General features: G+C 41.2%; 2 protein-coding genes across 2 annotated transcripts; both read right to left on the bottom strand.

Annotated features, from left to right (window-relative positions):
• Window positions 1-1,563: 1,563 nt before the first annotated feature.
• LOC145488932 (uncharacterized) lies at window positions 1,564-44,668 on the bottom strand. Its single transcript, XM_081467787.1, has 10 exons — window positions 44,605-44,668; window positions 40,218-40,474; window positions 39,726-39,840; window positions 38,933-39,055; window positions 37,952-38,074; window positions 35,023-35,145; window positions 24,236-24,358; window positions 7,015-7,137; window positions 2,402-2,898; window positions 1,564-2,014 (listed from the first exon to the last, which is right to left on the bottom strand). Exons 1-10 carry the CDS (start codon window positions 44,666-44,668, stop codon window positions 1,634-1,636), a joined length of 1,929 nt encoding a protein of 642 aa, XP_081323913.1. The 3' UTR covers window positions 1,564-1,633.
• Window positions 44,669-64,413: 19,745 nt separating this feature from the next.
• On the bottom strand, window positions 64,414-67,374 carry LOC145488935 (uncharacterized). Its single transcript, XM_081467789.1, has one exon. The coding sequence runs from the start codon at window positions 67,367-67,369 to the stop codon at window positions 65,867-65,869; it is 1,503 nt and encodes a 500-aa protein (XP_081323915.1). The 5' UTR covers window positions 67,370-67,374; the 3' UTR covers window positions 64,414-65,866.
• Window positions 67,375-72,089: the final 4,715 nt, after the last annotated feature.

Raw genomic sequence — 72,089 nt, forward strand, 5'->3', positions numbered from 1 at the left:
GGTGTAAACAGATTCTTAGATAAATAAATAAAAGTAAAGTGACAGTAAATCTTATTTATAGTGGTCATGCACTTAGCTATACAACCACTAAGCTTGGCTAGTTTACAGGCATGCCACTAAAACAAAGGAAACATATATTTCAAAGAACACTTTTTTCCTCCGCGACACAGCAGGTAATTCCAAGCGGGCAAGATAGCGCCAATCACAGCGCAGGATCCGTTTCATCTTGCCCTAAATCATTATAAATTATGATAATGAAAAATCTAAAATCGCAACGAAATTCTACCGTCACTCCATAAAGTTCTGCGCTGTTTTGTTTGATTTGACTTTTTTTTTTTGTAGCTTTCCACTTTAAGTTCTCTTGTTCACTTTCGTCCTTCACTTTGTAATTTGAAAAGTCTCAGACTCGATCTACAAAACATGAGCCATGAAAGACACCTGTATACAAATTGAGTGCCTTAAGGCCACCTATCAACTTCTCCCTACTACTACTGAGAAGTGTACAGGGACCAGTGAGGAGAATTTATGTATTTATATGGATGGGCGCTGTGATTGGCGCTATCTTGCCCGCTCGGAATTACCGGCTGTGCATGTCCCGTAAGAAAATAGTGTTCCTTTTCCATATAATAAATCCTTTATTTACCAAGCTTGTTCGATCAAGATGGCTGTATATTGACCTCGTTCATTTTTGCGTGCTTATATATGGACCTCGACTCCGCCTCGTTCCATAAACACGCAGAAAGGAACTCGGCCAATATCCAGCTATCTTGACCTCGCGCTTGGTCAATAACCCATTTATATTGCTCGACTTCACACTGCATCACTGTTGGAGTTCATTAAGAAGAATTTCCTTATTCCAACCTGATTTTTGATCCATTTTAAGTTATTGAGTATTGTATCTTAAGAAAATCTGCCCTTCATTACCGTTACCAACTGCCAAAACAAAGTCACTAACGTTACTCTAACATCAATCCCAAAACGGCCAGCTTCATACCTATGTATGATTTTGCAAAGGAAACCCAAAAACTGCTGCTAACTAGATTGGCTCTATTCCGTTCATATTACAAGAGAGATGTTACTTTATGCCAAACAAATCATAAAGAATACATGTATTCATGCGTTAGCTAGAACGTGGCATCAACCGACCAGCAAGTCTACAGGAATTATTTCACGTATCTCCGAGCAGACCAAGTAAACACGGATTATGTGGACTGGTCAAAAGAAAACGACCCGTTTTATTTTTTTGGAGAACGTTGAAGTTATCAAAAACTCAGCGGCAGAAAATAATCTATATAAAAATTAAAGGCACAAAACGGAGATATGCCAAAGTACTTTACTCTCAGACTTAATGGAAAATGCATTTTACCTGTAGCGAGTAATCCCCTTTGGATCATATGCCTAGTAGATCCTGGTATAAAAGACGATTTTTGATTAAACTGATTGCAACTGAGTGCGCCAACACAAATATATATATCAAAAAAAAACATTGTTAACAAAGAATTTATTTAACTATCAAATTGAGTAATTATCAATGGTGAGGACGAGTAAAAGCGGGCCAGTTAAAGAAATCTATAGCAAATATAATTACAGCTGCATAATATTGTTGTTGTGTACGGCTCGTTTTCTATTTATTCTACAATAATGTAATGGTTACCAGGCCATGACCAGCTGTATCATAACAGCAATCATTTTGCTGATCTTTTCCAGCATTATAAGAACCTCCCCCTCCTCCACAAGAATCATCTACATGTTTCCCACTGCTTCCTCCGGAATACCCTCCACCACCCCCTCCACCGTAACCCGCACCACCACCACCACCAAAACCACCAGAACCATCTTTAGGAGATGGCACGAAACTCTGTCCACCCACTCCTCCTTCAAGAAATCCTTTACCCCCTTCTCCACCACTAAGCTTGTTGGTAACGGTCTTCTCAGTTCCACTTCTTCCACTGGAGTAAAAACCACCGCCGCCACCACCTGAAAAAATAAAATAAGCTGACTCATTCCCATTCGTGTATTTAACGATTCTAAACTTAGCAGTGTCATGCAATGGAGGTTTGCCTAAAAAGATTATCCGGGTTGTCCACGCACCATAAAGAAGGAGGGTTATCAAAGTATACTTTCCGTATCTTTCAATAACAAGTGAACAGTTGCGTTTGTTGTTGCTGTCAACCAAATTTTCGGCAGTTTCCGACATTTGAAAAGTGTATTTCGACAGCTTAAGTTGAACATCCGATGAACAAATGCTTTTCCCAAACACCGAGAAAGTTTTGAGGCAGATATTTAAAGCCGGTGAATCAACTGAGGTCGAATTAAATGTGTGTTATGGGAAACTGACTTTGGTGAAGTGAATGTAATCATTCTCAGTTTTACTCTCACCTGACCGTTTATCATCACCAATCATTGCACCGTGTCCATCTCTGCCTCCTGACCATGAGTTGTACCCAGGATTCCCTGACGTGTTTGTGCTGGCATCACATCCCTCGTATCTTGATTTTACAGTTCTGAGGCCTCCTCCGCCTCCAGCCACTATCAAAGACATATTGCTTCCTCCCACTACAAATGTTCCTCCACCACCTCCAGAACTCCCGCGGTTGTTCCTTATTCCTCCTTCTTGACCAATAAGAATTCCAATCATTTCTCCTTTGGATAAGTTGAACGTGCCAGTCATTCTTGCACCTCTTCCTCTGTATTGTGAACTGTTCTGGGTTTTATCAAACCCCCCTGCTGCTCCTACTGCTTCTATTCTGTATTGACCAGTGTACGGCACAGTCCACTGTTGAATACCGCTGGACAGTGTAACTTGATCGTCATGATCCTGATCTGTGTAGTGACTACCGAGTGACGTTGGACCATCTTTTCCACTTGCTCCAAGACTCGTAAAGGTAGCATTGAATCCTGAGTAATTAAGAAACATCAACAGTCTGAAGTTCAGGTAACAAATTATGTACCTCAAAACTGTAGCTCAGGCGTCAAATTGCCATCTAACGATAGAAATGTGGCAAAACCCATAATTTGTTGCAAGTAAAGAAAAAAAAATAACATCTTGATTGACCACTTGCCAATAGGGCTTTTCAGGGATAGTCCGGCTATTTAAAAGACATAACCGACGTACTGAGAGCAAGTCCAGCTAATCTCAGGATGATAAAATCCTTTAATCAATTTAAAAGCAAAGTTAGACACGGCATTGATGGAAAACAGGATTAGTTTAATATTTAAATTAGGATTTACTACTTCAGTTTTTATTAATTAGTATTTAGCATGGACTGTTTATTAGTAGTTTATTAGTATTAATTTATATATATGTCTGAATTTATGAAAACCGTGTTAAAGACTTTGCACCAAAATAGCGGGCATGTTTTTGGAAAATCGGTTAGAAAATGTACATAAATATGGCCATGTCGTACCGAGAGTGCTATCTACCTCGTGTACTCTTAACAGAGTCCATACCATGCCTATACAAGCCTTTGAAGTCGCTGCAAATGAGTCGAACGAGCCAAACAAAGCTAAATTAGAGCTTACATTGATCATTTGGTTCGCCGCGGCACTAATTTAGACAGGCTTAACCTCTGCGATTTCACCTAAATGACCTCACTATGTCTTTACTGTGGGTTAAATCAGCCAGTCACGCTAACAAGAGCATGGTAAGCAGTGGAATCGGTTATTTACCGCTATATTTCAGCCAAAAAGTAGCCGTTACGTGACATTTCATCTCAATATCTGACCGGATTCGCAAAAACGTAGCCATAGAATTTGACTTGTCACTGATAATCTTGCTACAATTCTGTCCCAGAGCTAGCTTTCCACGAGGCTTATCGTAGCTCAAATAGCAGCAAATAACTCTCCTGTATGCCTTTTGAGGCCAGGAAGACTAAATTCACCGTCTTTTCGTTGAATCATGAATTGTACAATTTAATTAAGAGTGCTTTTAACATGAAATTGGAGTCTAAATCAACACGAACGTACAGATATCAAAACCGCGGCGGAGAGCCAATCTATTGCTTTCTAAAGGCCTGCATCGTCCTAAATGGACTGAACAAGAGCTTCCTACATCGAGAATCGATTGAAATTCAGACAAACTAGGCCATAGTTAGCAGTAAGCGAACACTCAACATGTTGTCGTTACGTCAATTATCGCCCGGAAGCCACGCAAATAAATTTCTTCCGCGCTAGCGAATCACAGACAGTTCTGATACTTAGCTAAGCCGAGAACGCCTAAAATTGATAAAACAAGGAAATTCTACTCACGATCAGCGCTTGACCTCATGTTCTTCTCTCTCCTCGTGGCCATGTTTTGCTGGCAAATAGCAATGTCCCGGATGTACTTCAATTTTGTCGAGCGCGCAATGGCACATCCAGATTTCAACAGATTTTTTTTTTCTAAGTCTTTAGCTACATCAAAGTTCAAAGCAAATGACGCCAACAGCAGCTAGAAATGTCTAGTCCATTGCACGTCTAAGCCCTAAATTGATGTGGCTAAAGAATTTTGCTGTCTAAAGCAAGCACAACATTATCGCCACAGGGCAAACGGCCTTCTGTTACGGGACTAAATGTGACCCGTACAGTTTACACATTTCCTCAGGCCCGCCTCACGTACGATAATGGACGACGCTTACTAGCAAATCGTTAGACTTGGGCCTTCATTGGACTTAATGATGTCCTCGGGCAGACTTCCTTTAGACAGCAAATACAGAACGCTAATCGGTCGCTCCTTGTCAGAGTCACCGCGCGAACTGAATTCAGACGAGTGTAGCCTGGGCTAAAATTCACGCAAATTGAAAAGGGGGTGGGGGGGGGGTGGTCGATAAATGATGAAAAAAAATACCTAAATAAATGAAAGATGCGGCAGGGAGTTTCTAAATTCCATGCTAGGTAAGATTTACAAGTTGCTGTCATAGCGAAAGCAGAAAAAAAAAATGAAAAAAAACAACTAAATCAAAAAACACTTGATTCAGTCTTCAACACCGTTTTCATAAATCCAGACATATATATATAACTTTAAATATTAGTATTACCTGATGAGTTTTAACCGTGTATAAAGAAATGTTAAATAAAAATAAAATGAAAAAATAAAAATGGAAAGGGAGATGACTTTGAACACGGGAACTCCTGACAATTAAGACCAGCGCCATAAGCAATGAGCCGGTCAGACTGCCTCAGTAGTAATGAAAAGTAAAAAAAAATGCTGATATTTTGTACCAATTTACAGTCAGTATTTTTGCCCACGTGCGCCAAAATAGATCTTTACCGTATTCCACTCAAGTGCGTGCAAACAATAACACCACAACGATACTCCAGTGACATCTCGGCTAGGCGCCAATGTTCGTTGGAATGCGGATAAGGTCTATCGTTAGGTTTTGTAATGTTTTCATTTTGGTTTTAGGGCCACCCAAGTGTTACAATATGATCCAAAATGAAAGCGCCCTGGAAAGAGCCCGAACTGATTTGAAATTTTCAATTATATTTAAACATTTACAATGCACAAATATATCTTCAACAATTTGGTGAATAATTTGTTCCAACAGTGCAGGTTTTTTGCAAGTTGTAGTTTTAAAAGTCTAACTTTATAGGATAATACAACTAAAACGTAACACTATCGGAATTAATTGTGGAGACGAAAATCGTGTTAGCGGGAAAGTCGCCTGATATGAATCAATTCAAGAACAAGGTTTACGTCTCAAACTTATCGGTCTATTGTGTCGTCTTTAACAACGGGAAAATCCGACTCGTTATTAACGTAAACCATCCAGAATTTTAAAAAAAAGGAGCCTGAAACTAGAAATTTAGCTATTGGCTATTTCCGAGTTGCTTACACCTCTGTTTCAAAACGGGTCCTCGTTTAAAAAATTTATACATCAAAATGAGTTTGATTGGCTTGAAGATAGTGGCCCAGGTCCAAGCCAAGTCTCGTTATTAAACAGAGGCAACCGGTAGCTCGGGGTGCTTTTCTATTCGACCAAAAACAGCTTTTTGAATTTCCGGAAATTTTCGGTGACGAAAGGAACAGCATTTTCCGGAAAAAGGACGAACGCGGGAGGTATATCCAAATCTTAGATAATTCCTCAATGAGAATGTTTCTTCCCCTTAATTTTTCTTCTGAAATTTCGTCAATTTTCGGTTGAATGGTTCGCATGCCTGAAATTCAAAAATGTTCGCATTTTTCTGAAACTTTCCAAAGAAATTTCCGTACCATCATTACCCGTCTGGAAAGTTCCACGATTTTTTGATTGAATGGAAAGGGCCCCACCTCTGCGATAGAGTGATAACCTGGCCTCCACTCGCTTAGTCATCGTCCCCAATTACAGCGGGCGTCAATACGCATGCGCCACAATGTGAACATGACGTAGCGCCATGATCTACTCTGATAAACAGACTCCCGCTTAGATAAAGAGCTAATTATTTCAAACTTAAAAACCGGTAACTGATCTGCCATATCTGGTTTTTACAAGTAACAACAACAGCTCGCCTCCAGCACACACTTGTAAATATCCATTCAAATCGGGCAGTCAAGTTGTATTTGTCATTTACAGTGTGCCTTGTGTATTGACCAATTTCCAACCTTGTAATTTCTCGCTGTGGTTAATTAAAACACACTACATATAGCATTAGTTACCAGTGAAATACGATTAAGGTAAGATAAGTAAGGTACCGTGCATCTGTACTCTGATAAAGCACGCTGTTTCAGCCAATCAGAGTGCTTGATTTGTTCAATTACAGGGCATGTATGGAACGTTGTTACAGAGACTGTATAGGCACGTAGACGACTTTCCACTAAATATCAGAACAAAAAGTCTCTAATATATTCGAGCAGTGTACGAATTATTTAGTTATTTAATTTTATTTATTGTATATTTTGTTTGTGTAATTATTATTAATGGCGAGCCAAAAGCATACAGATCAATAAGCCGCTCATATTATTTGTGTCTATCACTCATAGTGGGTCGTGTGTGTTGTCCAGTTTATAAGTTTGTCATTACTCACTGTCGTAAAATTAAAACACAAAGCAATAGTTACCAGCGCAGTTCATTCCATCTCCATGAAATCCATCTTTGCAAGTGCAGTTATAGGATCCCCGGGTGTTGTTACAAACAGCATTAACACTACAGCTGTGTGTTCCGTTCGCACATTCATCGATATCTAAAACAACAAAACGAATCTAATTGCAAAACGTTTCATTGAAATGGTATGCTTACCAAACTTTTCGCCCTGACATGTCAGTGTCTTATCGCCGGCTCACATATACTGAGTTATTGCATAGTTATTTCTTCACATATACGATATTAAGTAACTTACCAATGTCCGATAAAGTTACCCGCTTTTGAATAATAGTTTCAACAAGATGCACGAGATTGACTGTGTTACAAATAGTTACCAGTGCACTTTATTCCATCTCCATAAAATCCATCTTTGCACGTGCAGTTATAGGATCCCCGGGTGTTGTCACACACAGCACCGTAGACATCACATTTGTGTGTTCCGTCGGTACACTCGTCAATATCTAACACAATAAAAAGATTCCTGTAGAATATCTGTATCGTAACGACAATTGTTATTAAATTATCTTATATTATTGTTCTTATATTCCGTGTGATCTCCTAGCATGAACTGCCTGCTAAACGTTTCAAAAACAGAATCCGACAACAGCAGCAGTAGTAATAGCAGTCACAGCAACAGCAACAACAGAAATAATAATAATAATAATAATAAAATATTTATATAGCGCCAATCCACTATTTGTCCATGGCGCTTTACATTAAATAAAAAAAATATTTAAAAAGCTAAAAAAGGGGAGGGGAAAAAAAAATAAAAAATAAAATAATAATAATCTAAAAATTAAAAGAGTTAAAAAGCTTGTTTAAAAAGATATGTTTTTAAATGCCGTTTAAAAATGTCAATCGAACTACTGGATCTTAGTTCAAGTGGGATCGAGTTCCATAGTCTCGGTGCCGCCACAGCAAATGCTCTCTCTCCATATGTTTTCAGTCTAGCTTTCGGGGTCGCCAGAAGGTGTTGAGAGGACGATCTTAATTTCCGTTGAGAGGTGTTGTACTTAAGTAATTCACTGATGTAGTAAGGCGCTGTTCCATTGAGAGCTTTGTAGACCAGTAGGAGAACTTTAAAAATTATACGGTAGCAAACAGGTAACCAGTGGAGCTGTTTTAGGACAGGGGTGATATGATCAAATTTCCTAGTACGCGTAACGACTCGAGCTGCTGTATTAGATTTATAGTTGCAACTCCCTGTTATAACTTCTCATTCTTGGTATTTAAGCCCCTCAAAATTTTCGGCATTGCTAAGTTGAGTAAGACCCCTAATAACAAGAGAATGTGTCAGTACCGTTTTCACAGTCATGGCCAGTAAACCCGCGAATACACAAACACTGGTAATCTCTGTCTGTAAAACCGGCCTGGCAGGTTGCGTTGTTCTTGCAAGGTTTCTTTGCACAAGCATTCTTCAACGAAAAGAACAAAATAGCCGTTATTAAGGGAGCATCCATTGACGATATTCAACGGTTAAAACACATAAAAACGCTATTTTACCAGGTCATACTGTTGCTATGGTAACTTATTTTATAATGAAAATGATTACAATGTGTTTACCAATGATTTGACAGTTTATATATACATATGCTATGATTGTAGCAACTGATAAAGAGTGGTTATAATGACCCATCAAAATCTAAGTCTTGGAAAGTGTTGCAAACTGTTGTCAGCCACCTTCAGTTATTATCTTCATGATTACCTCGGCTTCGCGATACACATAACTTTCGCTCTTCGCGAGGTCGTCTGAGTGGTCATAAGTAGCGTTATTCAGATCACATTTGTGTCGTCCATTTGCCTCTTCCTTCTTGTTAAAATTATAACTGACACAGTTTGGCTCCAGAAGGCATTTCAGTCGGCAGGTATGCTCATTGATGACGTCAGTAGTTCGTATCACGTGGTTTTCCAGCCGTTGACCATGGATTGGATCAATGGTGAATCGCAATTTACGACAGTGACCTGAAGAATGAAAATTTTGACATACCTTTATGTTATCATTTGAAATAATTTCTAGCGAAGTCAGTAAAATGAAAGATAAAGACAATAACAATGCGATGAAAAGTGAGGTCATAAATCTCTTTTTCTGTTTGAGTCAATTTAGATGTTTATATTATTTTAAATAACGAGTTATTCCTTGCAAAGAAACTTCAACTTTTTTTAAGCACATTTAGGGCGTGAGGCTCGACTTAGGTTTTCGGGTTAATAGAGCTATTACATGAAATGGTGCTATTAACGAGACGCAAAAACTCGAAATAAAATATCAAGGCTCGAGGTATAGAGAAGAAGAAAGAAGAAAATAGAGAAAAATATTGCTCGGGTGGCTATTAACCAAAAACAGATTTTACAAGAGAAACATGAAAACGCACGACTTCTGTTTTGGCGATACGAGAGTTACGGAGACAAGTTGGAAATTTCTTGTAATTTATCGCTACCGAAAACTTAAGTGTCAAAACCACCTGTACACATCTTCCTATACATAGTAATACTTTGATGTTAAATATAATCGCTCCCTAAATGAGAAATGTTTTACCTCTCCATCGTTTTACTGGATGAATAACCATTGGGCTTTTACAGCCCTCATTGCGGACGCGCTACAGGTTTTTAAAAATATGGTTCATGGCTGTTCCGAAAACGCGGAGTGCGGAGTGCGGAGTGCGGAGTGCGAAGTTCGGAGTGTAAGAAAACATTTAAAAAATAATATAAAAAAAAAAAAAACAGAGATAAAACGAATATAAAAGTGATTTTAAAAAATAATTAGATACATAAATAAACTACAAATATAAATTTCGACTTAGTGCAACTTAACCTCTTTATTTATTTGTTTCTTTATTTGTCAATCTACATTTTTTATCTTACCATTTTTCAGCGCTGAAAATTTTTCAAGGTTTTAGTTTGGACTTCATCAATCAAATTGCGAGAACTTTAGGACGCGCAGTTGACAAGTTGTTGAATGGTTCAAGTGCTAATTTATACGGGCAGTTAAATTTTGGAAAACAAAGCGTGAATTTGTTTCGGGCAACAGGGCTTCCCAAGGAAACCGAAGGTGTAATTTCTCACATTTTCTAGACATGGTCGAAACTGGACTGTTCTTTACTTTTATTTCCTAAAAGTGAACTGCTAACTATGAAAATCGTGAGTTAAATATACTATTTGGACTGAATGAAATATACGCGATATGAACAATCCGCTTCACGCGGTGTGAATTTTTTAATAATTATTATTTTTATTTCTTAAATTTCCATTTCTAGTTTATTTATGTATTTAATTATTCTTTTAATTCACTTCTAAATTTGTTTTATTTCTATTTTTTTCTTTTTAATTTTTTTTTTTCCACTCCGCACTCCGCACTCCACGTTTTCGGAATAGCCATGGTTCATGCCTTAAGGACGTTCGCGCGAAAATTTTCCGGTCGATAGATATTTTTAAATTTTTACGGCAGTCAGATCATGAGTTACTTGTGACAGAAATGTAAAAAAAAATGGGGTCACCGACTTCGTTTTAGAGATAAAGCGTGTCGAAAACTACCCTGATTTTGAAAAATTGGCGCACGTAATTCAGCATGGTCTACAGGGGTTTATAGTAAACAGAGGCAAACGATCTTAGTCATATTTTGTAGAAGTAGGTCTGTTGCGTAAATAATTCCAAATTTTACCAATGTTTTCACAAAACCTAACCCTACAAAAGGCATTTGAAACTGTCGCACAGATAAACGAAGAGCTTAAAAAAATCAATTCGATGGTGCATTTTGCAAAAAAATTCAAACTTCTAAGTCGATAGATTTCCTTAATTTTTTCGGTAAACGTAGAAAATTGTTAGAGAAAATGAGCCATCAAAAGAAAACTAGGGATTACTTAGCGCGCTGTCATGCACGACGTGGCGTGTGAATTTGCGTGCGCAGTAAGGATGCGCAGAAACAGTTAGCGCGAACGTCGTTAATTCAAGTCATCACTGCCGCGAACCAAACCAGCTGGTTGAACATTTTTACATTTTGTTTGTTTGTTTGTTTGTTTTTTTAGATCGTCTAAATTGTACCAAAGCAACAAGAAAATTATTTGTGATGAAGACAATTGACTTCTATTTTCGCCTTAGTATGTATATAGAGAGACTTTCTTGCGTTTCACGAAGAGAACGATAGACATTGCATTTGCTTCTTGACACGTTCTACTAAAAAACCGCGTCTTAGATTTTTGACGCGTGCATTTGTTCTTTTTTAACAATAGGATTAAGTCAGAGGAGACAAATCATCAGCACTTCCTTTGAAAAAATGACGATTATGCGAAAACGGAAAAAGAAAACAAACATCGCAGACACTGTTTTCGAGAGAAACTATCTAACAATAAGCTGGCCAAATTTCAATCAAATGGGTTAAGGAGCTGCTGACTTGAAGTTAAAAACGTAGGCTTAACTTTCCGAAATTTTCGTTCCGAGAAAAAAGAAAATGTATTTTTTGCGGCATCTTACCCGCAATAGAATTATAACGCCTAAACGTCAATGATGTTTACCAGAGAGGGATCATCTTGCAATAACAATAGGCGTTTGACGGGTGATATGCAGCAGGCCAAATCTTTACGCGGGAGGTGGCGGGAATACACTGTATCTTCCGCCTTGCCGTTGCAGACGAAAACGGACACGACCTCTTCTTTTTTTTCGAAGGCATTTGAACCAATCTAGCGAATGTATTGCGTGATAAAATGATACCACGATACCATGTGATTTGTTTCGTGACGTGTTGACTTACAAGTAACTCCAAAATGACAGGACTTGTCACGGGTAATCAAAACAATTAACGTGTAACAAACTTCAACGTCCAATAACTTTGCACTGGAAAAATATTTTTTTGTGAATGTTTTTTTTAAAAGAAAGCTCTTGAAAAACTTTATCTAAACATCAGTCTCCAAATCACAAATTTCGAAAATTAGCACTATGAACCCTGGCTGATACGTTAAGCAATGTTTTAAAACAAAACACAAGCTTCATCTGTTTAGAAAGTTTCAATAACCATTCATTCTGTCTAAGGACAAATTATTTATTATTCTTTAGTAAATATTTTTTTGTCATTCTTTACTCGATCTATTCATCAATCATCAATCAAAGTCTGGTAAAATTTCGGATATCATATTTTTTGTAGACTAGAAACTCAGTCAAGGGAAAGAAAGCAGACGAGTAAGTAGTTGTTTCTTCGTATGGGTTCAATTCAGTCAATCGTCTTTGAATGTTAACTTCGTTGCAGAAAAAAAAACTTTAAGCGACGTCTTTCCTCCGCAGACTCCACACGAATGGCTTAACTGTTATTCTGCTTTAAGAATCGAAGATAATTTGGTGAGACTCATAATGCGGAGTTTTAGCGCTAGGTATAACTTCAGAGGCAAAAACTTCGAAAATTTATAGAGCTTCAGATTTAAATATTTCGGCAACGCCAGCCTTGAAGCATCTCGAGACAGTGCAGCTAGAAACAAAGTTGGAACAACAGTGAGAATGTGCTGGTTTGGACGGTTTGAGGAAAACAAATGAAATTTTCTTTGGACTCGAGCTAGCATAATTGTGTGATTTTTTTTTTTTTTTTTTTTTTTTTACTGGGTTTATTTTACTAGAAACGTAGCTAACTAGTTACGCCGGAGTTTGAAAACTTTATTTATTATTGGAATATTTCTTAAGTTTTCAATCAAACTTCCATCGTCATAGTTTTTAGGACCTCGGCTTGACTGGCAAAGACAAACATGCGCAACTGAAAATATACGGTGTGACTGAATCAAGCAGTTATACGATCGAATAAACCAAGCTTGTTATTTGAAATTATCTTCTGCGGAACGAAATAATGTCGGCCAAGCTAATAACTGAAAGTTGAGACACGGAAACCTCGAGCAGGTGATCAAAATCATGCAAAAGAAAACACTTATTAAACATCCTTCTTTAATGTAAACTAAATGTAATGTTTTTCAGTTTTGATATCTTTTATTGAGGATGAGTCTGAAGTTTTTAATTTTGTTTTGACAAGGTGAGACTAGCACGAATGTTGTTCAAAGCTAATTGCGTACTGAATTAATCTCAAGTTAAGTTTAAAAAAAGCTTCGTCTTAGCGGTGTATTTAATGTGACTTATTACATGCAATGTGGTCGGTCTACTTCTACACAAACCGTTTAGTTTTTTTTTTTTTAAAGAAAGTGTTTGGAAAAACAACAATTGAATTCTATGAAAATAACTAGTTGTTACTTCAACTCAGTTTTAAGCAATATCATCTGAGTACTAATTCATCAATTTTTCATTTTGCGCAAATTTGAGAGTAATTTGCAGGGTAGTTTTGGCAAATGACAGTTTGATATCTCAGGTAAAAATATCACATTTAATTTCTCTGTTCTCGTTTTATTTTTGAACAACAGAATCGGCCATTAAACAGACCTCCAAATTGTTATTATTGAGAAACGGCAATCATTTCAAGTTTCGCTTCTTCATGAACCTTCATTCAGGTTGTTAAAAACATTATCAAAACAGTCTTGCTTTCCGTTTAGCGCGCACCATTATATTTCCCGGCGCAAGATACACATTCTTTTTTCTTTTGAACGAAATCCGAATTGATGTTTAGTCAGAAGGAAACTTTTGATTTCGAACCTTTCTTTTCGTAAGAACAGACCTTTTATGTTCTTAAGTTACCTTATCCATACCCCGATTTCTGCAAATGACAGTGATCGTTGAAAAAATACCACATTGTCATTTCTCATTTCGCGTTTTATTTTTGAACAACCGGATCGGCCATTACACAGACCCGCAAATTGTGATTATCATGTAGCAGCAGTCATTTCAAGTTTCGCTTCTTCACGAACCTTCCTTCAGGTTGTCAAAAACATTAACAAAACAGTCTTGCCTCCCGTTTAGAGTGTACCATTTCCAGGCGCAGCATAAGGATTCTTAATTCTCTTTAGTTTTAAAAGATTCGTGGGGAATCGGAATAAATGTCTGTTCAGATAAAAACTTTTGATTTCGACCCTTTGTCTTCATAAAGAAAGAACTTTTACGTTTTTAAGTTATTTAATTCATTTTCTGAAGCCCTGCACCTCTTCAGAAATTTACAACCATATAACTTCAGAGGCCAAAACTTTGAAAAGTTGCTTAGCTTAGTTTTGCATTTTTGGAAAACTCCGGTACTAAGGCATCTCGAGTAGGTGCATGTGGCACCGGTGAAATTTGGTTTGGACGGTTTGAGTTCACCAAACGTGTCCTGAAATTCTCTTTGAACTCGAGCATAATTGCGTGAACTTACTTTCAGTGTAAGTCTTTTTTGACTGAGGATAAGTCATGAACTTTGTAACTTTTTTTTGAGAAAATGAGTCTCGTACGACAATTGCTAAACATGCACATTTGCATGTGCATGTCAAAGCCACCTGTTTGAATTAGGTGTAAGTTAAGTTATAAAACCTCCTCTCGGCGATGTATTAAATTTGACTTATTACATGTAATGTGTTCGGGCTAATTTTACGCATTGAGACGGTTTTCTTTCTTAAGAAACCGTTTCGGAAAACAAAACAGAGTTCTATGAAATTAACTAGTTGTTGCTTCAACTTAGTTTTCAGAAAACAAGACTCACGAAAACTCAATAAGTTTTCATTTTTCTTAAATTCTAGAGCAATTTGCAGAGTGTTTTTTGAAAATGAAAACTATCTCAAAAAAACAACTCCACGTATATTTCATTTCTCCGATCTCCAATTTATGATTATTATGAAACAGCAGTCATTTCAAGTTATTTGGAAAAAGAGAACTTTCCTGTCAGGTTTCTCTTCTTTTTGACACCCAAACTTTACATTCAGTCAAGACTGTAGTTTTGTAGTTTCTTGGCAAGTAACAATTTCTTTTTCTATCAAAAAAATGCTGTAACAAAAATACGTACTGGTTATCGCAGTTACTTTTCACCAGCATACTATGAATTTTTTGATCAATCTTGAAAGCAGGCTTAGCGCTCATTAGTTTCAACTGATTCACAATCATGTACCTGCAGTTCAGAAATTGACGCCGAAATGTAACGACTCTTATGAAAAGAAGTATTTACATTATTTAATTATATAAACAACGGCACCAAAAATATTGCTGCTATACATGCATGGGCAAAAATCGTGATAAAAATAATAAAGGTAGAATACTTTTTAACAGTGAATGAGGAAAACTTTACCTTGTGCATCCGGGATCAGGGAAGCGAACAAGACGAAAACAAGGCCGAAAAATGCAAACAGCATTTTTACGACAGGTTTTCGAAAACTTTGCGAAAACGGTATGGTAGATTTACTTTCCAGCGAGAAGCTTTGGCCAGTGGTTCAATGATGGTGTGAATCATAAGCTAAGCTGCGACATCTGAAGTAAGTTCAAACTTGTTCCATATTCAAATATGCCAGCTCCAAGGAGTTATCACTTATTAATTGTTACTGACTGCTACAACTTAAGTGGTTCCCTGCATTGTGGTTGGAGCAGTAAATTGGTTTTTTATTAAAATTTACGTGTAAAATGATGCTAGCTATTATCTTGACAGACTGTTAATTGTCTTTAACATCGCTAATAAAAGAAAGATGTTGCTATGGTTACGTGGTTTGCCACATTTCTAAAAACAAATTGAGTTAAGTACGTTTTTCAGCCGCAATTACCTTTTAGCTGCCTTACTTTAAAAAAAAAAAAAGCGAAAGAGCGCGTACTCAAAACGCTTTAAAGAAGCAAGAAATTTGAAAGGGAGGCTCATAATTTATTCGTCCTGTGAACCTTGGACATTACATTTGTTAAACATGAAGCCTCTCAAAACAACAACGTAAGGCCATCAGTCGAATCCATTCCATCGCTGAAGTTGTTAGAAATCAAATGTTTACTGGTATCCTGCGTCACTGCTTTAGAGCCAGGCTATATATGTAAAGAAACCGTGTGAAGGTGGCTTACAGCGCTAGTTTCCCCAGCTGTCAAGAGCATTAAACGAAAGGAGTCACTGGATTTGGCATACAAGGCCTTTCTGTCGTTAATGTTCTGTGCTTTTTTTTCTGAACCTATACTACCATGACGAATTCAGTAGTTTATTACCAAAACATTTTCACGATACCAAAGATTGGTATATGCAAGCGTTTTGAAGACTTCCTAAGCGACCAATATGTGATAACAATAATAAAATTGTTTCTAATCCCTTAAAATGCATTATCGTAATTACTTGGCAGGAAATAATTATAGTACAACGCACCTTATCGTAGCAACCCAACAAACTTGTTTGGAAGTCATTCTTAACCAATAACAGCGCGCGAGATTTTGTCTGTAGTCACGCCTCCTTGAACAGAGTTTAGTATACTGATGGGTTTGTTGGCGGCTTATGTAATCATTTTTAATGAAACATTTCGGGAAGAAAATCAAACGCAAAAAAACAATAAATTAAATGGTCAGGAGAAATTTCCGACTTTTAGTCCTCAACATTCCGTTAAGAATTCGCTCTTATTGTTTGTTTTTATCGCAACTGCTAATAGTGTTGAAGCAGAACAAAAACGATCTGGAAAAACAACACCGAACAACGTAACACATTTAGACCAATATTAGAGTGTGGAATAATTGAAATACTTGCTTGTGTTCAGAATTCAAACCAGTATTTAGTACTGTGGATGCCTTTTTTTTTCTTTTTTTTTTTCTTTTTTTAATTTCTACATTGCATATATCACGTTACAATTAGACAATACTAACATTAAAAAGCTTACAATTTACAACACAGTATTAGCATCGATTTATAAATTGATACACTTCTATTTTATGATTATCGGTTATAAATTGTTATTTTACCTACTTACAGTGCGTCATATTGCTTGCTTACAAACATTACTTACTACAGTAGAACCTCGATTTAACGAAGTCGCTGGGGACCGGCCAAATGTGTTCGTTAAATCGAGGGTTCGTCATATCGAAAACCTCGATATAACAAATTTGAGGGGAAACGACCAAAATTTTCGTTATATCGAGGTCATAGTTAATGATTGATTTGTATCACAGGTGACTTCTGTCATGCAATTCAATGCAATTTTCGTCACCCAGAAGTGCTGCGTTTTGAGATGCAATTCATTAAGGATGGTCGCTTTCAGTATCAATTATTTTCACTTTTGAGGAGACGCGCAGCTTTTTTTCACAAGAGAACGACACTTTCACAGTAGCGATTTAAAAATGCTGCAAAATAGAGGTTATACAGAAAATTGTCTATGTAAACAAGGAAACGGGCTTTAGTGTTGTTGTGTTGCACTACCCAACATTTCCGGATTTCAAAGAAAATAGAGCAAAAGTTAATTGATGTCGAAATACTATAGTGCCAAGGTCTATGACATATAATAAGCCGTTGACTGAAAGGTTGCTCTCTCTTTACCATAAGGATTACAAGGATTTGTTGACTGTTGATCTGTTCAGCGTTTATCTTCTGTCGCATGTTGACATTGTAATTCGTTATATCGAGGTAGATTTTACGTTTGGGCTTCCGGATTAAGTCCGTTATATCGAAGAATTCGTTATATCGAGGTTCTATTCCATACATTTTACTGTAACTTTGGCTGGGACATATATCGTTCGTTATATCGAGGACTCCGTTAAATAGAGGTTCTTTAAATCGAGGTTCCACTGTACATATGACATTAACTACTTACAAGATGTTGGGTAAAATTACTGAATTACTTGCATTATGCCAAATTACTTGCGTACATCACTTACAATACATCACATTATTTCAATTGCAATCTATTATGTTTTATTACTTACTTGCAATACGTTATATTTCTAACTTAAACGAACCACTTGCACTAGGTGGTAACATAATGACAATAGCACGTTATCATTACATTCTCGAAAGCAACACGCACGCACACACACAGTACAGATACACGACTAAAGCAAAGCAGCCCACGTTTCTTTAAATTGATCAAATTCTTTGTTCACTAACAGCCAAAGTGCGAAGGATACAGAGTTTGTCTTTTAGGCGCACAAGAATGCTATCAAAGTCTAAGGAACCAACGCGAACTGTGGATGGTTGTTTTTTGCGAATTCGAATATTTATGTGCACCGGTGAAGAAATGTGTTGCGAATTTCGAAGCAGTCACTGGAGGGGGGTCTTTCTTAACTACCAAATGGTCATGAATTTGTTCCGAAGGAAGGTTTCTAAGCTTCCTATTTTGAAAACCAGACTTCCTAAGGACAAGCTTTTTGTAAAGTTTTGTTCCACTGAGAGGACTCCTGCAACATCTATATCATTTGTAATCTATTCTTGCCCTGCATACATTTCCTCAGTGCTAGCTAGGCACTTCTTCGTTAGCGCCGCATATTACAAGAGAGGTGTTACTTTTTGCCAAACAAATAATTAAGATTACATGTATTCTTGTATTAGCTATAGAACCTCTGACCAGCAGGGCGGTACATGTATTATGTCGAGATTCTCTGATCAAGTCAACATGGTTTATAGTGTTTATTGTGTGGACCACGTAATAAACACTATAAACCGTGTTGACCTGGTCTGCTCGAACAATCTTCCCGGTCAAAACAGAACGACCTATTTTAATTCTTGTAGAACTTTGAAATTTTCGAAAACTCCATAGCTGTTAATAATCTATATACAAATTCTATGCACAAAACGGAGAAAAGGTGTTTTACTCTCAGACTTACGTATATGGGAAAAGCCGGCATTTCGCATGTAACGAGTAATCCTAGTATAAACGACTATTTTTGGTTAAACTGATGGCAACAAAGTGCGCCAACACAAATTAAAATATATCAAAAAAAAAAAAAACACGGTTAAAAACGAATTGATTATCAAAATAGATAATTATCAACGGTTAGGCCCCAAGAGTTATAGCCACAGGCAAAGTATCTATAGCCAATTAAACCGCAGCTGCATAAAGTTGTTGTGTGTGACGCCGGGGTCTTTTTTTTCTACCGTAATGTAATGGTTACCAGGCCATGACCAGCTGCATTATAACAACAATCTCTTTGCTGATCTTTCCCAACATTATAAGAACCTCCTCCTCCTCCACAAGAATCATCTACAAATTTCCCACTGCTCCCCCGGAATACCCTCCACCACGCCACCACCACCACCACCAAAACCACCAGAACGAACGTGATTAAGAAATCCCACGAAAAAAAGACTTTGGTGCGAATATGTTCGGTGTTCGTTATTTTCGGAAAGAATTTAATTTAATTCAAATACATCTGAATCAACTATGGCATAACATAGGAAACAATCTGCTCGAGTCACATTTGGTAATCGGGGACCATTGTGTGAAGGAGAAGAGACAGTCAGAAACTCTCTATGAAAATTTCGTAGAGATTGGTTGGACATGTTCACGACGCACAGCTCCGATAGACCCAGCTGTCGGCATGGGCGGGGCCCTACCCAAACAACCGACAGGATCCTCTAGGCTCAACGATAAGGTTTAAAATTATATTTCAGTTAGACTCACCAGTCGGAAATATTAAAAGTGAATTAGAATTGATAAGCTTTGAAGGATAAAAGAACCGCTATATCCTTCCACTAATGTGAGGTAAAATCTTTGAAACCTTTTTGTCGGCTAGAGCATTTTCCTGGAAGCCTGCCATGTCCGTTTTCTCCAGACGTCTTGTTGATTTTCGCTCTTCTGCGACTACTTGGGGATTGCCTTACATCAACGGCTGAGCACTTTATGGTTAGTTAATGTATTTTATACCACAGTGGTCAGTATCATGTTCAAAAAATGACTTAAATTGGGCTTGCATCTCAAAAGTGTCTCACAAAGGTGTCCTAAAAAGCACCAGATGGCGTCAAGACCGTGTCTAGATTTTCAATCCTTTCCCGGTGGAAGATGCCCCAGACCTCACCCCCAGCCCCTTCAAGGATTGATCTCAGACCCATCAGTACAGGTTACCAGCCCTTGAACCCATTCACCGGCTGGTACATTTGTTCCTACGGGACTTGTGTTAAAGGATATGCAGAACAATCGGCTGATAGACGAGAATAGCTGAGCGAAAGCCACTTGCAGGGTTTTTTTCTGCCGTCGCAGTGACCAGGAGAATACAAGACTCTACCGAAACCTAGGTTAGCCCTAAAGAATTGTTGCTGGAGGAGGAAGAAGCTGAGACAGCACTTTATAGAAGACTGAGATCACAACAGATATTTCATCGAAGTGGAATGAATTCTAGTCAGTCAGTATAAGCACTTCGATATATTCTTATATTCGTTTCATAGATAATTATAGCATCAAATCAAAGTTTGGCACATACCGCGAGGAAATAAAAACAGGTAACAAGAATAACAGACATCTCACCCAACGAAGCCTACATTCCCACGCACAATCCCTCCCCTGCTCCAATTGAACTGAGTCGACTCGGTCCACTGACAAAGGAACTGCCTTAATTTTAATTAAAGAATTAAACTAAGTATTTCAAAAGCTAGCTTCATGATGATTACGTGGCAACTTTTTTGAAAACCCTTACTCTTCCAATAAGGCTGTAAACGGCCCAACCCCAATGTCTACCACAGACGACAAATTCCCCCCCCCGGCCCGGGCACATCACTTAGCCAAATGCTCTTGGTATCCCCGGGAGGACGATGTTAATGTTTCTGTTTGATCGATAAATTAAAGAGCATTAACCCTACCCATTTCACCAAGTCACCAAGTAGTATATTAAAATATACGGGGAAAGAGACGTTTATGAACTGATGTCTGGCAGGGTGACAAGTATACCCCGGTATGAAATCAAGTCAAGTCAAGTCATTTTTCTATAGGCAGGGTAGCCCCATCAGGGCAAAAGAGGCCCTGCGTAAAATTAAGACTACGTGATTAAAAAATTCAGAATTTAAAAATTACCACAACGTTATGTGCAAGGAGTTTAAAAATTGAATGAAAATGAAATTACATATTTATGAAGTACAATTTTTCTAGATCAATACAATAAAAGAGAACAATCAAAGTATATCTAAATATTACATTGGTAGAAAACTAATGGCTAAAATGAAAACTAAGAGAGTTCTTAAAAATGGAAAGCGACGTGGCTTCTCTTACTGATGTGGGTAAACCATTAAAAAGAACCGCGCCTGAAAATCTAAATGTATTACACCCTAGCGTTAATTTAGGGTTCGGTGAGTAAATGTCATTCCTTTGTCTTGTCTTGTAAGTGTGAATAGTGCGATTTCTAATAAAATAATCAAATAAATATGAAGGAACTAAGTCATTTAGAAAGGGGCCTTGCGTAAAATTAAGTCTACATGATAACAAATTCAGAATTTAAAAATTACCGCAAAGTTATGTGCAAGGAGTTTAAAAATTGACTGAAAATGAAATTACATATCTATGAAGTACAATTTTTCTAGATCAATACAATAAAAGAGAACAATCAAAGTATATCTAAATATTATATTGGTAGAAAACTAATGGCTAAAATGAAAACTAAGAGAGTTCTTAAAAATGGAAAGCGACGTGGCTTCTCTTACTGATGTGGGTAAACCATTAAAAAGAACCGCGCCTGAAAATCTAAATGTATTACACCCTAGCGTTAATTTAGGGTTCGGTGAGTAAATGTCATTCCTTTGTCTTGTCTTGTAAGCGTGAATAGTGCGATTTGTAATCAAATAAGCCGATAAATATGGAGGAAGCAAGTCATTTAGAAAGGGGACTTGCGTAAAATTAAGACTACATGATATAAAATTCAGAATTTAAAAATTACCGCAAAGTTATGTGCAAGGAGCTTAAAAATTGATCTGAATGAAAAGGAAATTACATACCTATGAGGTACAATTTTTCTAGATCAATGCAATAAGAGAGAACAATCAAGGTATATCTAAATATTATATTGGTAGAAAACTAAGGGCTAAAATGAAAACTAAGCGGAGTTCTTAAAAATGGAAAGCGATGTGGCTTCTCTTACTGATGTGGGTAAATCATTAAAAAAGAACCGCGCCTGAAAATCTAAATGTGTTACACCCTGGCTTTAACTTAGGGTTCGGTAGGTAAATGTCGTTCCTTTGTCTTGTCTTGTAAGTGTGAATAGTGAGATCTCTAATAAAATGATCTGATAAATACGAAGGAACTAAGCTATTTAGACATTTAAAAACTAAGATACATTTGTGGGCTTTCCTATGTGTTCCAAATCAACCCACCCTAACATTTTGAAAGCTTCTTCGGTCGTTGCCTTCCTTTGTATCATGTGTGCTGCCCTGTTTTGTAGGCGTTGCAAGGTGTTACGGCATCCGATTTACAGCCCACCTCATACCGTATCAGTGTAATCAAACATCGGCTTTATTAAACAATTATACACACATTTAACAGCTTTTACGGTGAGGAAAGGTCGTATGCGGGACGCCTGCTCACTTTGTTACAAACCAATTCTACATACTCGTTCCATGAGAGATTCTCATCTAGTGTAACCCTTAAGTAACAAAAGCTTGATACTCTTTCAATTTCTTTCCCATGGAGTTCTAATCTATGGTCTGGACAATGTTCTAGTTTTTGCCTAGTACCAAACAGCATCCATTGAGTCTTGTTGCTTGCTAACCATTTTTCGACATTGTTTAGATCGTTTTGTAGAACCCTGCTTGATGATATCTGCGCTGGAGTCAGAATAGTACATAACCGTATCGTCAGGGTACATGCCTATTGAAGACTTTGGCAGACTTTGCGGGAGATCGTTGATGTATACCACAAACAAAATCGGGCCCAGTATAGATCCTTGGGGGACTCCATAGCCGATAGTTAAACTGGATGAAACGTCTTCGAAATGAACAGCTAAATTCTTGAACGACCACAGCACTGTCTCAATCCTGATATGGTCTTGGAAAAGATCCTGAGAAATCTCCCAACACGGGTATTTTTAGTACGTCACTCACCCAAGTACTAGTCCCTCCGAACACGGCTTAACTTTGGGGATCCGATGAGACAGGGTGCTTTACTTGCAACAACGTAGCAATGGTAACTTCATTCACTCTTGTATATTTTACAGCAGAGAAAGAGGAGAGAATAACTAGAAAAAAGTACAATATGAGTCTGCAGACTAAAATAAACCACAAAAAATTTAAAATGTTTAGTTTTATCTCCACTATTCCAGGCATGTGTATTTGACTTGCAGATATTTGAATGTTCCCCAACACGGGTCCCCACCAAACTCTGAGCTTGCAGCATGCAGCTGACATTCGGTTTTGCCGTTACACTTGTTCTGCGCGATTTGAAGAGAATTGCTGGCACGACAGTTAGTCGTCTTGATTCTTGAATTTGGACACGTATCCCGATCCAGCCTGCCATAGTTCGCGTCTAGTATGCTGATTTTTCGTCCGTTTTGGCAGATTATTTCTTTCGTTTCCCCTTCACAAATGACAAGAAACTGTGGCTTCTCTGCAGAAAATAAAAGAAAAAGTAAGAGGAGGAGAAAGAGACATAAGCAAGAAAGGAAATCTTGAATTGTTGTGTCCCTCTAACTAGTCTGACGCTTCCCAAAGAGTCGGTATAAGATTTCCTTCAATACACGTACTAACGGGGTGCATCACCATCTAGTAATTTGTGACTGACTTCTTGTACATACAATCACGGGAGGAGAAGATCTCTTTTTATAGAAGAAATTGCGAGAACCCAAGCACGTCAAACGCTAGCTACGATCATGAATTGAAAGAGAATTTACGATTGATTAACTGAATCACTGATTAGCCGAAATGAGCTGAGATTTTTTTCTATAACATCAAAATTTCTTGACTTTAACCACTGAATGGTTTTCGATTTTTAAAATTTCGTATTGCGTGACAGCGAAAGTTGAACGTTTTGGAAAGTGCATGTGCAGTGTAAAATCGGCTGAACATTGTTTCTTTTCAACCGTGGTTGGGAATATTGAACTTTAATAGACAAGTTGAACAATTAATTTCCTTATAAGACAGCTCCTTAATTTTAACACATATTGACAACAATATTGATACCAGTGCAGTTTATTCCATCTCCATGAAATTCGTCTTTGCAGGTGCAGTTATAGGATCCCCGTGTGTTGTTACAAACAGCATTAACATCACAGCTGTGTGTTCCGTTGGCACACTCGTCTATATCTAAAAAGAAAAGCAAAGAAGTATCACCGGAACCCTTTTTTTTATTGAAAGGTTATGGTCACGAGACTTTATCTCTGAAATAGTGTGCCTCATTCTGAAACCTCATATGAAAGCTTACCTAGATCTGATGAAATGCATTAAGCCAAACTGTGTTACAGATAGTTACCAGTGCAGTTTATTCCATCTCCATAAAATCCATCTTTGCATGTGCAGTTATAGGATCCCCGGGTGTTGTTACACAGAGCATTAACATCACAGCTGTGTGTTCCGTTGGTACACTCATCTATATCTAAAACAACAAAAAGAATTTTTTATTATTTAAATGAGTTGGAGTATAAGTAAGCACAGTCATTATTAGCTTCTAAAGTGAGGTCAGTGTGAATGGAGACTCTTATAGCTATTAGCAGCTTGAAGTTGAAAAAGCCGGTAAATAAACCGCCGTAGACAGTTTGTGCAGCTGACGTTTATCCGAGCATTAGTCCTTCGTCAGAGCAAAGACGAGGCGGAGTACGGAGTTGCGCTATTGGAGGATGAACTTGAACACGAGAATTAAACTGTGTTACAGATAGTTACCAGTGCATTTTATTCCATCTCCATGAAATTCATCTTTGCATGTGCAGTTATAGGATCCCTGACTGTTGTTACACACAGCATTAACACTACAGTTTTGTGTCCCGCTAGTAAGCCTTGAGCTCTTTGTTTCGTAATTTCCATAAGAAAAGTGAACGTTTTCTTAAGCCTGGTTCTCATATCCCGCCGAATTACCTGCGACGTAGTCGCCGTTTGCAACTGACAACGTTCGGTGCTCTGTCTCAGCGGGTCCCCGGCGCATCTGCGGTGGATGCCGACATACTCAAATTTGCGCGAAATGTAAATCGAATTGCGCAATCTTCAACCATTTTACCTGTAAATATTGATCGAATCGTTTTACTGGAGTACGTTGCGCCCGCAGATGATGTTCACGTAAAATGTTTTCATCGCCGATAACCGCTGGCTTGCCTGCGATGTTGAACTCAGCTCAACTTCGCAGGCAAGCCGGCGGTCAATGCCCGAGATAGATTATGATTCAGCGATAAATGTTCACATATGCCGTAACGGTGTCTCAGGCCGTCGGTGTCCCAGGTATGTCGGCGGCATATGAGAACCAGGCTTAATTATAGTGGGTCGTGTGTGTTGTCCAGTTTATAAGTTTGTCATTACTCACTGTCGTAAAATTGAAACACATAGCAATAGTTACCAGTGCAGTTTATTCCATCTCCATGAAATCCATCTTTGCAAGTGCAGTTATGGGATTCCTGGGTGTTTTTACACACAGCATTAACACTACAGATGTTTGTCCCGTTAGTGCATTCGTCTTCGTCTAAAACAACAAAAAGAACTTGAACTTTGAAACATGCAAATTCCATTATAAATTGGCACCGTTTTTAGCTTCTAAAGAAACTCTTCTGCAGTGCGCCATGCCGGCGGTCAAGTGAGACACTCAACTATTTATCAAATGGAAGTCCTGAAAGACGATTGAAGTAAGTTAACCGCCTCTTCAAGATGTAAAGCCCACGTTTCGAGTGTGAGACCCTAATCAGAGCAAAGTAAAGCATGATTTTAAATGTTACCAGTGCAGTAGTTTATTCCATCTCCATGAAACCCATCTTTGCATGTGCAGTTGAAGGATCCCGCGGTATTGTTACAAACAGCATTCATATGACACTTGTGTGTTCCGTTGGTACACTCGTCTATATCTAAAAAAACAAGACGAATAGTTCAATTCGGAACTATAAAGAAATGTTTCGATGTAGGAAGATCAATAAGTTAGTGTAGGTAATCGTATGAATGCGAATGCAATTAAGCACACTACGCGTTTTTAGATCGACGCAACATAAAGGTGATGTTCACTCCAAATTAAGAACATGCCTCAGTAAATCTTGGAGGAAACGTTAAATGGTACGTTTGAACGGAACATTTGTGATTATTAAACAAGGCCAATTTTCGCCGCTTACTCAAATGCATCACAGAATTCGAATGCCTCACTTACATATACATATTGCAGACAACTGTATTTGATGTCCAGATATTTCAATTGTTTACGTGGCTCACCTAATGCTGAGTTACCCACCAGTCCCTCCAGTCTCGCGACGTTTTTGTTGCAACAAACGCAGTTGTACGAGGTAGAATCATGCTCCATAGCCAACACTTGCGACAACATATATTTTTTATGAGTTGCCTAGGGATTTAACACTAAGCAGTGTTTCCTACAATGTGTGTGGTAAAAGAATTGGTGAGCCTAGCTGCACGAAACATTGCCTACTATAAGAGCAGTGTGACGAATAATTCAAACCGCACTTTTTTTGCGTTTTCTCGCTTACCTAAATTGATATATTCCAGACATCTGTATTTGACTTCCAGATATTTGTATGTTCCCCCACATGGATCGCCACCGAACAAGTAGTTATTTACATGTAACTCACAACTGGTTTTGCCGGGGAATAGAAAGAGGGAAAAGCGCTTGTGGTGAATGCGAGGATTCAGTCATGAGGTCAGGTGGAGCAACTTGCTCAGATTAAGCGATTGTTTGAGGAAAGTGAGCTAAACGATTGTTGGAGGAAAGTGATCGTAATGATCAAAGCGCACATTGGCAGCTTGCTGTACGATTCAATGGAGTGTCAACAACCTCGGCAGCCCCCGCTAAAGAATATAATGTGCAGCAACAAGTGACCTCATCACTTTCCGAGGTTGAAACTGACTCGCAAAGTGATGTGGTAGATCGAGTTGTCGGTTCAAGTCCGAGTAGCTTAAGTTACGAATCGTCACCGGAGACTGATTTTATACCAGAACCCCGTGCGGAAACATTACCGCCGTCAAAATATGGACGAAAGCGGGCAGTGGTCGACAGAGACAATTATGTTAGTTGGGACAAGATAATTTTTTGATGTAATATTTCGACACCTGTAAATAATTTAGATTAATCTTGACTGGTAGCTTTGTACATACAAGTTTAGGTTCCTATGCACTTCGCGTGTTTTTTAACAAATAAGAGTCAACTAAGCGACATGGAGTAATTTTTCCTTGCCAAAAAAAACTGTGACCCTCCCCCGGTTGCGAATAAAACAGGTTTGACCCTCCCCAATTTGTGAAAAATTTGCTAATGACCCTCCTCTTCGAAGCCCCGGCCCACCTCCTCCCCCCCCCCCCCCCCAATAAAAAACGTACCCTCCCTAAAATCGATACCCTATTTATGACCAAGACGGCTGAAAAACCATTCCATTTGGGGCCGGACATACCTATATAGCCCATATAAGGAAGTACCCCCCCCCCCGGGAAAATAAGCCAGTAAAATAATTTGATCGGCTTACGAGACAACTGTCAATCGCCAACTGGACTTGAATAAACTAAACTTTCGGTTTAGAGTGAACGATCGCTTGAAAGTTCGCTTTTTCAGTAGTTTAATATAAAAACTATAAGGATCTAAATGTTTCTAGTCCAGAGCAATCCGGCCTCATTGTCGCTCTTGAAAACGTACACTTTTCCTATGGAAATTATTTGTATTTGTATTTGAAAGGAGCTACAGTTATTTACGGCTACTTAGCAGCAAGTGTCGGAACTAGCGTCAAAATTTGAAAGACTAAACCTCTCCCACTGGTTCTACTCCCGAGTACAGGATAGAATATCAGGGCAAGCTTTTAACTGATGACTCATCGGGTGAGCGTTGTAATTGTTGAGGTTCACTTCGCTGAGATGACCGGAGATTGCTGTTTAGCGATAAAGAGTTACTGCACTCCATGTAAGTGTTGTTTGAGCATTTTTACAAAAATAAAGCTTCTCGTCATAAACAGAGACAGCTCAATTAGTGTTTTCTGTCATTTTTTTTTTTTTTTTTACATCTATAAAGTATAATTACTGCCTTTCTAACAAATATCATTCGATATAATGTCTTTTATGCCGAGAGCGACGCCTATTTATAAACCCAGCGCACAAAAGACTATAATGAAATGGTTATAATCGCGGTCGTGCATGCGGCCAGAAACCACTGAATCACTGAAACACTTGTTTGGATTAATTTGGCCACTCACGTGGCGTTTATTTCAAACCATTCAAATGCTAAGGTGTCAAATTAATCAACTAAACATCGCTATATTTGATTCAGTGAATAAAGTTGGGGCGAAAAACAGCCACAAGCCACATCCTGTGGCGAGCCCCAACCCAAGCCGCAGGCACGCACGCACGCACGCACTATGAAATAGTGCAGAAACGACCAAATATAAAGATAATGGAAACTATGTAATATGAAGGCATCAGGAACACCAGGCCCTTCTCTGACATGTCCTTGAAGCCCCAACGAGTAACGGCTAGTTCTCGGGCTCGATAAGGGCGCGCGTTCCAGCGCTCTAGATTAACAACTACTCTAATATAAAATTGTTGCCCCAGCCCTTGTCTGACAGGCAAACTAACTCTGGAGATAAGCTAAATTGTGGATCACGTTATGATTAATCGTAGTAATAGTAAGAACACTTATAATAGTAGACAAAGCCAGCACTTGCCCGGTCTTTGTCGGAATAAAATAAAATAACTAACTGGAAAAATAAAATAGGATGTATAGGCTAAAATTGCCGCCCCAGCCCATGCCTGGAAGGCGAGCATTGATCTTAGCTACAGCTAACAGCTGAAGTAGTTTACTGAAGACTAGAAATAATAATTATGATGCCCCAGCCCCTGACTGAAAGGCGAGCTTAAGTCTTAAACAACTCTCCAGGTTGACGAATATACAGTTTAAACGCGTCGGATTTCCAACGGTCAAGGTGGCGAATCTGGGCATCCGATAAACCTTGGTCAGCCGCCAACGATGCGGCGCCGATCCGAGAAGAGTGAGATTTGTGTTTGGATGAATCAAGTCCACAAAAGTTTAGTGCTTGCCGCAGTTGTTGCGTAAAATGGCTAGTTTGAACTGGGGATCCATCGGAAAAGCAGAACAAGGCACCCGGAGTGGTACCCCGCATAGAACAGTAACGTTGTAAATAATTCACTGGGCAAAACTCTGTTCCCGTTGCGCAGTCCAAAACAACCGAAAAGGGGCGCCTACCTGAGTTATGTTTGAAGTCGGTGATGACAATTGTCGCGGCGGTCACGCAATTGTCTTTAAATTGGAAATGAAGATCTTGTATTTGTACTAAAGATTTCAAAATCGCACCCTTGGCCGTGAGTTAGCCAGCTCGAAAAAAGCCATAGAAGGCCACCAAAAACATGGTGTGGTACAACAGCCTTTGATACGCTGATGAGTTGGTATGATCTAATGCGAGCACTAATCGTTGCAACACGCTACGTGTTATTGGAATTCGAACGGCTGGTGAAGAGTATAGCTTACTGTGAGCCGCTAAAATCTTCTGCACTAAAAACTGTTTAGTGGGATCAGGAAAATTAGCTAGGTTGTGAACTTAACTTAACGCGGAGACATACGTCGAGATTGTCGAGGAGGCAAACTTCCTCGCCGAGAGATATGATATAAACAATGCTAAATTGTTTACCGAGACCGGAAGGAGCGAGGCACGCGACTCGCAAAATTCAGATGAAAAATCGACATATGTCGACCAACCTCTTTGGTAAGTCTTACGCGAACCCTCAGTAATGGCTGAGTGCAGAAGGTCGTTCAAGTGATGCGCCAGTTGTTGGGTAGTAAGCCCGGCGGAACCGGCGTCAGTTGTTCGTCTGCGTAAGGCGCTAGTGATCTGAATTTCTCTACCTGTAAGCGAGATAAACCATCGCTCTCGCGGTTAACGCGACCAGCGATGTGCTTAGCATGAAACAAAATATTGTATTGAAGTGTGCAGAGAACAAAGTGCCTAAGCAAAGCCATAACTGAACGATCTTTAGAAGTTTGCTTATTGATTATAACAACAACTGCCTGATTATCCGAAAAGAAAACAATACATTTGTCACGCGTAAGCGGTCCCCAAATCTCAAGCGCCAGGACAATCGGAAAGAACTCTAAGACAGTAATATGGAGTTGTTTCCAAGCGGCGGGCCACTCTCCAAAACACCAATATGTGCCAAATACTGCGGCGTGGCCCAAGGAACCCGCCGCGTCCGTAAATAAATTGAGGTTTTGGGAAGTGGCCCATCGCGATCCGAGGAAAAAGGATTTGCCATTGTACACGCTCAAAAATTCCCCCCAGACGTTGAGATCGTGTTTACATTCCTGGGTTAATCTGATGTGATGTGTGGGTTTCCGGATACCTTTAGTCAAGTCTATCAAACGGCGCAGAAAAGCACGCCCGGGAACCACAACACAGCAGGCAAAATTGAGGAGCCCTATTAAAGATTGTAGCTCTTTCAGCGTGACGCTTTTACGAGAGCAAAAATCCGCCAACTGGGTACGGCATTTGGCAAGCTTGTCCTCTGGAAGACGAGCCTCCATCAATGCCGTATCTAAAGTGATCCCTGCGAATTGCGGAGCATTGGTGGGGCCCATAGTTTTCTCATCGGCTATCGGAACGCCTATACGACGGCAAACGCAAAGAAAATTATCGAGATCTACCTGACATTTGGCCTCCGAATGCCCAATAAATAAGAAGTCATCTAAAATATGGATGACCGACGACGCGTGCAATCTATATTTAGCGATCCATTCTAAAGCAGTGCTGAGTGATTCAAATATATTGCACGATGATTTAATGTCTGTCTTAGCCAGAAAACAGCCCTGTCCGATTGCTTTAATGAGCCTAACAGCATCATCGATAGTGGCATATCTTACGGTGGCTAACTCTTTAGGAATACCGTCATTAACAGATAACCCCTCCGGGTAAGACAAAGATGAATTAACCTAAATTCTCCCGGTAACTTTTTGGGAACGATGTCTAGGGGCGATACCCTAAAAGTTTCAAAGGGAGGCGTATCATACGGACCCACAATTCTGCCCGCTGCGAGCTCTTTTGACAACTTATTATCCACGCTAGTCGGATTGTCCATGGCGCTCTTCAGATTTGGGGATCGGATTGCAAGGGGAGAACCAAAATATCGTATTGAGAAACCGTGAATAAAGCCTTGGATAAGATAGTCCGAAATTACGTTGTTATAGCCCTTATGATAAAATGTGAGACGGTCGGGTGTTACCGGCGTTGGCCCGCGCCTCAACAACCGATGCTCGTCCCTGACTGTCACTCCCAGAGGGCATGCTAGAGGCTGCGTTGCTTGTGTTATTGTTCGGTCTGTTAGCGCTGCATTGGCTTGCGGGATGGACTGCCCCACATTTGAAGCAGGAGTGTTTGAAATTGCAGCCCCTGCAGAACTGACCGGAATGAAATCTCCAACACACCCCTTTGGGAAAGGACTGAAAGGGACGCTGGTTGGGCCGCCTTGCACGAAAATCATAGTTCGAGTTTGGGCGTGAGGTGGTGAGGGAGCTATGCATGGCCTGGTGCCATAATTCCCAAGCCACATTATCCCATGGGTATCGGTCAGGTTTAGACTGGCGAAGAAATCGGAACTGCTCGTCGTAATAACGCCAGTTACCTTGTTTTGCCGCAATGTCCCTGACCACCTCAGAATATTCATCAGAGAACTTGTCGCCTTAGGTACCCTAATTGTATAAACAGCTACAACCACATTAAATGCAGTCACCCATTGGTCAAAGGATAAGCTACGCCGTTTTGGCTTAACGTGCTCAAGGCAAAGACTAGGGTGATCATGGTCATTTGCGACAGATAATCGATATTGGGACTCGTCTGGTGATACGGAGAGGAGAGACCCGAAATCAACATATTCGTTTGCCCATATCTTTGCCTTGATACGATCCGAGACGCGAGACTCGAGGTCAAAAGTGACACTGGAAAACGTGCCGTCCGGTTTCTCGGACGCAAAGGTTAGCCTACCCGCAGCCACGGTGTTCGTCAGATCTGCAATCTCTTTTGAGGCGGCATCTTCAACCACGGTGGGCTGTGACGTGGACTGATTACTAGGTCTCTGTTCGCCAACTGCGGGAGAGATGTTGAGAGTGCCGATGCCGGCCGACTGTAAGGCCCCAGAAATCGCGTTTGAGATCAATTCACTCAGTGCGGTGGGGCTGAACTGTGGTGAGGACGTCGTGCTGTTAGGCAGGGACGCAGACTTACCCTCTGAACGGCGCTGTTTCGCCGATACTGCCTGTGTGGAACTTTTTGACGCCTGGCGCTTAGAGGCTCGTTTAGGAGGCATGCTTATGAAAAATTGAAATTACATTACTCAAACGTAGATCAGATTAAGACGCTGTGAAGCTCAAACCTAGTGGGTGTACTCCCCTTGTCTTAGCAGGTTGGCACTTCAGCCAATGAGCCAAGGGCGATTAATATGTTGAAAACAAATGGCACAAACAAATCCGAGACATTTCGTAAAGGCTTACGTGAAAGCCAACGAATGTCAAGTACACATAGAAGCAGGCAACATAACAAAACCAACAATCCGAGACATTTCAAAAGGACAGTTGTCCTATAATGGCCTGAGTGTGTTGGGCACACTAATGCAGTTAAACAATAGCCGCCAGGTGATAACACACTAATTACGCCATAATGTCAAGTGCAATACTGTAAAACAATCCGAGACATTTCAAGAGGACTATTGTCCTATAATGGCCTGAGTGTGTTGGGCACACTAATGTGGTATAACAATAGCCGCCAGGTGATAACACACTAATTACGCCATAATGTCAAGTGCAATACTGTAAAACAATCCGAGACATTTCAAGAGGACTATTGTCCTATAATGGCCTGAGTGTGTTGGGCACACTAATGCGGTATAACAATAGCCGCCAGGTGATAACACACTAATTACGCCATAAATGTCAAGTGCAAGTAATTCCAAATTCCAATATAGCCTGCGAAATCTGTATATATGATGTATGTATTAAATATTTTGTAATACCGCCCTTAAAAGATCACGATGGCTACGTGGCCTTGGGCAACGGCAATTAATCGGCGGACACACCCACTAACTTCAGAGCCTTCAAAACAGCCCCTCGAATACTACGCATAAATTTGTAGTAGCCTAAATTGTTTAGATGGACCCCATCAGGTAAATAAAGGTCTCGCTTGCAGTTCCAGAAACCTCTGTGCCGCCAGTAATAACAAAAAGGCAACTGCTCGGGCACTACCTTAAGATATTGGTGAAGCTTGCCCACCATACAATTGTACTCCTCTGAGTCCCGCGTACGTCGCCGCAGTACCTGCCCTACTACAACAAATTCGACTGAATATACATCGTGCAAATCTCGAACTAATTTTTCTAGCTCGGAGCCAACAGTCTCAGGCGCGACCTTAAGAGATCATTGGAGCCAAGCTCCAAAATAATGATCTTGGGAGCAATTTGGCGCACGACTGTAAAGTCAAACTTACGAAATTTCTCAATTGTGCGGCCCCCAACGCCATGAAAATGAATATCCGCAATATCACTAAGAGTGATAAACGCATGCAAGTGCCGCTTCTTCTGCACAAACGCCGCAAGTCGGTGAACGAAGGAGTGCCCTATTATTAACACGCGATGTTTAGCCATAGATGTATAAAAGGAGAGGGCACTAACAGCAACTTGAAACGAAGGTTAACAATAGCCAAAATGGAGAAGGACAGACTAATTAGAGTAAAGGTAAGGGCTATAAAGGTACACTTGCCTGACTCCGACGAAAGAAAGTAAAGGACGCTTCTAAGGCTAAACAGCTATCACGATCGGCGCTGGCAGAAAAAGGGGAGAGGGTTAGCAGAGCACACGAATTTAAAGCTTGCTCTGCGTGTGGTGTCTAGCCCATTAACGGCTATCTACCTCTGCAGCTTGTACTGTAAGATAAGATAAGGCCCCGCCTCAGCATAAAACCCATTATCGCGCTAAGTCAATAATGGGCCATTTATCGAAGCATTCCACTGGACACACTCTTAATTTGTATACTGCTCGAATATATTTAAAACCTTTTCTTCTGATATTTAGTGGAAAGTCGTCTCATGATAAGAAAACCAGGCAAAACCGGGCAGGAGGTGATATAGCTCAAATCACCGATTGCGCACAAACTTGGCATGAACGTTGGGTTTGGTGAGTAAATGATGATCAGAATAAATTAGGTCAAAATATTTTATTCCCTTCAAGTAAAGGGGACCTCTCCAAAAATGGTTGTTTCTCACTAATTTATGCATATTTAATCAGCTGTCTCTGGTTTAGTATTTCTACAACAAGAAAGGCCATGTGAAAATGAAATCCACGGGATCACGTTCTGCTATTATCAGTCTCAAAGCACAGATATTCATTTGAATTAGATAATTTGATTTCTCTTCGTGGCTCCATCTTAAGTAAGGAGCATATTCCGTAGTGTTGTGAATAGCCTTCAACTGATGGCAAATATCTGCACTGAGCAACAGCAAATACACATTATTCTAACATGAACAGTGAGAGAAATCACTAAAGTACTCCAAAAAGCCATAAAATGTTTGGGGACTTCAATAGTTTTTCTGTGCTGGCGTACTGTTTACATAGGACTTAACGATTTTTGGCCATTTCATGAGCATCCACTAAAACAAAAAAGCCATTTTTCTGTCTTAACGTAACTCCAAATTAATAAGAAATATCTACCTAAGTATTTTCCTATCAATTTCCAGTATAAACATGACGAAAAGAAGCACTGGTGACATTTCTTTCAAATATTTTCAGAGCTACATTTTGCGACATTCTCGCGATATCGAAAAAACGCGGCAGAAGAAGATTCAACCCACAAGTTCCCCCAACTTATGTTTTCAGGTGTGAAATAGAATGAGAAGAAGAAATAACAACTACATGCAAGTTCTTCTTGTATATCTTGTTTGTGCAATTGTTATTAATGGCGAGCCAAAGGCACAGAGATCAATAAGTCGCTAATATTGTTTGTGTCTATCACTTACAGTGGGTCGTGTGTGTTGTCCAGTTTATAAGTTTGTCATTACTCACTGTCATAAAATTAAAACGCATAAAAATAGTTACCAGTGCAGTTCATTCCATCTCCATGAAATCCATCTTTGCACGTGCAGTTATAGGATCCCCGGGTGTTGTTACACACAGCATTAACATCACAGCTGTGTGTTCTGTTGGTACACTCATCGGTATCTGAAACAACAAAGGAATGTTACTGGAAAACGTTTTATTGAAACGGTATGGTCAAGTGTCTTTTCGCTCTGATACATAGTGTGTCTCGTTTGTTACTCTTTTATTGCCTCACATATAAACGTATCGATGTCTGACAAAACTACTCGCGTTTAAATAATAGCTTCAACTACGGGGCAAGAGAGGCATTAAACCAAACTGTGTTACAGGTAGTTACCAATGCAGTTTATTCCATCTCCATGAAATCCATCTTTGCAAGTGCAGTTATAGGATCCCCGGGTGTTGTTACACCCAGCATTAACACTACAGTTGTGTGTTCCGTTAGTACACTCATCGATATCTAAAACAACAAAAAAGGAAATTTTATTAGTGAAATAAGTTTTGTTATAAATAAGTACAGTTATTATTAGCTTCTAAAGAAAGGTCAGTGCGAATGAAGACGCTCATAGCTATTAAGCAGCTTGAAGTTCATAAAACCGTTAAATAAACAACCGTAGACAGCTTGTGCAGCTGCAGTTTATCTGAGTCCTTCGTCAGAGCAAAGACGAGGCGTAGTACGGAGTTGCGCTATTGGAGTAAGACGGAACAGAACTCGAACACACGAACTAAACTGTGTTACAGATAGTTACCAGTGCAGTTTATTCCATCTCCATGAAATCCATCTTTGCAAGTGCAGTTATAGGACCCAGGTGTATTATTACACACAGCATTAACACTACAGTTGTGTGTCCCGCTAGTACATTCGTCTTCATCTAAAACAACAAAAAGAATTTGAACTTTAAAACATACAGATGCCATTATAAATTGGCACCGTTTTTAGCTTCTAAAGAAACTCTTCTGCAGTGCGCCATGCCGGCGGTCAAGTGAGACACTCAACTATTTATCAAATGGAAGTCCTGAAAGACGATTGAAGTAAGTCAACCGCCTCTTCAAGATGTAAAGCCCACGTTTCGAGTGTGAGACCCTAATCAGAGCAAAGTAGAGCATGATTTTAAATGTTACCAGTGCAGTAGTTTATTCCATCTCCGTGAAATCTATCTTTGCACGTGCAGTTGAAGGATCCCGCGGTATTGGTACAAACAGCATTCATATGACACTTGTGTGTTCCGTTGGTACACTCGTCTATATCTAAAAAACAAGACGAATAATTCAATTTGGAACTGTAAAGAAATGTTTCGATGTAGGAAGATCAATAAATTAGTTTAGGTAATCGTATGAATGCGAATGCAATTAAGTACACTACGCGTTTTCAGATCGACGCAACATAAAGGTGATGTTCACTCCAAATTAAGAACATGCCTCAGTAAATCTTGGAGGAAACGTTAAATGGTACGTTTGAACGGAACATTTGTGATTATTAAACAAGGCCAATTTTCGCCGCTTACTCAAATGCATCACAGAATTCGAATGCCTCACTTACATATACCTCAGTGCATATTGCAGACAGCTGTGATTGTTACCCAGATATTTCAATTGTTTACGTGGCTCACCTAATACTGAGTTACCCACCAGGCCCTCCAGTCTCGCGACGTTTTTGTTGCAGCGAACGCAGTTGCACGAAGTAGAGTCGTGTTCCATAGCCAAAGCTTGCGGCAACAGCTCAAATGATTTTTTTTTATGAAGGATTTAACACTAAGCAACGTTTCCTGCGTGTGTGTTATAACAGTATTGGCGAGCCAAGGTCATGAAACATTGCCTACTGTAAGAGCAATGTGACGCATAATTCAGACGCGTTTTATCTTTTTCTCACTTACCTAAATTGATATTTTCCAAACATCTGTATTTGACTTCCAGATATTTGTATGTTCCACGACATGGATCGTCACCGAACAACTCTTTATTTGCAAGTAACTCACAACTGGTTTCGCGGTTACACTTATCCTGCACGCGTTTTAGAGAATTGCTGGAACGATAGTTTATGTTGTTCATGGCATTATGTTTGAAACACGTATGCTGCAGTGTTTCCTACAACGTGTGTCGTAACAGCATTGGTGAGCCTAGTTGCACAAAACACTGCCTACTATGAGCAGTGTGACGCAAAATTCAAACCGCACTTTTTTGCGTTTTCTCGCTTACCTAAATTGATATATTCCAGGCATCTGTATTTGACTTCCAGATATTTGTATGTTCCCCCACATGGCTCGCCACCGAACAAGTCGTTATTTACATGTAACTCACAACTGGTTTTGCCGTTACACTTATCCTGCACGCGTTTTAGAGAGTTGCTGGAACGACAGTTTGTGATTTTTATACGTGTATTAGAACATGTTTCCCGGTTCAGCCTGCCATAGTTCGCGTTCAGCGCGTCGATTTTTTTTCCATTTGGGCAGCCTATTATTCCTTTCTTGGCCATTTTTGGCCATTTCATGAACATCCACTAAAACACAAAAGCCATTTTTCTGTCCTAACCTAACTCCAATTAACAAGAAATATCTGCTTAAGTATTTCCTATCAATTTGCAGTGTAAATGTAGCGAAAAGAAGCACTTGGGACATTTCTTTCAAATATTTTCAGAGCTACATTTTGTGACATTCTCACGATATCGAAAAAACGCGGCAGAAGAAGATTCAACGCATAAGTTCCCCCAACGTATGTTTTAGAATGGGAACAAGAAATAACAACTACATACCAGTTCTTCTTGTAGATCTTGTTTTTTGTAATTGTTATTGATGGCGAGCCGAAAGGCATACAGATCAATAAAGCGCTCATATTGTTTGTGTCTATCAGTTACAGTGGGTCGTGTGTGTTGTCCAGTTTTTAATTTTGTCATTATTACTTTCATAAAATTAAAACACATAGAAATAGTTACCAGTGCAGTTCATTCCATCCCCATGAAATCCATCTTTGCACGTGCAGTTATAGGATCCCCGGGTGTTGTTACAAACAGCATTAACACTACAGTTGTGTGTTCCGTTACTACATTCATCGATATCTAAAGCAACAAAAGGAATCTAACTGCAAAATGTTTCATTGAAATGGTGCGCTTACCAAACTTTTCGCCCTGACATAGAGTGTTATTACCGGCTCACATATAAATTATTGCATACTTATTTCCTCACATACACGATATAAAGTAACTTACCAATGTCTGATCAGTAAAATTACTCGCTTTAAAGGTTTCAACTTGATGCACGAGATTGTGTTACAGATAGTTACCGGTGCAGTTTATTCCATCTCCATAAAATCCATCTTTGCAAGTGCAGTTATAGGATCCCCGGGTGTTGTTACACACAGCGTTAACACTACGGTTGTCTGTTCCGTTGGTAAACTCATCAGTATCTAAAGCAACAAAAGGAATCTAATTGTGAAACGTTTCATTGAAATGGTGTGCTTACCAAACTTTTCGCCCTGACATTAACTACTCATTAACCGAGAGTGAGGTCTTTACGGAAAAATTTCAGACCAAGACCTTGCCGTATTGACCGAGCGATAACAATACAGCAAGGCCAAGGTTTGAGTTTTTTTCCGTTAAGATCGAACGTTCGAGGTTAACAAGTTGTTTATATTATATGGCTTTTTGTATTGTTTTTTCAAGCCCGTAATCAGTCCGAGGGCATTGCGGGAGTATAATGCCCTACAATTAGCCAATCATAGCGCGCGTTATATTGACTACATGAACAAGCCATATAATAAAGTGTGTTATTTCCGGCTCACATATAGGTTATTGCATAGTTATTTGCTCACTTATACGTACGATATAAAGTAACTTACCAATGTCTCATAAAATAACTCGCTTTTGAATAATACTGAGTTTCAACAAGATGCACGAGATTGTGTTACAGATAGTTACCAATGCACTTTATTCCATCTCCATAAAATCCATCTTTGCAAGTGCAGTTATAGGATCCCCGGGTGTTGTTACAAACAGCATTAACACTACAGTTGTGAGTTCCGTTGGTACACTCATCGATATCTAAAGCAACAAAAGGAATCTAAATGCAAAACGTTTCATTGAAATGGTGTGCTTAGCAAACTTTTCGCCCTGACATAGTGTGTTATTGCCGGCTCACATAGAAGTTATTGCAAAGTTATTTCCTCACACACGTACGATATAAATTAACTTACCAATGTCTGATAAAATAACTCGCTTTTAAATAATACTGAGTTTCAACTAGATGCACGAGATTGTGTTACAGATAGTTACCAGTGCACTTTACTTCATCTCCATAAAATCCATCTTTGCACGTGCAGTTGTAGGATCCCGGTGTATTGTTACACACGGCATAAACACCACAGCTGTGTGCTCCGTCGGTACACTCGTCAATATCTACCACAATAAAAAGATTCCTGTGAAATATATGTTTCGTAACGACAATTGTTATTAAATTATCCTGTATTATTGTTCTTATATTCCGTGTGATCTCCTAGCATGAGCTGCCTGCTAAACGTTTTAAAAGCAGAATCCGACAACGGCAGCAGTAGTAATTGCAACAACAACAACAATAATGATAGCAGCAACAGCAAGCTAACTTTTATAGTTGCAACTCCCTGTTTTAAGTTCTCCTTCTTGGTGTTTAAGCCCCTAAAAATTCTTATTGCTAAGTTGAGTAAGACCACTAATAACAAAAGAATGTGTGTAGTACCGTGTTCACAGTCATGGCCAATAAATCCGGGAATACACAAACACTGGTAATATCTGTCTGTAAAACCGGCTTGGCAGGTTGCGTTGTTCTTGTAAGGTTTCTTTGCACAAGCATTCTTCAAAGAAAAGAACAAAAACAGCCGTTACATTGACATGGTAACGACACTTGAAAGTTAAAATGATAATAGTGATAATAATAATAATAATAATAATAATAATAACAATAATAATAATAATAATAATAAATGGAGGCCACTGAGTTTGATGGATATTTTACTAAAGGGTATTTTAGTAGGTCATGCTGTTGTTGTGGTAACTTATTTTATCATGAAAATGATTACAATGTGTTTACTAATGATTTGACAGTTTTTTTTTTTTGTACCATGATTGTAGCAACTGATAAAGAGTAATTATAATGACTCATCAAAATCTAAGTCTTGGAAACTGTTGGAAACTGTTGCCAGCCACCTTCAGTTATTATCTTCATGATTACCTGGGCCTCGCGATACATATAACTTTCGTTCTTCGCGAGGTCGTCTAAGTGTTCATAAGTAGCGTTATTCAGATCACATTTGTGTCGTCCATTTGCCTCTTCCTTCTTGTTAAAATTATAACTGACACAGTTTGGCTCCAGAAGGCATTTCAGTCGGCAGGTATGCTCATTGATGACGTCAGTAGTTCGTATCACGTGATTTTCCAGCCGTTGACCATGGATTGGATCAATGGTGAATCGCAATGTACGACAGTGACCTGAAGAATGAAAATTTTGACATACCTTTATGTTAACATCTAAAATAATTTCTAGCGAAGTCAGTAAAATGAAAGATAAAGACAATAACAATGAGATGAAAAGTGAGTTCATAAATCTCTTTTTCTGTTTGAGTCAATTTAGATGTTTATATTATTTTAAAGAACGAGTTATTCCTTGCAAAGAAACTTTGACTTTTTTAAGCATATTTAGGGCGTGAGGCTGCTCTTAGGTTTTCGGGTTAATAAAGCTATTACATGGAATGGTGCTATAAACGAGAGGCAAAAACTCGAAATAAAATATCAAGGCTCGAAGTTTACAGAAGAAGAGAGAAAGGAAGAAAGATGAAGAAAGAAGAAAATAGAGAAAAATATTGCTCGGGTGGATTTTAACCAAAAACAGATTTTACAAGAGAAACATGAAAACGCGCGGCTTCTGTTTTGGCGATGCGAGAGTTACGGAGACTAGTTCGAAAATTCTTGTAATTTATCGCTACCGAAAACTTAAGTGTCAAAACCACCTGTACACATCTTCCTATACATAGTAATACTTTGATGTTACATACAGTTGCTCCCTAAATGAGAAATGTTTCACCACTCTATCGTTTTATTGGATGAATAACCATTGGGCTTTTCCAGCCCTCATTGCGGACGCGCTACAGTTAAAAATATGGTTCATGCCTTAAGGACGTTCGCGCGAAAATTTTCCAGTCGATAGATGTTTTAAAAAATTTTTACGGCAGTCAGATAATGAGTTACTTGTGACAGAAATGCAAAAAAAATTGGGGGTCACCGACTTCGTTTTAGAGATAAAGCGTGTCGAACACTACCCTGATTTTCAAAAATTGGCGCAAGTAATTCAGCATGGTCCAGAGGGGTTTATAGTTAAAAACATCAAAGGTGAGTCAACGGGGGCAAACGATCTCAGTCGTATTTTGTAGAAATGGGTCTGTTGCGTAAATAATCCAAATTTTGCCAATTTTTTCACAAAACTTAACCAGGTGAATATTGTGAGCATTTATAATCTGCGCAAAGTGTTGGCTGATTAATTATCATTCCGACCGCGGCAAAGCTATACGGTATATTAATAAAAGTCTCGTCTGGACGCCTTAATTAAGCGGAATTGAGTCAATCAAGGGTGCTGAAAACTCTCCTTCATCCTTTTGCTACACGGTAATGGCAACAACAAAACAAGCTGCACTAAAACAAAAATATTCTCGAACATTGACTGAAGACAACTTTACCTTGCGTCTCCGAGATCAAGGAAGCCATCAAGACGAAAATAGACCAAAAAGATACAACGAGCATCTCTAACACGGTCTCGTGAAAACCTCTAAAACGGCTTCAAAATATCACATTCCAGCGAGAAGATAAAACGTCCGGTTTAACTTTGGGTACTATGATGAGCTAAATTTAAAAACCTGCATGAGTCAATGATCAGTTTTAACTTGTTAATCTGTTTAACCACCAGCTCCAGAAATAAGCTACAGATTAATCACTGGTGATCACAGCAACAAAAGAGCTCCTCTGAACTGTGGTTGGTGGATGAATCTTTTTTGCTTGGTAAACAATGCTATGATGTTGACGTATTGTCATGACATCGTTTGTACTCCAAATAAGAAGGCGATGATGTTGCAGAATTAACGTGATATATAGTGTTCTAGAGTTTAACGTGAAAACACGAAATTCCTTATTCAATTTTAGAAAAGGAGTTTTGATTAGCGCTGTTACCTGTGTCCGATGAAAAATAAAAAAGCGCGCTATCTCGATGTCGTCGACACTAGCTGGGCTGTTTGTCGTAATACATCAGTATTTTCATGTCATATGCAGGGTTTTGAGAGTGACGCGAATCATGAACTCATTCATCTCTTTTGTTTTGATTGGTTGGAGAATAACAGAATGACGGATTAAATTCTAATGTAGCTCAAACAAAAGAACATGCCGCCTCCATTGCCTAATACGTGCAGTAAAATAATATTTGAACATCAGTATTAACAGCAATCCCGAGATCATAATAGGCCATTTCCCAGTTGAGTTTTGCCTCTCTGTCAAAACAAGTCTTCGTGCGAAACCATTTATTCGAAAATGAGTTCCCCCTGAAGATTCACTTTCATGAAAATTCAATTCATCTTCATATGAAAGGTTTTGCACGAAGACTCGTTTTAAAACAGAGGCACAAGGTAACTCGGAAATGACGCACACTTGTCACGTAATCTGCATGTACGGCTTTGAATGACACTGGAAGGTTTTTAACCAAAAGAAATTGTACGACTCAGAACCTCGTATAGTGCGGGACAATTTGTGTTTTCTGAGAGCGGCTTTATAATAATCTTTTCTGTTTGGAAACCTCGTTGTCCTATCTTTCACTCTTTGCATGGAACGCGTCGCTTCGTATACCTTCCTCGTGGAAATTTCACTGTGATCTTTCCCAATAAATACAAACTATGCTGGGTAAACCCTCCACAAATGGCGTTTAATTTATTAAATTATTGGATACTGTTACTTCAATTAACTGTCAGTGTTCTCACAAGATCAATGGATAAATGGAACAGAATTTTCTTTACTGAAGCCAACTTTGAAAATTGAACCTTCGGTTAAGATCAGATCGCCGCACATGGGCAGAGAAGTGCAAGATATACCGTTTATACCATCTTATAACTTTTTTGACAAAATGATAAAAGCATGAAAGTACTTAAACAAATTTGAATGGACATGACAAAGTCCCCTGTTCAAGTTAAGTGTAAGTTAAAACTTCCTCTCGGTGGTGTGTTAACGTTTTAATTAAGTGACTAATTAAAAAAAAAATTATTTTACCCCAGACAGTTGATTAACATTTTACCAACAACAAATTTTGGCTCAGTTTAGTTTTCCACACTGTACGTAAAAGCAAAAAGAGCTATAGGAAAAAGAAACTGGTAATTATTTGAGCTTAGTTTTAAATTCATATTCAAAATTGTTTTCGCCAATGACGGAAATCTACCCCAATATTCGACAATTATTTATTTAACTTCGCCTAACTAAAATACTTAACTTAAATACAAGAAAATTTATCAGGCAGGGAGACCACTACAGCGTAGCCAATTACAGTGGATCTCAGGGTACTGATAAGAATTAAATTTAAGCCACTCATATGTAAACAAGGAGAATCAAAAGGAAACAAAACAAAAGATCAAATGGCTAGAAACAGCCCGACTGCGAGCACAGAAGAGACCTCGCTGTGTTACTTTTGGGACATTTCGTTCACTTGGTTACTTAACGACCCTAAACTATCATCATTGAAAAACAGTATTTTTAGATTTCGCCACCGACTGCATTTGCTGCCTTCAAATAAACCTTTTATAAAAAATCTCTTTAGGTGTTCGTTAAATGCTTGAGTTTGCTTACCATTAAATTCTTTGCTGGTAATATCAGTTTTTTTTTTTTTTTTTTTTGCTCTTTTGAGAGATGAAAAACTTTGAAACCATTCACTGGTTAAAAATGTTTAGAGCTTCGACTCCTGCAACTGCCGCCTTCGACAGGTGCAATGATAAAAAAGCGATGAAAACGGATCTGGAATAGAAATGCTATGAAAGACTACAACAGAGTAATATTACGGATATAAATCTAAGAATTTTGTTGAAAAACGTGTTCTATTGTCCTAGAAGTAGGCTACAGTTAATGCAAAGTCTGAAGCTTGTCATTTTGTGCTAGGATTCCAGCTACGTTCTAATGACGATAATAACATGAAAAAGCTCATATACATGGTTAGCAACTCTACAGCTTTAGGCCGCTGCAGTTTCACTGTCACGATTTTTAACATGCCTTGCTTTGTACCCAAATAAGTTACAAATTTACTTGTAACGCTTTAGGCTTTTTTAGGTGTTTTTATTTTTCTTTTGCACGTAGAAAATTTTAAAACAGGTAAATGTTGTGAGCATTCATAATCTGCGCAAAGTGTTGGCTGATTAATTATCATTCCGACCGCGGCAAAGCTATATATTAATAAAAGTTTCGTCTGCACGCCTTAATTAAGTGGAATTGGGTCAGTCAAGGATGCTGAAAACTCTCGTTCATCCTTTTGCTACACGTTAATAACAACAAAACGAGCTGCACTAAAAAAAATATTCTCAAACATTGACTGAAGACAACCTTACCTTGCGCTTCTGGGATCAAGGAAGCCAACAAGACGACAGCAAAGCAAAAAGATACAACGAGCATCTCTAAGACGGTCTCGTGAAAATTTTGCAAAACAGCTTCAAAATATCTTATTCCAGCGAGAAGCTAAAACGTCCGGTTCAACTTTGGGTACTATGATGAGCTAAACTTCGACACCTGCACGAGTCATCAGTTTTAAGTGGCTGTCCCGCTAAAAGCGGTCCACTCGACTTCGGGACCAAAAATAACTTTCCTTCATTTTCTGTCAGTGAAAAGGGTTTGTCACATATATAGAAAAAAGCAATTTATTATTTTCCAATTCCTTATTTTTGCTTTGCTACGAGCCAAAATTGAATTTTGGCCGAACTGAGGTTGCCGACCGTGATCAGAAAGGTAAAATTCACCGATTTTGTGAAGCGTGCTACGTCGCCATAAATGCAGCTCACGGAATTTCGTTTTCATACGAATTTTAATGTATATTCATTGCTTTGACTGACGAAATATGGAAACTCTTCGAAAACTTCTAAGCTTATCAGCGAGGCTGGAAGACACCCTACTCCGAGGCCTTTGATCACCTACTAAAATTTAGCCAAATTTGACGGGAAAAATCTCAAAAGTTGGGTCTAAATGAAGCCTAAAAAGCACATCCCAGTAAATTTCATACCTTAATAAACCGTTCTATAAGTTCAAACCGGTGGGTATCTCCTTGGATTGCACGCGAGAACAGATTAAAATCTGCCACAGTCAGTGTGTTTACATAGCCATCGCTCGTATCAAAGCTCATTTGTATAACCCTAGCACCCGGTGAAAATACATCTTCTTCCGTTCAGGTTCGTTTGTTGACCTTCTGAGTAGTGGCAAAAAGCTTCCTTTAATCCTTGTTTACACTCTAGATCCAGTTTTCAGGTGAAGGCTGCGTTAAAGTTGATCAATTCTCAAGACTTGCGAGACTCCAAAAGTAAATAATGGCGCCGGTCTGCAGAAATTAACGGTAGCCGTCGTCCTGACCCTTCAATAAATTCTGCCGCAGAGGTAGCACTAGGAGAAGAAGAAAATCGTAAGTTTTCATTTACCGTTTAATGGCAACTGAATCCTGTACTACTGCCAAGACTACTGGGAGCTTGAGGGCTATATGCCCGAATTTGAAAAACAACAACAACGAACACTTGCCGGTTGCATCGCCGCTGGGAAATGAACCTGAATGAACACGACACGCTTGAATGGAACTATGTTTTGCGATGAATGATGGGCTTTACTTCTGTTTTATGCTTGATGCTTGTCTTTTAGTATCTTGCACAGCGCATAAAATAAACTTCGGGATCCGTTTATCGGGCTGTTTATACAACGAAAGCTGCACCGGCTTCGTCAAAATGTCACACAAGTTGTAACGTGACCAATTACCCGGGAGGGGGATACTCCCTCATATGGGCTATATAGGTATCTGTATGTGAGGCCCCAAAGAGTAGGGTTTTTCAGCCGTTTGGGTCATAAATAGGGTATCGATTTTGGCCATTTTGGTTATAAATTGGGTATGGTTTTAGCACTCTAGTCTTGAATTGGGTATGTTTCTTAGCAGAAGCTACTTTTTCATCAGTATCAATAGGACCTTCAACAAAAGCCCTTCATAACGTATGTTTACGGCAACTGTGTCAGCCGCAACGGTCATAAATAGGCCATCGAATTTTAAGTCAGGTCATAAATAGGGTAGCCAAAAAAGCAGATTTTGGTCATGAAGAGGGTAAGGGTTTTGGGAAGGGGGCCGCACACCCCCACTCAACTTTTGTGGAAGTACCCCAGTAAGAGTGCATGTCCCATTACTTAACCATATGTTTCGCGAGGCGGAGAAATAAAAGACAAACTATTTTTATGGCCAATAATTCTGGTGTCGTCAGAAGAAATGGGAAAGGTAGTAGTCCTATAAACACAAAGTGAGAAATCGGCCTCTCAACATCTGTACGCACTTTGATATGGACGTTTTTTGGAACGTTTCTTGGTCCCATCTTTTGATTTTCTTCCATTGTGTTTTCTATGAAAAACGAACGGCTGCTAACGGGAAAGGAAAAGTGAATTTTAGGTCCATGTCTGCTTCTTCCGCCCTCATGTAATAGCAACTCCTTATATTTTCCGGGAAAAGGTAGATAAAAATGGAAAAGGTGCAATGATTGTCGTCGATCGGTCATACTGAAAAGATTGCACTAGTCCAAAATATTAATGGGTGGCTTTTTCATTATCAATATTGAAATGAGAAAATCTTGCCAAATCTAATGATCGGCGCGCGTGGGGTAGGGAATTTGCCCTCGGCCCCTGGTAATTGGCCCGGGGGGGGGGGACTTCCAGAAAAGTTGAGTTGGGTGTGCTTCCCCCTTCCCAAAACCCTTACCCTCTTCATGACCAAAATCTGCGTTTTTCGCTACCCTATTTATGACCTGACTTAAAATTCGATGGCCTATTTATGACCGTTGCGGCTGACACAGTTGCCGTAAACATACGTTATGAAGGGCTTTTGTTGAAGGTCCTATTGATACTGATGAAAAAGTAGCTTCTGCTAAGAAACATACCCAATTCAAGACTAGAGTGCTAAACCATACCCAATTTATAACCAAAATGGCCAAAATCGATACCCTATTTATGACCCAAACGGCTGAAAAACCCTACTCTTTGGGGCCTCACATACAGATACCTATATAGCCCATATTTAACAATTATTCCATGAGCGTCCGTTGGATATGAGTAATTATTATATGGCTTCGGCTTGTGGCCGATATAACGCGCGCTCTGATTGGCTAGGAGCGAGATCTGAGCGGTCATTATGCAGCCGTAATGCCCACGGGCCGATTACGGATTATGCAAATTAGGAAGAGCCCGGCTCGGAAAATTCAAGCGCATTGAAACGATGAAAGCCGATTAAAATCAGTAAGAAAAGTAAATTTAATTCCGAGTAGCTAAAAGTTTAAAGATTTTTCCTTAATAAAATCTGTGTAGAAGTCGTTTTTGACTTACCGGTAACCTTGGCGGGCACTAGTGAAAAACAATCAAGGTTTGCCGAGTGTTGAGTAAAGCTAAGATCACTAAGTGAAAAACACCGTCGGCAGATGTGTCACGTATCCTGAGCAAAACACAACGAAGAAACTTATAAGTTATCATCTTAGTCACAACAGTTACCGAAATATTGAACTCCGTTTCAGTTCTCATCAAATAGATTCCCTCGCTTTAACACAAGCAAGTGTAAATCAGCTTCCAGGATCATCAGATGTAAACAATCGGGCGGTTTCTGTCGGTAGCAGTGTTTCTGATACCTGCAGGAAGTTTTAGACGCTCACAAGGCTTGGAAAGTTCATTCATAAGTCCCAGAATGAAGAAGGCCAAGATATGCTGTCGAAAGCGAAAGCGAAGATCGAGTTATTTTGAGCAGTGCATTCTGAAGCGTTAGTATTTTCTTTCACCGAAAGACCGTTGGTTTGGACTATTTTGAAGCACTTTCTGTCTTTTCTATATGCGTTGACGTTTCGCCACAAAAGCGGGAAAAACTCCCTCATCAAGTTGTGGCACCACGATACTAAAATACCTTTTTGAGGGCTATGACAATCATTTTTCCCGTAAAGAAATACAGTGGTAAAGTTCACTGACTGTGTAGTTTTGCCCTGGGTTTGAGACGATGAATGAATCGGTAAACGCGCGCATCGCCGGATGTAAATTGACGACTTCCGCTCAAATATTTTTTTCTTCTTTAATTCGTGAGCCATATAATAAACAACTTAATAACCTCGACCGTTCGGTCGTTACGGAAAAATCTCAAACCTCGGCCTACCGTATTGACCTCGCTATCGCTCGGTCAATACGGCAAGATTTTCCCGTAACGACCTCACTCTCGGTTATTAAGTAGTTAATAGTAGGACGGAGTTGGCTATAACCAATCTCATATCCAACAAGCGCGAATGGAATAATTGTTTTATCAAATTCGGTGCTTTTGTATTCTTGGAAATATAGCTTAATTTTACTGGATTTTAATTTTACAAAACGACCGGAAGTCGATGTGATAAAAACAACAACAAGTGGGAAATCACATGACATGCGCGCCGTTTGTAAAATTAGGTGAATGAAAAATTTGAAAGCGAAGCAAACGAATTTTTCTGAATGGAATTACAATCACGTAGAATTCAAGGAAAGTCTATCAAATGAAGGAGATATAACCCTGTTTGAAAAGCGTTCAAGTTCGAGTCATGGAGAAGAGCCGAATAATTGTGTACTTGCACATTGCCGTTGTATTAATGCCGCGGAAAGCTTTGATCGCAATGTGACACAGACGTTGTGCCAAAATTTTTCTCCATAAGACCCCTTTCAGGATTCCCTTGCTTTGAAAGCCTTGGCATTTCGAGCTGTATGTGTGGAGCTCATTGTTGGCCAGATTTAGAGTCAAGGACAGAAACTATCTTAGCGTCAGGTTCATCTTCAGAATCTCCGAGGCCACCCTTGTGATTTTTCGTGGCTGGTAAAGAACCGGGCTTACTTCGGTTCAGCTCAAAACACTCAACTCCTTGAGGTGTTTTTCGCAAGGACAGAATTGTTGGCGCTAGCTGTCGTTGATTCTCTCGTCGTCGTCGGCCAAAAAAGAGACTGAGATGAAACTAGATCGTCCTTTGTAGCTGTGCGGGATTTTTGCACCGGCCGATCCGAGTTTGCTTAGTCGAACAGTTTCCTCATCTGCTCATTGGAAACTGGTTTCTTATGGAATACGCCGGCAATTATGCCTGTTTTCCTGCGGCCTTTTACAAATGCATATGCTCTAATAATTTATTTGCCTGGTCAGAGATAAAGGAAAACGGTTTGTTGTGCGGCGGCGTGCAAAGGAAATGATCAACCGGCGGCTCTAATGGATTTAATCAACGAACTTTTGCAATACCTGTCATCTTTCTTCCTCGCAGACGAGTAAAAGCACTTCAACTGAACATTCAGTTCTTCTTTTGACTTTTCTTATATCGGTTTCGAAAATTTGGTGCCACCAGGACTAGCAAGCCATTCTGTTAAGGTAAACATTGTTTTTGTCACATAATCTTCATGAACGGCGTCGACAAAACGCGGATCGGATCGGACCGGATCACGGATCGGATCACGGACCGGATCACGGATCGGATCACGGATCGGATCACGGATCGGATCACGGATCGGATCACGGATCGGATCAAGGAAAAAAAATTCAAAATTCAAAATTCAAGATTCAAAATTCAAAATTTTGTTCAGCAAATTACACTAGAGTGACTACAGTGAGCAGAACGTTTTATTCAATTCAGGTGTGATATTCCTTTATTCTTTTATAATATCAAGCCAACTGGGAGCTGGTCACAGATGAATTTTTTTCAGGCTGTCGGGTTTTAATTGCGATGATCAATCATGTCTTCATATCTTTCTCCGCAGTTCAGATAAATGATATTTCGTATATTTGCTTGCATCAAAGGTAAACCGTCATAAAACGCGTCAGCATGGTAATAATAGGACGAACGTAGGAATCGAAACACAAAAACTAAAAACACTAATAATATTAAACACCCGATGATTTCAAACAATTTCCGTTTCTGCGACAAGTCTATACTTTTACAAAATGTGAGATTGGAATACGATATTTCGTACTGGAATAATACGAAACAGACCATTTCTATTTCAAGGAAATACAGCTGTTTTACAAAAAAATATAGGAATAACATCGATAGTGTGAACGATAACGCAACCCGAGAATAGACAACATTTTAGGAGTTACGTCACGATTTTTAAAGTCATTTTTAGGGTCGTAAAGAGTTGCCTTTATATGGAATAAAACCTTAAAATAATCGTGTTCTAGGATAGAAAGCACTTAAGAGGCAAGAACAAATCACAACGGAATGAGGATCGTTAAGGATGGCAAAGATTAACGAGGACTGCAAATGACGAACTTGAAAACTAGGCTAGTTTTTTCAAGATGCGCAAATCGTGACGTAGCTCCTTTAAAGCAAGTCATGTCCTTAAGCTTTCGTACGTAAGCTTTCTCATTAACTGTAACGCTAACTGTAACGCTCACATCTGACACGAAAAAGTAGCCGAGAATTAGCTACTGATACTAACAACAATTTCAAAAACGAGAATGGGAGGTTCACGCAAGCTTCAAGCCAACTAACGTTCAAATATAACTACATCTGCCTGTTCATTACAATTTAAATTCGTCGTAAATCAGGCGCTTATGTGGCTTTTTAAATGACCTCTTATCATTCTCTGTAATTAACATGTCATTGCGTCAAATTCGGGATTCTTATTTTTATTTAACATATTTTAGTTTTCCACTTTTATTTTTTATTTATTATTATCTTATAAACGATTTTTTTTTCCTTTAAAACGTTTCTTTTTTTTCTGTGATCCGATCCGCGATCCGATCCGCGATCCGATCCGCGATCCGGTCCGTGATCCGATCCGTGATCCGGTCCGTGATCCGATCCGTGATCCGGTCCGTGATCCGATCCGTGATCCGGTCCGGTCCGGTCCGGTCCGGTCCGGTCCGGTCCGGTCCGGTCCGGTCCTGGTTTTGTCGACGCCGTCTTCATGAATGTGTAAAATCTTGCCGGTCATATTTTAATTTTGCAACTTTAAGGGAAACTTAACTTATACGTTCCGTTAAATAACCTTATCTCGAACTTTGTGGCTTTTTTGTTGTTACTGGGACGGCATTGTCCATAATTTCCTGTATTTCCTGTGTAGATAGCTCACCGAATGTGCTTTTTTTCATCCATTTTTTTTGTCGACGAAACTTCGCTTCACGCGAAAAAGCTCATGCCGAGCGACATTTGCCGCTTTCATTTCCATATTAGGTCAAACGCAGGTATAATGGCAGGTAACCGAGATCCAGTGAACCAATCAGAAAGCTAGAATTGCATTATCCGAGGCTGAGAATTTAATAAAAGGGAGTATCCCCCTCCCGGGTAATTGGTCACGTTACAACCTTGTGTGACATTTTGACGAAGCTGGTGCAGCTTTCGTTGTATAAACGGCCCGATAAACGGATCCCGAAGTTTATTTTATGCGCTGTGCAAGATACTAAAAGACAAGCATCAAGCATAAAACAGAAGTAAAGCCCATCATTCATCGCAAAACATAGTTCCATTCAAGCGTGTCGTGTTCATTCAGGTTCATTTCCCAGCGGCGATGCAACCGGCAAGTGTTCGTTGTTGTTGTTTTTCAAATTCGGGCATATAGCCCTCAAGCTCCCAGTAGTCTTGGCAGTAGTACAGGATTCAATTGCCATTAAACGGTAAATGAAAACTTACGATTTTCTTCTTCTCCTAGTGCTACCTCTGCGGCAGAATTTATTGAAGGGTCAGGACGACGGCTACCGTTAATTTCTACAGACCGGCGCCATTATTTACTTTTGGAGTCTCGCAAGTCTTGAGAATTGATCAACTTTAACGCAACCTTCTCCTGAAAACTGGATCTAGAGTGTACACAAGTATTAAAGGAAGCTTTTTGCCACTACGCAGAAGGTCAACAAACGAACCTGAACGGAAGAAGATGTATTTTCACCGGGTGCTAGGGTTATACAAATGAGCTTTGATACGAGCGATGGTTATGTAAACACACTGACTGTGGCAGATTTTAATCTGTTCTCGCGTGCAATCCAAGGAGATACCCACCGGTTTGAACTTATAGAACGGTTTATTAAGGTATGAAATTTACTGGGATGTGCTTTTTAGGCTTCATTTAGACCCAACTTTTGAGATTTTTCCCGTCAAATTTGGCTAAATTTTAGTAGGTGATCAAAGGCCTCGGAGTAGGGTGTCTTGCAGTCTTGCTGATAAGCTTAGAAGTTTTCGAAAAGTTTCCATATTTCGTCAGTCAAAGTAATGAATATACCTTAAAATTCGTATGAAAACGAAATTCCGTGAGCTGCATTTTTGGCGACGTAGCACGCTTCACAAAATCGGTGAATTTTACCTTTCTGATCACGGTCGGCAACCTCAGTTTGGCCAAAATTCAATTTTGGCTCGTAGCAAGGCAAAAATAAGGAATTGGAAAATAATAAATTGCTTGTGAAGGTGAATTAATCAACATGACACGAACGTGGGACAAAGAAAAATTTTGAGTCCCCGACAGGAATCGAACCCATGACCTCCCGAACACCGGGCGGGCGCTCTATCCACTGAACTACGAGAACTCGTGGAGAGCAAGATCATTTAACTGAGTTCATATATGACAGGTGTCCTGCATACTGCTAGGATCAACGCTATCGAATTCATCGTGAGTAGTGGTAAGTTAATAATGATGGTGAATTTTAAGCTCGGTAATGAAATGTGAAGGTGAATTAATCAACATGACACGAGCGTGGGACAAAGAAAAATTTTGAGTCCCCGACAAAATTATTTTCGGTCCCGAAGTCGAGTGGACCGCTTTAGTAGTATATGGTGTAGTAGACAAATACCGTTTTGAAGAGGAAGAAATATTTCCCCGTTTTACAGCCCCCAGCTATAATTCCGAAGCTCACAAGCTCGATTCGGAATTACACCTGGGGGGCTGTAAAACGGGGAAATACTTCTTCCTCTTCGAAACAGTATTTGTCTACTACACCATATACTACTTACAACAACAACAGGGATACCAATTAGAAACAAACGAGCCCGCTGTTATACCGTTCGAACATAAGCGATGCTTCGAGCAACAAACAAGTGCGCGTGGTTGATACGGGGCCGGAAAGAAAGCTGTCAACTTTCCGAGGCCATTCAAAACCTCCCTCCAGAGCTTCGTGAGATAATTTACAAGAAGTATGTCGCAATAAAAATGAGAGAAAGAAAGGCAATGGGCTGGGATGAGGTACATGACGAGCTTGAAGAGGCGCCCTTTTGCGAAAAACGATCAAGAATTGTAAAGGTCATGTTTTGTCGTAAATGCAACTTCTGTAGCCTGAACGGTCTCTGCTTCGAGTGTTATAAAAATGAAGTAAAACACTATCTTGGCTACCCCATATATGATGGGAACGACTACACCGAAATCTTTCAGAAATTTTACTGAGCGGCGATGATATAGGTCCTTTGATGAGCTATAACTAAAAGAATGCCAGAAATGGAAAGAGCGCATCGAAAATACCAAATTGGCCAAGTTTGAGGCCCCAGGAAAAAACGAGTAAGTTTATACCATAGTTTGAATTTTCGGAAAATTTAGAGGATTCGTATGGAAAATGTTGCTTGAGAGCAAGGTCTTGCTCTCCAGCAACATTTTTCCATACTCTTATTCTTTCAAAAATTCAGACCATCATAAAATCTCATTCTCTGAAGATGGGGGCCTCAAACTTGGCCATTTTGATATTTTCGACATGCTTTTTCCATTTCTGGCATTCGTTAAGTTATAGCTCATAATTTTATGAAAAGTAGGTCACGTGATGGCTTAGCTGCAAAGGGCCTATTAACCTTCGTTTAGGCTTTGGTAGATTGTGCTCGAAAAAAAAGCTTATTATGCTTTTAGCAGTGCTCATATTTTTTAGAAATTATGCCAAAATTATGCTACTTTCTGAAAATTATGCTCTCTGTCACCGAAGTTATGCTACTTGGATTTTAAGGAAAATAAAGATCGCCAGTAGCTTAACTCTATCAATTTTGACTTTAATGAACATTCAGACAGTCCACCTTCCAGTCTTACAGTCTTCAGCATGGCAAATACGCAAATACGCATGTGCGCACCTCGAAAAGCCAAATGATATCCAAATCAACCATTTCTGGGTTCTGAATCCGGGTCAGAAAGTTACTTACTTCTTCGATCGTTTGATCTCGCTTTTTTGTCACTTGCGGCATGTTTTTTGGAAGCAAAGTGGTTTTTGAGAATGCTCTTTTTAGAGCTCAATATCTCCTTACACCCATTGCAAAACAGTTTTCCACCTCGAAGACACAAATTTTCCTCTGGAAATTCTTCGATTCGATCACGAAGACTCATGTTCTTTGGATCTGAGTTACCTCTTTCCTTGTACTTTCCAGTATTACTTTTAGGAACACGTTCTCTAGAGATTGAAGCTCTCGGTACGGCACTGGGAGTGCTGGAAGTGCTGGGAGTGGAATCAGTGGATGTACTCGAGGACGACGCCATCTTTGATCTAAGGCCTGAGCCGCCGAGCCATAAGCGTGGTGGCCTGAGGAGAGTCTCAGCCTCTCAGATATGTACGGGGTGACCTAGCTAGAGTCTTCCAGACCTCGATATTTTCCAATAACAATACAGAAGTAAAGTACAAACTGAATTATTCTAGAACTATGATGGGTTTTTTTTTGTTTTCAAGGCATAAAAGCTCGGATTATGCTAGCAGTGCTAAACTGAAATAAAAGCTTTAAATTATGCTCGTTTTTCTAAATTATGCTAAAAATTATGCTAGCACAATCTACCAAAGCCTAAACCAAATATTCCCCAGGCCCTTGGACGAGCAGTACTGAAAAACATGAAGGACAACTCAAGATTTTTTGTTTGGGCCGAAAAAACGAACCAGAACAGAATTTACAAAAAAAAAAAAATACGCTCAGTCAACGCGCTGTAAGTTATTTTTTAACCGCAGAGGTTGCTGAAGTGAAGCGAGCAGGAGGAAACGAGAAAATAGCAAGATTTGATCACAACGTTCGATCGATCGTAACATGTGATATTCCTTGAACAAGGGACTCCATCGAGCCCGTTTAAGTCTTCTCTGCTTCTCGCATGGCTTCAACGACTTGATATGTTATCTGTCTGGCCTCTTTCTGCCAAGCGAGTGTAGAAAGTTCCGTGAAAATAAAGCAAATCGCGTGGAAAAGCACAATCATTTTGGCCCTCAGAAGTGCTGTTGGGATATAATTTATTCAGCCAACCTCTAATTATAGAAAGCATGACATCATCTCGCCGCCTAAAAGCGCATGCGTATGTGTGAAAACACTGCGTTAGGCAAAGGACAGAGAAGCAAAACCACAAGTGATAGGAGAGGCGAAAGGATCAATGTATATGGCTTGCAGCATTATTATATTTATCAGCGAGCAAATGAAGATGCTTTTGGATGTGAGGTTGGCCCCCTCTGATTCCTGATACGGCACGTACAGGCGCTTGTCATTGGTATGGGGTGAGGCCGTCCACGGCGACAACCCCGGGTGAACCCGCCCCGGCCCAGTGGAGACTGGGGGGTGCTCAGAGGTCCCTCGGGATCTCAAACCTCGTTCCCAGAGGTGAAATGGGAATCGACAGCCGCCTTGTCAGCGGCGGGAAAGTCCTAGCCGGGGCTAGGCAAGAACAGCCAACGAGCACCCCCCGACAGGGCTTTTGCCCTTTTGTGTGACCTGTCGCGCAACGTCACGCGTGACAGTAACGTAACCCAGTCACGCAACGTCACGGGTGAAGGTAACGCGGTGTAACACAATCATCTGTTTTTAATAAGACTAAGAAAGAATTTTGTGTTTTTTCGCTCAAAATTTAGTTCAAATTTGTGCTGTACTCCGCAAGTTTTTTTCTATATTCTTCCCGAACCTGGTTTCTTATTTTTTCAATATCTGGCTGGATTGGATTTGTTTGTTTTTGCGCAAAGTTTTAGCGTAAAGTCTCTTTAAGTTGGCGATATTTCTGCATTTCACGTATGATCAGTTGAAACTCCGTGTCAGAAACACGATTATCATTCAGAGCTTGGGAGACAGATGTTTATCGAGTCATGTTTTACAATAGCCAGAGAATGGATTCTCGAGTGCTTATTAACTTTGCGTTCAAGCTTCTTGTTGACAACGGACAGGCCAGTGGAAACTGCGCCAGATAAAGCTGCTATCCCGGCAACAGGCGCGCCGATAACAATTCCAACACCAGTGAGTGATGTTGCAACAGCCTCAGAAGACAGAGCTGCCGTGACGGCGCCAAGGCCAACCACGGAATAGTGAAGCGCTTTCCAGGCTTTTTTATATTTTTTCAACACAAGCCTGTAATGCTCAACCTCAGCAGATATTTCTTTTTCAATTTTACTTATTTCAGTTAGCCGGAAATTCTCGGCATTTGTCGTTTTGGGAAGGCTTGGATAGATTCTTCTTTCATTCTCGGCAGGCGGCGCGCTTGGAGGTAACAAATTTGCCGAAGACATTGTGTATATAAAGAAATTTAATTTAACTCTAATTCAAAAAGAAGCGGGAAGCCCTTGAAATCAAAGAGTTCGCCATTTTCATCTTTGATGCTAATAGTGATGCTATTTATAAAATTATCCGTAGAGCAGTCACGCAAAACCTGTTGCGGAGAACCCTGGTAGCTTACCTTTTCGAAAGGCTTCCCTTTCACATCAAACAGGGCTAAGACATCTGACCTTTTGCCATTGAACAGATTCCGTTCTGTGTCGATCAAATCACAATGAATGAAATATGTTGTTGGATATGTAAGCCTTTTTACGAAGGTTATAAGATTCAACTTCCGCCCAATACCAAGCAAATTGGCTAAATCGCGATCAAGTTCAATCGGTTTTCCCCCAAAATTTTTGACTATAAGCTGGCCAACGGGTTGGTTTATTTCTGTTTCCAACTGTTAATACTCATATTTGTCGAACAGACCGTCTATTTCTTTTGCCAGGCTTTCTAAATTATAATGCCCTGGGAGTAATTTACTAACTGACAAAGCTATATCTTTGTCTTTATCTCCCAAGGTGACTGAACCTTCCTTTTTCAGAGTGTCCCAGCTGTTGTATAAATTGCAAGAAATGAGTTTCATGAAATGTACTTTCGGTATCGGCTCTTCAAAATAGATAGTCTCTCCGTTCTTTTGTGTGACAATAGTTAGAACAACCATTTTATATTTAACAAACAAAATTGTGTCCAAATAGATGGCGAATTTGTGGAAAGATCCTGAGTTTGTGAAAAAAGCGGATGCCTCGAAGAAAAAGGCGTGAACAAATTTTTTAAACCACTTTCCAAAAGCGGACAAAAGCCGGTTCGTTTCGCAAGAAAGCATCGACGAGAAAAACAACGCAACCGCAGAGGTGTTTTTCAAAGAAAGCGAAGGCTCGTTTCAAAGCGTCTTCGGCTCAGACAGAAAATATTGGAGCGCGGAAATGAAACAGGCGCTCGGTTTGGGAGACAGCGGTGATTTTCCTTACCAATTGTCGCCTCTGGGTTCAAAAGTTTCCTTGCCCATCCCTGCGGTATCTTTCGGGGGAAAAGCGCCAAGCTTGAAGAAAATATTCAACGACGCAATCAAAATCTACGTCACGCCTGACCAATATTTCACGACAAAATTCCGAGAAATATTTCAAAAAACCAAACTGAGGCACACTTCCGGAGCCGAATCAAAACACTGGTTAGGAGGGCCTGACATGAAATATTGGCCGCAGCAGCTCAACTTCGCGGTTTTTTGCGCGACACAAGGTTGCGGAGTTTCTGGCGAAATCTTTGACAGCGGGATGAATCTCCCGCCGCAGATAAGAGCTTTCTACATCTTCCACGTGTATTTCACGGTCAGGCGAATTTTGTACCAGCTTGGAGGTATTCAGAGTATAAGCGCTATGCCCGGAGATTCGAAATTCAGCCAAATGAATAATCATTATGACGTTACTTCATACAAAAGGCTATGCAGCGAGTTCGGTATTGACCCCTCGAGCGATTTTCGCTTCACGCACGGACCAAACCACGGTCTGGGAAGTGTTTACGTCTATGCGAGCGGCGCGTCGATAACTGACTATCAATACCCGGGATGGAACAAATTCAGCGATGAAGGCGGGAAAGCTATAAAAGGAGACTTGATTTATTACATCGAGCCGGGTCCGCTTCTGATACCCAATCGGACTGGTTCGCGCCAAACGCAGCATCAGGTTTGACGCAAGCGGGCTTGGCGCGAATCAACCAGTCAATCGAGGCTTTCGTTTATTGTATCCTGGGAGCGCAACTCAACGTACGCAGCAGTATTCTCGGCTCGGGCGGTCGAGCGAGAGAAGCCCAAAGCGAGTTTCTCGAAGCGAGAAGACTCTTTGGGAAAGAGTGAAAGACTTCTTCAAAAAATACGGGGTGACGCTAACATCAATAATTCTTGCTGCTGGGACCACAATCGGAGCTGTCATCGAGGTCCTCACCAGAGATTTGAAAGCCACCGGTAAGGCTTTGGGGAAAGGCCTAAAAGAGCTCCGCAAAAAACTTGGTTCCATACTGCCTTCCCTACTTCCATACTTACATACGCGATCAGACAACCCGACCTGGCCGCGAGCGTGCAAAGGTACCAGCTCGCGGTACATCAAGCGAAGGTCAGGCTCAATCTCGCTGTAGCCCCCATGGCCTGGCTTATGCCCGCGCAAATGATAATCAACACCGAAAGCACAATCGGCTACAACAACAAGCTTAAACAGGCGGTCTCAGGGATGAAACTGGGGGTCAACAACGAGGTAAACCCGGAGACAAAAAAATCTGCGCTCAAACTCATGGCAGGCGGCCCGTCAAAGATTAACCCTCCCAACAGTCATCCGTACAACCAGATACACAAAGCCGCAACAGCCGAATCAAGGAAATCAGCTTCGTCCGAAACTCAACAAGAACAGCCAACGGAGCCCGAGGCTCCAGATAAAACATCGCAACATGAAATCAACAAAACGGCGGTAATTGTTGGTGTAGTTGGATTATCGGCGTTGCTGTTCATGGCTTGGCGGTAAAGTTAACGCTGCTTCTTAAGAAATTGTTCTAACAAAAAGGCCACCACGGCGAGAATAAGCAGCCAGGTGTGCTCGGCCAGAAACCCGACGACTTGGCCCGCAGCTTTGAATAGAAAGCTCACGATTGCCCCGAGGAGCCCGGGCAGTATGGAAGCAAGTTTTTTGCGGAGCTCTTTTAGGCCTTTCCCCAAAGCCTTACCGGTGGCTTTCAAATCTCTGGTGAGGACCTCGATGACAGCTCCGATTGTGGTCCCAGCAGCAAGAATTATTGATGTTAGCGTCACCCCGTATTTTTTGAAGAAGTCTTTCACTCTTTCCCAAAGAGTCTTCTCTCCATCTTCAAGCTGAGTGGCATCTCTCCCGATTTCTTCAAGCCGGGCATCAATTCGACGGATCTCTTTGTCACGCCAGTCCACTCTTTCTTCTGCCGCATCTTTTTCGTAAGGCGCGGCGTCTTTATCGTTCATAATCTCAAGGTCTTTTTCCTGCGCCTTTTCCAGTTCTTGTTTATCAATTTGTAGAAGTTTCATTTCTCTTTCCACGTATTCATTTCTCGCACCAAGTATTGTTTGGAACTCTTTTTCTTCTTCGTTCCGTCTTTTTATTTCTTGATCAGTATGTGAATTTTTTTTTTCTGCTTCTTGTTTTCGTTCGGGGGTAAAGTCTGTTTCTTCATTATCCAACAACTTTCTGAATTCAAACTTCCTTCTCTGCTCAAGGACTTCTTTTCGTTTCTTTATTGCTTCGAGAGCGTCGCGCGCATTTTCTTTTTCTTTTTCTGCTACATCTACTGCTTGTGAATCTTCCAGCACCTGAATGTCTTCCTCCAACATTGATCTATCTTCTGCCGCTTGAACACTTCCCTCATATGCGGTTCTTGCCTTTTGATGTTGTGTTTCAAGACTTCCCAATTCTCTTTTCAGTTTGTCAATTTCCTCTTGTGAACCCTCTTAATTTTCAAGAGCGTCGATCTGTTGTTGTTTCTTTCTCATGTCTTCTCTTATTTCATCCATTTCCTTTTTATTTTTTTCTTTCTGTGAAGCCTCGTATTGCTTCTCTTTGAGCTCTTTTCGTTTTTCGTATCAATTTGTTGAACCTTCTCGTATTTGGAAGCCCCGAGAGCTTTTTTTATTTCTTTTGAAAGGCTTGGATTAATCTGATCTCTTCCCGTTCTCTGGTTTTTGGTAAACAGGTCATACGTTTTTTTGCCAGCTCCAAACATTTTGACTTGGAGCTTCCCCTTCGAGCTGTATGAAACCTCAAGCTCGCTTGAGCTCATGTCCGGGAAGAAATCTTTTGTAGCAACCCACGCTTGATCACTCAGGGTCTGAGCTCCGGTGAAAGGGGTTTCGTAAGAAGTTTCAGGCAGCCCGCTTTTTTCAGTCTGCATTGTCTGCATTTCAATTTCTTCTTTACCATTTGGCGTAGATGCATTTTCTGGGAAGAAAGGAGTCGTTTCGTTGGCATCTCTACCTTCATCATCATTATCCCAAGCGTCTGGGTCAAAAGCAGGGTTTTCAAAGCTAGTTCCGTCACCCGACATAGCGATATATTGCAAGCCTGTTATTTTTTAAATTAGAAAATAATCGCCGGTGTATTAATATACAATGTCAGTGCCAGAGAACCTTCGCCCAACGCACAACGAAAAGACATTACGCGCCATGCAGGCCAAGCGCGAGGTCAATCGAATCACCTTTACCCCCTCTGAAGCCAAACCCGGCAAAACGCTGTATGTTTCCGTGCCCAAGCTGAACGAGAACGAGGTTCTGGTGCCGGGCTCGCTAGCGCTTGTCTTTGACATCGACCTTTCTGGAGATCACGCCAACAACTTCCTCGTCCAGAACGTCACGCGGGCGCTCGTGGACAGGCTGGTCGTGAAGTTTGCGGGCACTATCCTGCAAGACACGGTTGGGTATGACATATACAAAACTTTCGAAGACCTTTGTCTTTCGCAGGAAGAACGAGACAACAGGATTCTCGAAGGGATTCAGAGCGAAGATCTTTCCAAGATCCGCTCAGACGCGGGAGACAAGAAAACCTCGTGCGTTGATGCTGAAAACAAGCTGGAGGATGTGTACGGAAAAAAGTACCGGATCAGGCTTGACCATCAGATCTTAACCAACCACGGCGTTTTCTACCCCCAGGCCCTTTTCAACGACCTCACGTTCGATGTAAAACTCGCTGAAGCTATACACGTGGTCAGAGGTTCTGATTCAACCCAGCTGAAATACAAGCTGAAAAACATCCAGCTCGAGTACAAAATGATCCACAGCAAGACTCTGGCAGACGAGGCAAGGAGCGTTTACTCCAGCGGCAAAGAGTTCACTTACGACCACGTGCTGCATGACAAAGAGGTGGCCTTCAAAAAGGACACTGACAAGAGGATCAACGTCAAAGTCAACGCCCAAAGAAGGTCACTAAAAGCCCTCCTCCTGTTTGTAGAGCCGTATACTTCGGGCGCCAGAGATTCAGAAAAATTCATCTTCCCTGATCTGACGAAAGTCAGCGTCACAGTCAACGGCGCGCCCAGCATGCTTTACAACAACAGCATCGAAGGCAAGGATATGTGGGAAGAGGCCCGCAACTTGTTTGTGAAAGAAAAAAGTAAAACCTAGCACATGAATATGACAAAGTTTTACACCGATGATAAGTTCGGGCTTGTGATTGATATGCGCTCCATGGCGGACCAAGAAATGCACGGCAGCGGCACGCGGATTGTGAACAGTATGGACGGTGTCCAGCTGGAAATTGAGCAGAAAGCCGAAGGCTCAGGCGACGTGAAATGCCATGTATTCGTCATCTCCGACTTCCAGTTCAACATTATGGACAGACAGCTAGAATTTGTACAGTTTTGATATGAACATGGACCCAGGCGAGATTCCATTCAACGCTCTCATCGTGGGTCCGACTAATTCAGGCAAATCAAGGTTTGTGGTGGACCAGATCTACGGCCCTTTCCCCTTTAAGTTCGACTACATCGTGCTCATCTGCCCGACATTCGCGCACAACAAGACCTACCACCGAATTGGTGAAAACGACCCAAGAATGGATGTGGTTGTATGCGAGCAGCACGACGTGGAAAAATGGTTGAAGCTCGTGAGATGGCTTTTCGAGGGCGCCAACACGCTCATAATCCTCGACGATTGCGCAGCCTCCAAAGACGTGAAAGGGCGAACTGGCGAGCTGGTAAATCTCGCATTTTCTGCCCGACATATGGGCATCAGCGTTTGGGTGCTGACCCAGAAGATGACCGGCATAACAGCTTCCTTCCGGGAGAACGTGGTAGCGATCGTCCTCTTTTACACCCCCTCGGCCAAGACCACGAAAGCCATCTTCGAGGATTACGCCGGCGAACTCTCTCCGGATGAGTACAAAGGTCTGGTTTCAAAGCTGAAAGAGCGAAAGTTCTCTTATCTTGTGTTCGCGCTTCGCCACCCCTACGGGGTAAAGTTATTTTGAATAAAAAAAATGAAAGTTGTATCTACCCTTGAACAATGGCTGAAGAAGAGGCCGCGTTATCAGAAGTTATGAACCTTCTTCAAACCGAGCCCGAGCCGAGTGGTCCAGCAGGTGGCCTGGTTCCAACCGCCCCCGGACCTGACATTCCTGTTCTTCGCGAGCAGCTGGCCGTGCTGGTGTCTATAGGAAAAGCCAAAGACGCCATCGGAGTGTAGCTAACCCACGAGCAGGTGAAGCGCCTGAGCGACAAAGAGGTCGAGAAATACACCAAACTCTACGAGACGTACGTGGGCTCCAAGACAACAGAAAGCCTGAGCGACAGCTTCATTTTTCTTGTATCCAAAGCGGTCGGAATGACCGTCAAAATCAAAGACATCGACGCTTACCAAAAAGAACTCAGAAACGACTACATCATAAACAAAGAGCTCTCCAATCTGTCCGGCAACTTCGCTTTGAAGTGCGGCCGGTTTCTTGCAGCGGCCAACGCGGTGTTCATCACCACAAAACATATTGATTTTAGTCCACAGTTGTCGGAGCAGATCCACCCTTCTCGTGATGAATACGGCTATCCGCTTGAGGGTGTTGATGAAGTACCCGGATCAGCAACTGCAAAATAACTGGTCAGCAATCATCAACAACTGCAGAGGGGGTGCTGACAAAATTTGTTATTAATTAAACATTTTTCATTCGCTTAGAATACGCATTTGTTTCAGAATGTCTACCGAACAATCCGAGAGCGCACCTCAGGTCGAGACCCAGACATCACCTGCCGGCGATATCACACAGCAAGCGACAACTCCGACTGCAACCACGCAGCGCGTAAAAATCCCAAGCGTGTGGCCGCTGGAAAAATGGTTGCTGAAAAAACGCGGCTGGCCCGGGAGCAACAGAAAAAAGCAGCAGAGGCTTATATGGCGAACAACAAGGCGAAAGCCGCCACAGCTGCCCCTGAGCCATCCCCTGAGCCAGCCCCGACAACAGAAGGCGGAAGCACAAAGAGCAGCAGCCTCAGCACCACCCAATGGCTTGCTGTTGGCAGCATAGCCGTTTCACTGCTCGGGATTTATTACAAACGTGAAGAGCTCAAGGCCGCATTCGCCAAAAAAAAGCCTGAGTCCCCGTACCTGAGCCCCGTGCGTATTGATACAGAATCTGCTCGCGCGCCACAGCCAAAAGGATTTTAAAAAATGATTTAAACTTTTCCGAGTTGAATATATCTTAACATGCGCAAAGTTGGCCTTCCGCAGATTCTCATCCATTCAGCCGCAATTGGTGGCATTGGGCTATTATGGTACGACTTTACCGTAAAAAAGCTTTCAAAGAAATAATGTATCTTACCGACGAAACATTTTTTGAAACGTCCGCAGAAAGGGCAATGAAAAGAGAAATGGAAAGAAGAATAAAAGAAAAAGATGAAGAAATAAGAAGAATAAAAGAAGAAAAAGAAGAAGAAGAAGTGATATAAATTAATTTCGTTTTAAACTTTTGTTATTTTCTTATATCAAACGCGCCATGTCCGACAACAAGCTTGTCAAGACCGTCATTGACGCTGCTACTCTCACGGGCTTAGCCGCTGGCATCGGCTGGGCCGCAAAAAAGGTTGTGAAAGAGAATTTCACTTCTGATCCCAGCAGCAGTGCGATGAATTACGTGAAGTTCACCGCCGTCATGGCGAGCGGCATTGCGCTCAAAAAGTACCTCGAGGACCAAAAAATCCTTCCTGACAGCGTTTGAAATAATGATCTGAAAAAAAGTCTGTGCAATATAGCACCATGGCGAGTATCGCGATTATGGTTGGCGGGGCTGTGTTGAACGCCACGGCTTTTGTCGGTGGCAATTATCTGGCGAGGGCGCTTGGCGGGGGCGACAAAGCCGCGCTTGAAGAAAAAAAGCGCCATGACAAAGCTCTTGAAGATTATCAAGCGACTTACGCCAAATACACGCGCGACCACACCAATCTTCTCGACTGGATTGCGACAAACGCGGAAATAAAGGCGGAGGCCAAGCAGAAATTCACCAACACCGACTATGCCTGCAAAGTCTACAACCAGGCGCATCCTGACGAACGAATGATACCCCCCAAGGAGCCCAAGTTCTCAGATTTCTATCAGCCAAGCGAGCAGCAGAAAAAGGGTGAACTCATGTTCGTAGGTGCCGGCGCTCTCGCTCTGGGCCACGCAGCCTTCCGGTTCCTTTAAACTTTTTTACGCCTTACTTATAGTAGCGCTATGGACGCCAAACTCGCAAAGATATACTACGGCCCCGGGGGCTACTAGAAAGGTATCGCCGCGATTAAAAAAATTAGCTGAAGCCGCCAAGGTACCTGAAGAAACCGCAAAAAAGTGGCTGATCAGGCAAGCGCTCTGGCAGATATTCCTTCCCCCGCCGAAGCGAATTCCTCGCTCGAAATTCGACGTTTCCACGCCCAACGTGGTCCACCAGGCGGACCTTCTTTTTCTGCCGCGCGACAAGCTCCCTCGTGGCCGTTGTCGACGTGGCCAGCCGCTACAAAGAGGCCGAACCCCTGACTTCGAAAAATTCTGATGAGGTCGCCCTTGCCTTTCAGTAGATTTACAAGCGCTCGCCTCTTAAATGGCCTGAAATGCTGCAGGTTGACCCCGGGCGCGAATTCATGGGCGCTGTTACAAAAGAGATGGACAAGCACAAAACATACATCCGGCGCGGGCGCGTTGACATTCACTGCGACCTGGCCATTGTCGAGCGTTTCAACCGCACCCTGGCTGAGCGCTTGTTCGGCCACCAGTACGCCGTGGAAATGCGACTCCCTGAGGGCCAGCGGTCCACTGCCTGGGTGAAAAGACTTCCTGAAGTTGTTTCGGCTTTGAACAACGAGGTCACACGCCTTATCGGCAAGAAACCCGCCGTTGCCATCAAAGAAAAATCTGTTTATGCGTGGCCGTCGGCATCTTATTCAAGGCCTGTTGGAAAAAGCGAAAAAATACTCCCCTCTCTTGTCCAAGTTCGTTATCTCTACCAACCCGGCGAGCTTGAAGGGGTGTAAAAAGAGCCACGGATCCAATCTGGTCTTTGAAAGTTTACAGAATTGAAAGATCTTTCACCAAACCGGATCAACCCACTCTCTACTATCTGCGCGACGGCCCCAAGCGCGGCTTCGTCCGTGAAGAACTGCTCGTTGTCCCTCCAAACACTACTCTTCCTCCGGCTAACGCGAACTAAATGTGAAATTCGATTGGTTCGGTATGTATCCCATCAGGCAGCACCCACCGCTTGTCGTAATAAGCGCTCAGCCCCAGCTTCTGCTGCTCGTAAGTGACCATCTGCCCGTCCCGCATCCTGAAACCTCTGTTGGTTGCCATATCTTTGCTGCCTTCCAGCGCTTCCTTAAAACGCTGCCACGTTATCTCGTTCTGCTTCTTTGACATCCCCTTCGTGCTTAACTTCTTTTTTTCGCCCTCTCCTTCGTCGGCGTAATAGCACTTCGAGCAGAGCGCGATCATCCGGCTGCCCTCGAACTCAAGTTTGAAGAGGCCTGGGGTCCGGCCGCTCCGCTTGTCCCACGCCAGCCACTGATTTTTTTCCGCCTCGAATTCTTGCTTCAGCTCTGGCCGGACAATGTCCTCGAGCCGCTCTCCGGAGATTGCCAGGTAGTTGCTGTCCGTGTCCATCTGGATCAGCTCAAAATCTCTTCTGTCAACATACTTGTCGAGAAAGTCGTAGTAGAATTCCAACATCCGCAGCTTCGCCAGCTGGTAGACAGCGATTCCAATCTGAAACGGCCTTCTGATTGTGACCCGAGGCTTCCGGCTTTCCAGCTCATACGCCTGCCCGACCTCTTCAAGATCGGAGAAATACGCGCTCCGCAAGGCTCTGTGAACCACCTTCTCGTCTTTGGTGTAAATCACGTTTGTTTGCCGCTCCAAAGCTTCAATCAGCTTCCCGTACGCGCTGTTTCCCAGAAGTTTGAACACTTCAGCGAGGAGAGCCTTGCTTTTGTCCGCGTCTCCTGTCCGGCGCGCCTCCATCACCTGCTCCACGAACCATGGGAAGATCTTGGCCGGTTGGTAGTCGATTGTTCTGTAAACCTTCGTGACTACCGCCCCGTGGTTTACGTACCACAGCAGCAGAGGGGCGCACACCAACATCCGTTCTGCAGACAACGCCCCCACAAGTTTTTTTCCGTCTCCGCGCTTTCTGCCGGTTTTTGTCAAGTAATCGGCCATATGTTTCGGCACAGCTTTGGCAGGAACCTGCTTGTTGTAAAAGAAAGGACACATCTCGGCATACTTTGGGCTCAAGCTCTCTGGAATCTTGATGCCGACTTCGGCAAATCCAAACAATTTTCCTTCTTTGAGCCTTTGCGTTAGTACACTGGCCGCCTCCGTTTGCAACTCGCCTGTGTAGTGCTTGACCCTTTCCTTCCCGCAAGGCATTTCTCTGAGCATGGTCGAAAGATAGAGAGCGTTGACGTCTAAACAAACGATTCTTTTGCAAAGACGCGGTTCTGATATTTGATGAGACCTTATCCTCGTTACTCCAGCTTCGTGGTACCTTGTGAAAACCAGGCTCGGCCCCCCGACATACGCTTCTTTGCCCGGGCTGTAAAGATCTGCGCCCCGCTCAACCGCTCCCCGGAGCAAGTAGTGCAAACTCACGCCTGGGATGCTCACAGCGTCTTTCAGAATGTCGATTCCCTTCTCGGTGTAAACGTTTCTCATCTTTTCCAGAGCCTCAAGGCCGGGCGCCACATCGGGATTGTTGTAGTAACGCGCCCAGTCTGCGAAGGTGCGCAGGCCCTTTTCTTTGAACAATCGCTGGCATCCCTCCCATTCATCCCGCGTGAGAACGTATTCGCCTTTTAGCTTCTAATACCAGTCCTCGTATTTTGGGAGCCCAGGGAAATCAAGCTTTTTCGGGGTGTCAAACCATTCGTTGGGGAACCAGGATTTCACTGCATTGCATCCGTAGGCTTTCACCCATTTGTCGTAGCTCGTCCCCAGGCCAAGGTAGTTGATGATATCAAGGAAACGGGCCCCCCAGGTGAGCAAGAATATGGTTTTGTTCCCCTTTTTCGCCACTCTGACCTTTTTTGATATTTCAGCAAGAGTGCTGGCGAAGTGGTTTTTGATCAGATTCAGGTCATAGCTGCCTGAGTTGAACCCGACGACAGGAACCTGGTTACACCATTCATAGATTTTTTGCTGCCGCTCTTTTGGCAGCAGGTGCATGTCTTCTGGCACAAACTCCGCTCGCACCTGGTCCTGGATGCTTTTTCTGCGTCTCTCCAGCTCTTCCATAAACTTGCGGACCAACTCTGCGGGGTCTCTTTCGCAGATGTGGGTGGGCTCTCTTTCCAGGGTGTCGCCAACGCTCACAGAGATTGGTACGTGCGCGTTTTCTATCGTTAACGCTCCTGTCGGCTCTTTCCGATAGTTTTTATCGCCATACGACTCGAAATCGTACAATTCCGCATGCGGGTACGTTTTCGTTTCCGTCCTCGGGAGCTCCCCCTTTAGATGCCCAACTTCGCAAGACCATGCCTTGATTATTTCGTAGCCGATCTTCCGCAGAAATGCTGTACGGTTCATGGTGGCTTGGTACAGTTGTTCAGGGGTTTTACCGTTATTTACAATCATCTGTTCTCGATAGCGCGGGTAACATTTTGGGCATCCGTGGAAGATGCAGCCGTGGTATTGGAACACCGTCCTCGTTTCGTGGTTGTACCCGTCGACAGGCGAGCTCTTCATTTTTCCACCTTCTCGCGGAAGCCATCTCTCGCCCCCATGCCCGCACATTGCGTGGTGGATGTGGATTCCCCTTTGCTTCGCTTCTCTCTCCAGCCACAGAAGCGCTTGTCTGGATGCTGTGCTTTTTGGGTACATCGCTTTCTTGAAAGCTGTCTGCGGGGCTTCGACTTCCCCCCCCCCCGGCAATAGATTACCGTTTTTCTTGCACTGCAGGTTTGGAAATGCCGTTTGACACTGCAAGCTTGTGTGAATCTCGCTCTGCAATGAGTGCATTCATAGGTTTTCGCCAGCTTTCTAATATCTTTTATCAGGAAAGCGTGCCCTTCATAGATACCGATTGTCAGAATGTTTTTCAGTTTGGGATTCGGGTTTATTCTGAGATGCCATACCACTTCACCGTCTTCTAAACGCTCAGGCTCGTAGACACGTATTCCGAGCCAAGATGAGACAGCGGTGCCCTGATTCAGATGGGTTTCCACCTTGTCCAACTCATCTAGAGACGTTTTTGCGAAGTTTGCAGGTATGGCTTTGAGTTTGTAGAAACTTTGAGCGAGACTTCTAGTTTCTTTTGTGCACTGATCTACACGCTCTCCTCGGTGCACCGCGATGCAACGCCATAGACACAGGTTGTCTTTATACGTGTCCAACGCCACCATTGCCCGGCTATGGGCAAGGTTGCGCAGCCAGTCAGGCAAAGGTCCTGTTCCAACCAACGGCTGCCTGTCAATTACAACCTTCAGGTCAACGTTGAAAAAGCTTTGAAACACCCACTTTGTATTCGGTCTTTCAACGCTTTCAAGCTCAAGGCGGTTTTTTTCCTGGTGGCTCAGCCATTCTTCCGCCTCTACCATTTTGTTAATCCAAGGTCAGCCCTTGTTTGTGAAGTACACAATCACCGTTCCATCTTCAATGTTGCGCAACTGATACGAGAAAACATGCCTCAGATAAAAAGCAGTGCTTACGTTTTCACGTATCTTCTCCATAAAGTTTGTTGTTAGGTCTTTTTCCAGACCTCTGATGAAGCGCCATCGAATGTAACGCTGCCCTTTACTTTCTTCTCCCTCATACGTTGCATCGTCGAACGGGTCCAGGATCTCATTCTAGTAGTCTGTCACTGTTCGGATGTTCTGGGCAGGGAAAGGGTCGTACTCCCTCAGAAGCTCTTGATTTTTTCTCGACTTTCTTTGCCAGGGAGGGGGTCTTGGTTGGAAAGGTTTTGGAAGTAATGGTTTTTGCAAACGCTTCTGCGCTTCTTGGGAAATTGGTTCATCCAGCATGTTCTGAACAACCTTTCTTACAGCTGGCGCGTTTTCTGCAAGTAATTGTTCTAAATACTGCAACGTTGCTGGATCGATTTTGCAAGTTCTTCTTCCAGTCTTTCTTCAAACCTTTGGTGAACTGAAGCCATAGTGACTTGTGTTATAACGGAAGGTTTCATTTCTCTAATTGTGTTGACAACATCTCTTGCAAAACCAGTCGAAAAATTCTCTTTGCTTTTTTGCGTTTGCGGATAAGCCGCTGTTTTAGCGCGATCCCGCCGCATGGAATGCATAGACGGTAATCACACAAAACCCCGGCCCCGCAGCCTCTACACGGCGCTAGCATTTTCATTCCTTTCTTGAGTTGATAGTTGTGCTGCCCGCAATAAACGCCGATACACCGCTTTCCGCAGCTTTCTTTCCGGCCCCGCATCAACCACGCGCACTTGTTTGTTGCTCGAAGCATCGCTTATGTTCGAACGGTATAACAGCGGGCTCGTTTGTTTCTAATTGGTATCCCTGTTGTTGTTGTAAGTAGTATATGGTGTAGTAGAAAAATACTGTTTCGAAGAGGAAGAAGTATTTCCCCGTTTTACAGCCCCCCAGGTGTAATTCCGAAGCGAGCTTGTGAGCTTCGGAATTATAGCTGGGGGCTGAAAACGGGGAAATACTTCTTCCTCTTCGAAACGGTATTTGTCTACTACACCATATACTACTGCTTTTAGCGGGACTGCCACTTAAATTGTTAATCTGTTAAACCACCGGCTCCAGAAATAAGTCACACATTAATCATTGGTGGTCACAGCAACAAAAGGCTCCTCTGAACTATGGTTGGTGGATAAATCTTTTTTGCATGGTAAACAATGCTATGATGTTGACGTATTGTCATGACATGTTTGTACTCCAAATAAGAAGACGATGATGTTGCTGAATTAACCTGATATATACTGTTCTAGCGTTTAACGTGAAAACACGAAATTCTTTATTCAATTTTAGAAAAGGAGACCTATTTAGCGCTGTTACCTGTGTCCGATGAAATATAAAAAAGCGCGCTACCTCGGTGTCGTCGACACTAGCTGGGCTGTTTGTCGTAATACATCAGTATTTTCATATCATATGCAGGGTTTTGAGAGTGACGCGAATCATGAACTCATTGCTCTCTTTTGTTTTGATTGGTTGGAGAATAACAGAATGACGAATTAAATTCTAATGTAGCGCGAACAAAACAATGCCGCCTCCATTGCCTAATACGTGCAGTAAAATAATATTTGAACATCAGTATTAACGGCAATCCCGAGATCATAATGGGCCATTTCCCAGTTGAGGTTTGCCTCTGCGTCAAAATGAGTCTTCGTGCGAAACCATTTATACGAAAATGAGTTCCGCCTGAAGATTCACTTTCATGAAAATTCAATTCATCTTCATATGAAAGGTTTTGCATGAAGACTCGTTTTAAAACAGAGGCACAAGGTAACTCGGAAATGGCGCACAGTTGTCACGTAATCTGCATGTACGGCTTTGAATGACACTGGAAGGTTTTTAACCAATAAGAAATTGTACGACCAAGCACCACGTATAGCGCGGGAGAATTTAAGATTTCCTCGTGCGGCTTAACAGTAATCTCTTCCCTTTGGAAGCGTAATTTTCTCGCCTTTGACTCTTTGTAATGAGCTAGCCTCCTCGTTGCTGACCTTTTCTCGTGAACATTTCTCTATGATCTTCACAAAATAATACAAAATATACCGTGAAAAGATAAGGAGTTCAGAGTGCAATAACATAAGGCCGCTACCACCCTCAAGTTTGTGCAGGCTATAAATTACAATAAGAAAACGGTCAAAGGGGAAACAATCAATTGTTGGAGCCATTTAGTTTTCAGTACAGTAATATATACCATTTCAACTTAGAAGTAAGTTGAAATTTTATATTCTCATTGGTTTTCAAATATAGTCGAAGATCTCGTAAGCGAGCACTTCGGGTATTTGAAAAAGTGCTGGTAACTAATGCTGATCGCTTACGAGAACTTTAATCTAAATAGAATAAAACTTGCAAAATGTAAATAGCTATTGAAAGTCAAGGAATCACGATTACCACTTCATATGTTATATCACTGTAAATTTGATCACGAAGTGGTTATTTTATCACGGTGTTGACTTACGCAAATCACACTCAGGCGAATCAGGAAAAAGACCAGCTGGTAATTGCCAAAAGTGGTCACGGTCGCTTAGGGAAAGGTCACTTTCGAGATCTATTTATTACAGTGTTTGGGTGACAGTTCAAACGGAGTTTTACAACGTAGGTCACGACCAGAGCCGGTCGCTTAGAAGAGCGGTCTTAAGGAGAGCGTCGATTGTATTGAAGTGAGCGAAGTTACAAAAGTCAGCACCCTAAAATTTCAAAAACAAATGACTGGACAACTTTTTTTATTGACAGTT

This window comes from Orbicella franksi, chromosome 6 (assembly GCF_964199315.1).
Source record: "Orbicella franksi chromosome 6, jaOrbFran1.1, whole genome shotgun sequence".
Lineage (NCBI taxonomy): Eukaryota > Metazoa > Cnidaria > Anthozoa > Scleractinia > Merulinidae > Orbicella > Orbicella franksi.

Bases quoted from the DNA above. Each gene is read 5' to 3' on its own strand.
- LOC145488932 (XM_081467787.1), bottom strand. From the start codon at position 44,668: ATGCTCGTTGTATCTTTTTGCTTTGCTGTCGTCTTGTTGGCTTCCTTG. The intron at 40,475-44,604 runs GTAAGGTTGTCT...TTCATTCTTCAG, and splicing joins CTTGATCCCAGAAGCGCAAG to GTCACTGTCGTACATTGCGA. The intron at 35,146-37,951 runs GTAACTATTTCT...TTGTTGTTTCAG, and splicing joins GGATGGAATGAACTGCACTG to ATACCGATGAGTGTACCAAC.
- LOC145488935 (XM_081467789.1), bottom strand. From the start codon at position 67,369: ATGAGAAACGTTTACACCGAGAAGGGAATCGACATTCTGAAAGACGCT.